Source organism: Emys orbicularis, chromosome 3 (assembly GCF_028017835.1).
Source record: "Emys orbicularis isolate rEmyOrb1 chromosome 3, rEmyOrb1.hap1, whole genome shotgun sequence".
In the NCBI taxonomy this organism is placed as follows: domain Eukaryota; kingdom Metazoa; phylum Chordata; order Testudines; family Emydidae; genus Emys; species Emys orbicularis.
In genome coordinates this window covers 32592307-32664395 of record NC_088685.1, presented here as the reverse complement: position 1 = coordinate 32664395, position 72089 = coordinate 32592307, and the positions used below count along the sequence as shown (strand labels likewise).

Below are 72089 nucleotides of genomic sequence, written 5' to 3'. Positions count from 1 at the left end.
GAATATATTGTATGTGTTTGTGTTATTTCTTGGAAGTCTCCAACTATCTGGCAAGTAAGTGGGGATTACCCTGTGGTTAGAGTTTTCCTCCCAAGCTGCCCTGGTAACCCTGCCAGGAAGGAGCAAGCGGGGTGGAGGCACCGCGAAATAAATTCATAGGAAAAAATAAAGAAGATACTCCCTGCTAAGTGGGTGGCGGGATCCAGAAGAACCCAGACCTGTCCATCAAAACCTGTAAGCAGATTGGCATTAAAGAAGGTAACCGGGTGGAGAGGGGGCGCTACACTTGTAACCAGGTATAATCACTCTGCTGGGGGATTAGAAGCATGAGGTACAACCAGATGACTCTCAAACCTGGGCACTATAGAAACTGGTAAGGAATTTTGGCAAATAGCGGAATTTCCCCTTTTCCCCAATATGGGGAAATCTGCAGAGATTTTTGTCGTTCCCCCCACCCCCCTGCCCTCCACACACACTTTGCTCCAACTTTTATAGTTTAAAATGAAAGTTCTTTCCTTCTAGCTATGGGGGAGGGATAGCTCAGTGGTTTGAGCATTGGCCTGCATAAACCACTGGGTTGTGAGTTCAATCCTTGAGGGGGCCACTTAGGGATCTGGGGCAAAATCAGTAGTTGGTCCTGCTAGTGATGGCAGCGGGCTGGACTCAATGGCCTTTCGGGGTCCCTTCCAGTTCTATGAGATAGGTATATCTCTTCCATTTGGCCAGGTAGGTAGCCCTGGTGGCGGTTTCCTACTGCCAAGGAGGACTTGTCTAATCGGGTCCGAACAAGCGAGCTCCATCGGGTTCAGCCATGGAGCTTCCACACCGTGAGGTGCAGCAATTCAAGGTTCGGGTGCTGGAGAAGCCGTGATCCTGAATTAACAAGTCCGGGAAGAGCGGTACGGTGTCTGGGGCGTCCACAGACATTTCCAGGAGAGATGTGTACCACTGCTGGCGTGGCCAGGCTGGGGCTATTATCACTGAAGCTTCTTCCCTCCATACTTTGAGAAGCACCGTGTGAACAAGAGGTATTGGAGGGAACGCATATAGGAGGTGGTCCCCCCACGGGAGGAGGAACGCATCCGAGATGGAGCTGTGATAAAGGAAGGAGCAAAACTGCTGACACTTGCTGTTGTGTCGCGTGGTGAACAGGTCTATCCAGGGAAAACCCCACCGTTGGAAGATGGAGTTTGCGAAGTCTGGGTGAAGGGACCACTCATGGCCGTGAAACGACCTGCTGAGATGGTCCTCCAGCTCATTCTGTATTCCAGAGAGGTACAGTGCTTGCAGGTGTATCGAGTGCTCTACACAGAAGTCCCACAGCATGAGGGCTTCCTGGCACAGGGGAGAGGAGCGTGGACCCCCTGTTTGTTGATATAAAACATTGCCGTGGTGTTGTCTGCCAGGACTGATACACATCTCCCTGCTAGGTGGGCTCTGAAAGTCTGGCATGCCAGGCACACCACTCTCAGCTCTCTGACATTGATGTGTAGAGTGAGATCCGCCTGAGATGAGAGGCCTTGTGTTCTGAGATCTCCCAAACAGCCAAGTCTGACGCATCTGTCACTAACGAGAGGGATGGCTGAGGGCTGGTGAAGAGGACCCCTGCACCTACTACCTGTGGGTCGAGCCACCGCAGGAGGGAGTTGAGTACCGGGCGAGGCAGGGTTATAATCCTGTCCAAACTGTCCCGGACTGGCCGATACACTGACATTAACCACGACTGAAGTGGTCGAAGCCTGAGTCTGGCATGCTGTACTATGTAGGTAGGAGCTGCCATGTGTCCCAAGATCTTCAGGCAATTCCTTGCTGTAGTGGTGGAGAACTGCCTGAGACCTTGTATGATGTCGCCCAGGGACCGAAATCTGGTTTCTGGGAGGTATGTCCTGGCTTATGTCGAGTCCAGCTCTGCCCCTATAAACTCTATCCTCTGGACAGGGGACAGTGTTGATTTCCCTTCATTTAGAAGGAGACCCAGTTTGTCAATCATCATTCTTATGAAGCCAACCTGTGCCTCCACTTGAGACCTGGAGCGGCCCTTGATCTGCCAGTCGTCGAAGTACAGGAACACCTGTACCTGCCGCTTGCGCAGGAACACCGCCACGACTGCCATGCACTTGGTGAACACCCAAGGTGCCACCGACAGGCCGAATGGGAGGACAGTGAACTGATAGTGGTTGTTGTTCACCACAAACCTGAGGTATTTTCTGTGGGGCAGAATTATTGCTATGTGAAAGTACGTGTCCTTCAAGTTGAGAGCGGTATACCAGTCCCCTGGATCCAAGGAAGGGATAATGAAGGCCAAAGAGACCATGTGGAACTTTAGTTTCTTCATGAACTTGTTGAGATCCCGCGGGTTCAGGATGGGCCTGAGGCTGCGTCTGCCCCATCCAACACCACCTGTAGGAAGGCCTGTGCAATCAGTTTCGCTTCCTCCACCAGCACAGAGAATTCTAGGCGGGAGTCCTTCAGGAGCAACTCTGCAAACTTGGCCATTGTGCCACAGGTGGTGGTGTACGACTATCTGCACACAACGGCCTGTTGGTTTGATATGCAGAGTTGCAACTCCCCAGTCAAATAGACCTTCCTCATGAAAAGGTCTAGTTTTTTAGCCTCCCAATTTTTAGGGGAAGGTCCTTGGTAGCCCTGACACTTGTGCTGATTGGCTGCGTTCACAACCAGGGAATCGGGAGGGTGGGTGGGTATATAGGTGTTCATATCCCTTAGGGAACAAAGTACCGCCTCTCATGTCCCTTGGCTGTAGGGGGAAAAGAGGCCAGGGTCTGCCACAAGGTCTTTGTGGTCTCACTGATGGTCTTAATCAGTGGCAGGGCAATGCGGGCGAGCCCGGAGGGGTAGAGGATGTCCACCATGGGGTCGGTGTCCTCCACCACCTCCTCTGCTTGGATCTCCAGGTTCTGGGCCACCCGCCGCAGTAACCTCTGCAAGACCCTGCTGTCCTCCAAGGCTCGGGCAATTGATGTACCCGCAACAGCCTCATCTGGGGAGGACGAGGATGAAAGCCCTGGCAGTGGGCCTTGCTCACTTCCCTCAGTGCCGAGAGTTGCCATGCCGCTGCCTCCACAGTCTGCGGTGCTGAGGTCACTGGTGCTGAGGTCGCCAGTGCCAAAGCTATCACCGCCGCTGCTGTCAATGGTGCCTGTGCTGATGCCACAAGTGAAGGCAGGGGCTTCGTTGCCGCTGATGGTATTGATGCCGACAGTGCCTGCGGAGCGACAAAGTATGCCAATGCCACCGACACCAATCTGGATCTCGGTCCCTGGCTAGGTCCCCGGCTCTGATGATAAGCCCAGGGCATCCAGAAGGGCCTCTGCATTGGGGGTTGCCACTGGACCAGCCACGGCACCGGATAGGGCTGGCGGTCACGCCGGGACCTGGATCTACTGCTCCTGGTCCTATCGGAGTGGTAGGATTCCACCTCCAACTCCGAGGTCTCTGAGAAGGAAGACCACAGAGGAGCGGTGCTCCGCGGTGCCAGCAAGCGGTGCCAGGGATTGGGAGACCAGTGCAGCTTCCCCACATGGGTGGACCATGCTGGGGAGAGGCGTGTCAGAGACAGGGATTGGCGCGCCATCATTGCCGGCTTGCCCCTTGATGGGATGGGGGGTCATGCAGTCACTGGTGACTTGTCTCTCCTCTGTGGGAAGTGTAGTAAGATGAGGCCCTGAAAACCCTTATCAGAGGCCCAGTATGAGGCCTGAGGTCTGAACTAAAGTAATGGTCAAGACTTTGCTAACATAAAGCAAAGTTAATCCGTGAGCCAGAGGCAGGCCCTGCTCACAGAAGCTGGCAAGGAAAGGGCTGATGCTGCAAGAAGATACATACCTAAAAGGTACTGAACACTAGATATCAGAACACTCCAATACTTGCACATTCCACACAGATAACGAGAACAAGCTGACCCATCCCAATGACAGGGCCAAAAAGAATATGATGAATAGAGTTGTTTTGTTTAAACCAACATGTACAAGGTGAGAGGCGGCACCTTATTACGTAGAGGGTATCATGCTCGAAGTATCATTGCTGTTGATGGTGAAAAGAGGTATCTCATGATCTCTGGTATGGTGTATAACCTCAAAGCTTATTAGGCGGGGTGTACATGCCTAGTGTGCACAACATCGCCTGAGAGTCTTTCATGGTATGGAGTATGTCATCTGTTTTGGACGAGAAGAGCTTTTCCCTATCAAAGGGAAGGTCCTCCACTTTTAGCTGCCGTTCTTTTGGGATCCCTGATGCTTGCAGCCGGGACGCCCTTCTCATGACCACTGCTGTGGCCGTTGTTCGAGCAGCTGTGTCTGCCATGTCCATTCAGGCATGTAGCGCCGTGCGAGCTATTATCTGACCCTCATTGATTATGGCCTTAAGTTGAGGACGCTTCTGCTCAGGGAGATCTTCTATGAGATCCTGTAATTTGGTATAGTTAGAGTAGTCATAATTAGCCAAGAGAGCAGAGTAATTGGCGATTCTAAATTGAAGAGTGGCTGAGGAATATATTTTGCGCCAAAACAGGTCTAGTCTTTTGTGTTCCTTATCCTGTGGTGTGGAATGGAACTGGGGTTGCTTGCTGTGATGATTGGAAGCTGTCAAGGCTGTATCCCCACTTTGAACTTTAGGGTACAAGAGTGGGGGCCTGCATGAGGACTTCTAAGCTTAACTACCAGCTTAGTTCTGGTCCGCTGCCACCATTCCCTACTCTGGGAAGCTTTTAGAAACCTCTCACCAATTCCCTGGTGAATACAGATCCAAACTCCTTGGATCTTAAAACAAGGAGAAATTGACCCTTCCCCCCTCCTTCCTTTCACCAATTCCCTGGTGAATACAGATCCAAACCCCCTTGGATCTTAAAACAAGGAGAAATCAATCAGGTTCTTAAAAAGAAGGCTTTTAATTAAAGAAAAAGGTAAAAATCATCTCTGTAAAATCAGTATGGAAAATAACTTTACAGGGTAATCAAACTTAAAGAGTTCAGAGGACCCCCCTCTGTCTTAGGTTCAAAGTACAGCAAACAAAGATAAACACTCTAGTAAAAGGTACATTTACAAGTTGAGAAAACAAAGTAAAACTAAGACGCCTTGCCTGGCTTTTTTACTTACAAGTTTGAAATATGAGAGACTTGTTTAGAAAGATGGGGAGAACCTGGATTGATGTCTGGTCCCTCTCAGTCCCAAGAGCGAACAACCCCTTAAAACAAAGAGCACACACAAAAGCCTTTCCTCCCCCAAGATTTGAAAGTATCTTGTCCCCTTATTGGTCCTTTTGGTCAGGTGTCAGCCAGGTTACCCGAGCTTCTTAACCCTTTACAGGTAAAAGGATTTTGGAGTCTCTGGCCAGGAGGGATTTTAGTACTGTACACAGGAGAGCTGTTACCCTTCCCTTTATAGTTATGACAGAAGCCTTGACCAACAATTGGGTTGATGGTGCGAAAACAGAAAGTCCATCGCTTTGGCTGGGAGAAAATCTCCTTCCTCGTTACTATGCATGGACTGAGGAGTGGGAGACGAAGGAGGCTGCTCAGACCAGCGGCTCGGGGAATGTTCAGTGCCAAGCAGTGGCAATTGCGGTACCGAGGAGACCGCTATATCTCGCTGGTGTAGGAATTGTACCGATGCCACTGTGTTTGGTGCCATGTTAGAATTGCGGTCAGTATTTGTGGTGGCAGTTGGTGCCGTTTTCGGTCTGTCTGCCGGAGCCAATGAGTGAGTCGGTGCTGGTGGCAGTGGCATTGGTGGCCGTGCCATTTTCTGCGCTGAGATCCGCACTGGAGTTGTCGGTGCTGTGGGGGAGATGTGACATCTTGACTCCAATTCAGCGCGTTGGGGCTCAGCAGAGGTCCACAGGGGATGGTGCTGGAGGTGCCCGGTGCCTCAGAGGTGCTCTGTCTGGACAAGCTCGGCACCGAGGGTAGAGACCTCGCTGGAGAAGCTTTCTTTTTGTGAGAGTTTCGCTTTGGGGAGGTCGTGGCTTGCCTTCTAGAAGTTTTGGAAGTTGGAGCCTTGTCACTGCTGAGGGATTTGTTGCTGTGTGACTCCGTAGATGATGTTTCCTGACGAGGTTAAAGGGACTTTTCCATCAGTACCATTTTCAAATGGAGGTCCCTGTCTCATCTTTCCCTTGCTTTTAAGTTGTTACAATAGCCACATTTCTGGGGGATATGAGTTTCCCCCAGGCAACAGACACAGGATGAGTGGCCGTCAGAGACTGGCATAGGCTTATGGCACGTGTTGCACTTTTAAAAACTGGGACATATCGTCCATTAGGTCTCCCGACCTGCTGGGGAGATGAGGACAGGAATAACCTAAAGATGTTAGAAGCAGAAACTTATTTCTAACTCTAGACTAGGGAATGGGTTAGGAAGAAAGAAAAAAGATTTTTTTTTTAACTACGAAAAGTCTCTAAGAAGAACTATTTATACTCTGAAAAACTATCTAAATTTGTTTTCTTTCAGAAATGATCAAAGAGGCAGCACTGCCACTGAGCTCCGTCTGCAGCCGAGGACGGTTGAGAACAAACTGAGGGGGTCAGGTTGTGCGCGCGCTACATGAGGCGCCAACAGCACCACAAGACAACTACTGTGCACGCACGACCCGACCTAGCACTGCTACAAAAAATCTCCGATCTCCGGTGCACTCCGGACACCTAGAGTGGAGCACCCACAGGGACACCACTCGAAGAAGAAAAAATGGTTACTCACCTTCTCGTAACTGTAGTTCTTCAAGATTTGTTGTTCATGTCCATTCCAATCAGGTGTGTGTGCGCGCGCACATGTAGGTAGCCGGAATATTTCCCCCCTAGCCGCATCCGTCGGGCGCCCCCTGCAGTCACGCCTTCATAGTGCTCAATATAGAGCCCTGCTGCCCCGCTGCCCCCTCAGTTCCTTCTTGCTGGCTACTCCGACAGAGGGGTAGGAGGATGGGTATTGGAATGGACGTGAACAACACATCTCGAAGAATAATAGTTACAAGAAGGTGAGTAACCGTTTCTTCTTCTTCGAATGCTTGTTCATGTCAATTCCAATCAGGTGACTCACAAGCCCAAGTTTAGGTGCTGGGGTCGAAGTCTTCCACTGGGGCAGTAGTCGGCGTGACCATCACTGGTGGAGCAGAACTAGTGTGACCCGACTCAGGTCTCACAGCGGCAGGCTCCTTCAACCTAGTAGGGGGAGAGCGACCTCTTTCCGGCCTCTTCTTCTTTTGTAGCATCAGCTATTGCGAATGGTGCCTGTGTGTGGCATGTGAGCTGCGAGTGGAGTCAGGACGGTGCTGTGAGTCCTTATCCTTACCCGGCACCGGTGCTCGTGCTGATGGTGCCAGAGCACTCTGCACTGAGGAGGAGGTACTCAGCGCAGGGTCCATCGACCCAGAGTGCTGCCTCCATTAACAGGACCTTCAGGTGTTGCTCTCTATCTTTTAAAGTCCTGGGCTGAAAGGTCTTACAAATGGCACAACGATCCTTCTGATGGCCTTCTCCTAAACACTTTAGACATGAGGTGTGAGGATCGCTTCTGGGCATACACTTGCCACAGGCTTCGAAGCCCAGAGACCCCGGCATGCCCCGGCATCGGGAGAGCGTAGGAGAGGTTCCCCCCCCCCCCTCAAGGAAACGTATCTAACACTAATGAACTACTAACTATTAATGAACAATGGAAAACTAATGGAGAACAATGTAAGAAACTGCTAAATGCGCTTGTCAAGACAAGAGCATGGTGAAGTTCCAGTTAACCGTCACTGGCGGTGAGAAGGAACTGAGGGCGTGGCGGGTCGACAGGGCTCTATATTGAGCACCATGAAGGTACGACTCCAGGGGGCGCCCAGGTCGATCTGACGGATACTGCTAGGGGAAAAATCTTCCGGCAGCCATGCACGCGGCGTGCGTACACGTAATTGGAATTGACATGAGCAATCACTCAAAGAACTACTAATATTCTGCAACAAAGTATGTGAGAAGTCCTCAGAATCTGCAGTATTTCCACAGTCATGAATTTCTGTCTTTCCTAATACAATCATAGAAACATAAGTCTGGAAGGGACCTTGAGAAGTCATCAAGTCCAGCCCCCCTGCACTGAGGCAGGGCCAAGTAAACCTTGACCATCCCTGACAGATGTTGGTCCAACTTGTTCTTAACAACCTCCAAGGATGGTGATTCCACAACCTCCCTTGGAAGCTTATTCCAGAGCTTGACTACACTTGTAGTTAAAAGGTTTTTCCTAATATCTAACCTAAATCATCCTTGCTGAAGATTAAGCCAAGCACTTCTTGTCCTACCTTCAGTGGATGTGGAGATCAATCGATCGCTGGCCTCTTTACTAACAGCCCTTAACTGCTGAAGACAGTTACTAAGGCCTGGTCTACACTAGGCGTTTATGTCGAATTTAGCGCCGTTACATTGAATTAACCCTGCACCCGTCCACACCACGAAGCTATTTAGTTCGACATAGAGGTCTCTTAAATTCGACTTCTGTACTCCTCCCCAACGAGGGGAGTAGCGCTAAATTCGACATGGCCATGTCGAATTAGGCTAGGTGTGGATGGAAATCGACGCTAATAGCTCCGGGAGCTATCCCACAGTGCACCACTCTGTTGACGCTCTGGACAGCAGTCCGAGCTCGGATGCTCTGACCAGCCACACAGGAAAAGCCCCGGGAAAATTTGAATTCCTTTTCCTGTCTGGGCAGTTTGAATCTCATTTCCTGTTTGGACATCGTGGCGAGCTCAGCAGCACTGGCAACGATGCAGAGCTCTCCAGCAGAGATGGCCGTGCAATCTCAGAATAGAAAGAGGGCCCCAGCATGGACTGATCGGGAAGTCTTGGATCTGATTGCTGTGTGGGGCGATGAGTCCGTGCTTTCCGAGCTGCGATCGAAAAGATGGAATGCGAAGATCTCTAAAGCCATGGCAGAGAGAGGATACAGCCGGGATGCAACGCAGTGCCGCGTGAAAATCAAGGAGCTGAGACAAGGCTACCAGAAGACCAAAGAGGCAAACGGACGCTCCGGATCCCAGCCCCAGACATCCCGTTTCTACGAGGCACTGCATTCCCTCCTAGGTGCGGCCGCCACCACTACCCCACCACTGACCGTGGACTCTGAGGATGGGATATTGTCAACGGCCGGTTCCTCGGACATGTTAGCGGACAGGGAAGATGAGGAAGGAGATGAGGATGAGGCAGTCGACAGCGCTTACAACGCTTATTTCCCCGACAGCCAGGATCTCTTCATCACCCTTACAGAGATCCCCTACCAACCGTCCCCAGCCGTTAACCCGGACACAGAATCAGGGGAAGGATCAGCCAGTAAGTGTTTTAAACATCTAAACATTTATTTTTAACAGAACAGGAATATTAACAATAACAACAATGGGTTTCTCATGATTAGTTTGCCCTAGGCGCTTAACGTTTCAGTCCTGGGCAGTGCAACTATTGAAAAAAAATCTAACAATGTCTGGTGTAGCATGATTGTTCTGCCCAAGCCGCTCTACTGTTTAGTCCCTGCCAGTGCAGCTACAGTAAAATGCGGTCTATATGTCCGGGGATAGAGCTGAAATCCTCAATGGACATCTCCACGAAGCTCTCCTGGAGGTAATTGGAAAGCCTTTGCATCAGGTTCCTGGGGAGAGCGGCCTTATTGGGTCCTCCGTAGTAGCAGACATTTCCGCGCCAGGAGACAAGCAAGTACTCCGGGATCATTGCCCTGCAGAGCATGGCGGCATACGGCCCTGGTCTTTGCAGGCTTTCCCGCAGCATTCTTTCTTTTTCCGAGTCTGAGATCCTCATCAGGGTTATGTCGCTCATGGTCACCTGCTTTGAATTAGGTAGGGGAATGTTAGTATTGGGACTGCTTGCCCGTTCCTTTACAGAACTGTAACCGGCGGTTTACAGCCACGCGGTGGAGGCGGGAGAGGGGCAGCATACAGGGATCTTTCCCTGGGACAGCCGCGAGGGGATGGGACGGGGCAGAGTTCATGCTTGCTGGATTGCTGGCAGCAGGGACTGGCATTGCTTTGAACGTGAAAGGAGGCCAGTGCTACTATTAAAGTTTTAAGCAGCCACAAGTCTACGGCTTACCATGTCGGCCTGCTACACAAATTCCGGTGTCCTGCCCCGCTTCTCTGATCTGCACTGCAAGACCCCAGGCACTGAATGCGAAGGCCGAAAATTCGACCTTGTCCTGAGTGCGCATGTGATAGGTGCTGTGCATGGTCTTGTTCACAGAGAAAGACTATGTTCTTTGTTCACAACTAAATTTATCTTTCTGAGGAATTCACTCCCTTTTTCCCATTCCCACAGCTGCAACTGTCTCCCAACGTAGCCTGGCATCACACTCCCAGAGGCTAGCGCAGATTAGGCATAGGAAGAAGAGGACACGGGAGGACATGTTCTCGGAACTTATGGGCTGCTCCCGAGCCCAGGCAGCCCAGCAGACCCAGTGGAGGGAGAACTTGTCCCAAATGCACTGATCACACATGGAACGGGAGGAGAGGTGGCGGCAGGAAGACCAGCAGGCGACTCAAACGCTGCTTGGACTAATGAGGGAGCAAACGGACACACTCCGGCGCCTTGTGGATGTTCTGCAGGAACGGAGGCAGGAGGACAGAGCCCCGCTGCAGTCTATCTGTAACCGCCCTCCCCCGCCACCAAGTCCCATACCCCCCTCACCCAAAGTCCAAAGAAGGAGGGGCGGCAGAGTCCGTGAAAACTCTCAGTCCACCCCTGCAGACTGCTCTAGTACTAGAAGGCTCTCATTCCCCAAAATTTGACAAGTCCTTTCCTTCCCGCCTCACCCAAGCCCCCGTCCAAGTTTCACCCCCCAGTTTCATGTGTAGTTGCTAATAAAAAATACGTTTCTGTTAATTACTGTTTCCATCATGTTCTTTTAGAGGAGAGTCTGTCTGAAGGGGGGGAAGGGGGTTGGTAATTGGACAGGACAGTCACCTTTACCAGGGTACAGAGGCGGGGGCAGGTTCAGCAGCAGGGCACACACACATTGCAGTCACTAGTTACCCTGGTCAGTCGGGGAGGTGGTTTTCATGTTCTGTGGGGGGGTGGGGGGTGCTCTGTGACTTTGTGGCGGGGGAGGGCAGTTACAGATCTTATGCAGCGGTCCTTATCCTGGATCACAGAGCCACGCAGCAGGGGATCTGTAACCGTCCTCCCCCGCCACAAAGTCACATAGCCCCCCCACACACAGAGTCCCGAACAGGAGGGGTGGCAGGCTCCGTTGAAACCACCAGTCCACCACTGCGGAGCCTGTCATTCCTGGAGTTTGGAAGCGTCATTTGCATCACTACACTACACCCGCTCCCCACCACAGTCTGCGTCCCAGGTTCAACACTTTCCCACGAAAACAGTAATAAAGAAAACGGTGTTTATTAACAAAATTCAAGTGATTTTATTTTTAAACGTGTGTTGGAAGGGGGTGAACGGGGTGAACGGGGTATGTAACTGGAGAGGATACTGAACATTTAGTGGGTAAAGAAACGGGGGCAGGTTCAGCTTCTCTGTACACAAACTGAAAAGTCACTGGTTACCCTGCTCACTGTGGAACCTAGCTTTCAAAGCCTCCCGGATGCACAGCGCGTCCCGCTGGGCTCTTCTAATCGCCCGGCTGTCTGGCTGGGCGTAATCAGAAGCCAGGCTATTTGCCTCAACCTCCCACCCCGCCATAAAGGTCTCCCCCTTGCTCTCACAGAGATTGTGGAGCACACAGCAAGCTGCAATAACAGTGGGGATATTGGTTTCGCTGAGATCACAGCGAGTCAGTAAGCTTCTCCATCTCCCCTTTAGACGGCCAAAAGCACACTCCACCACCATTCTGCACTTGCTCAGCCGGTAGTTGAAGAGTTCTTTTTCAGTGTCCAGGGCGCCAGTATAGGGCTTCATGAGCCAGGGCATTAGCGGGTAGGCTGGGTCCCTGAGGATCACTATAGGCATCTCCACATCCCCAAGAGTTATTTTGTGGTCCGGGAAGTAAATATCTTCCTGCAGCCGTCTAAACAGACCAGAGTTCCTGAAAACGCGAGCGTCATGAACCTTGCCCGGCCATCCGACGTTGATGTTTGTAAAATGTCCCCTATGGTCCACCAGTGCTTGCAGCACCATTGAAAAGTAGCCCTTTCGGTTGATGTACTGGCTGGCCTGGTGGTCCGGTCCCAGGATAGGGATGTGAGTTCCATCTATAGCCCCACCGCAGTTTGGGAATCCCATCACGGCGCAGCCATCTATGATGGCCTGCGCGTTTCCCAGGGTCACTACCTTTGAGAGCAGTACCTCAACAATTGCGTTGGCTACTTGCATCACAACAACCCCCACGATAGATTTGCCCACGCCAAAGTGGTTCGCGACTGACCGGTAGCTGTCTGGCGTTGCAAGCTTCCAGAGGGCTATGGCCACTCGCTTCTGGACAGTCAGGGCTGCTCGCATCCGGGTGTCATTGCGCTTCAGGGCAGGGGACAGCAACTCACAAAGTTCAAGGAAAGTCCCCTTCCGCATGCGAAAGTTTCGCAGCCACTGGGATTCATCCCAGACCTGCAGCACTATGCGGTCCCACCAGTCCGTGCTTGTTTCCCGGGCCCAGAATCGCCGTTCTACAACATCTACATGACCCATTGCCTCCGTGATGTCCTCGGCGCTGGGTCCCGTGCTTTCTGACAGGTCTGTGCTACTCTCAGACTTCAGGTCCTCACCGCGGTGCCGTAGCCTCCTCGCCTGATTTATCTGCATCTGCCTCTGGGAAAGGTGGATGATAAGCTGCGAGGCGTTGACAATGGCCACAACTGCAGCGATGGTCGCAGCGGGCTCCATGCTCGCAGTGCTGTGGCGTCCGCACTGTCACTGACCAGAAAAGTGCGCAAACTGATTTCCCGCCGGCGCTTTCAGGGAGGGAGGGCGGTAGTGACGGACAGATGACGACAGTTACCCAAAAGCACCCTCGACACATTTTTTTACCCAGAAGACATTGGCGGCTCGACCCAGAATTCCAATGGGCAGCGGGGACTGCGGGAACTGTGGGATAGCTGCCCACAGTGCACCGCTTCCAATGTCGACGCTTTCCCCGTTAGTGTGGACTCACAAAGTCGAATTACTGTCCTTAGTGTGGACACACACGTTCGACTTTGCAATATCGATTCCACATATTCGATTTAAGTAAAATCGAACTATTCTCGTAGTGTAGACATACCCTAAGGTTCCCCACCTCCATCCCACGCCTTCTTTTCTCAAGAGAAAAACTTGTCCAGTTTTTTTTAACCTTTCCTCACAGGTCAGGTTTGCTAAATCTGTTACCATTTTTGTTGCTTACTTCTGGATTTGTTCCAATTTGTCCACATCTTTCCTGAAGTGTGGCGCCCAGAGCTGGGCACAGTACTGCAGCTGAGGCCTCCCCAATTGCCAAGTAGAGCAGTACAGTTACCGCCCATAGCTTACACACTACGCCCCAGAATATTAGCCTTTTTCACAGCTGCAGCACATTGGTAACTCATGATCCACTGCAACCCTCAGAGCCTTTTCAGCAGTACTACCACCTAGACACTTATTCCACCCCCCCCCACCCCCCCATTTTTGCTGCAGCCATGTCCTAGTATTTTATGAACCTTTCAGGATGGAGATGTTTGCGCCCTTAACTGTGATCGTTAGTCTTTAATGTTAGCAAAGGGATTGGAGCACCCAAAGGTGTGATTATAATATGGTTATAGCATCATGTTTCTAGTTGCTAGAGCACTACATTCAGGGGAGCAGCTTCTGGCAGCTTAGTGCCTTACCTTATGAGTAGTTCAGTTTATTTGAGTGGAGTACACGACAAAAGGTGCTACTCTCTATAAGTAGGCTTGGAAAGATAAGTTAATTTATTGGTAAGTGTCAATGAGCGTTGCTTTCAACATGCACCCCCCCACACTTACCTCCCGCCCCCACCCCAATGAAAAAAATATTGCCATTGATGATACAGCCCAGCATTGTAAGTAAAATATGGCTAGAGACTTTCTTAACATGCAATTTAAGGATATTTAGTTTGCAATGTTTATGGTTATAAACCTTTAACTTTTTGAGTCACATCTACTGTCATTTGATAATTATTTTGTGCCTGCAGCAGTTATCTGACCAAACCCCCCTTCCCTCCCAATTTCCTGCCATTGTGAAAATTTAAATTGGAAAAAAAATGCTTAAAACACCCATCTACTGAGCACAACTGTGAAGATTTAAATTGCTTTACAAAATAAACTGAGGATACGTGTTGAAATGATTAAATAAAATAAACATTTAATTCTGCCATGTCTCATGTTAAGACTGGCACTAGCTGGGCTGGAATGCTGAGACTGTTTTCCTAACACGGTGCCGTTATGATTTACAGCATATTTTGACCATATTTGATAATTGTTTAACTACAACTGAAGAATAGCAAGGCTTGTCAGAAGACAGTCTATGCACATGAAAAGCTACCTCCCTAGTGCAAATTCCTTTCTATTTTAGGACACTCAGCTAGATTGTTTTACTTTAGACAAGCATGAATTAGAATTAAAAACATTTGTGGCATGTTTATTCAAAGCAGCCTGGGACACAGAGATACTGGAAGCTTTGGTGTTATTTCCCCGCCCCCCCCCCCCCACTGCTGTGTGATGTACTTAGGTTAAACATATGAACTCTTTCTTTAAAGCATATTTATGTTTTTCATCTGATGTGATAGTCTCCAAATGCTTGTCATCTGTTGTTAAAATTCTTTAGTGCAGAGCTGTTAAAAGGAACTCTCATTTTTCTGGCCTCCTTATTAAGCTGTATAGGAAGATTAAAATCTTTCCCTTCTCAGTGCTCGTCTGTTCCTCACATCGATCAGATTCTGCAGGCCGAGGCGCATGCAGTACCTTGTCAAGTATCAGAGGGGTAGGCGTGTGGTGCCACACGTCAACTTCAACTGGATTTCACATGGGTGTAAGGGTCTATTTGTACAGATGAGATTGCAGGATTGGGTCCTAAGTCTGCAAAGGTCTTCACACACTTACTGACCCCTATGCCTGCACAGCATCCCATGGGATTACACCCCTTTGCAAGAGGTGCCCAACCACAGATTAAAATGAAGATTTAACTTCAGCTGGGAGATCATCAAACCACCTGGCCCCAGAGCCCAAGTAAGACTTAGTGAGAGGTGACCGGCCAAAAGGAGGAGAATTCTTGGCAGGCTTCTGAGCTATGCCTTTGATTTAACAGGTTTCAGAGTAGCAGCTGTGTTAGTCTGTATCCGCAAAAATAACAGGAGTACTTGTGGCACCTTAGAGACTAACAAATTTATTAGAGCATAAGCTTTCGTGGGCTACAACCCACTTCTTCGGATGCATATAGAGTGAAACAATAATATTGTTTCACTCTATATGCATCCGAAGAAGTGGGTTGTAGCCCACGAAAGCTTATGCTCTAATAAATTTGTTAGTCTCTAAGGTGCCACAAGTACTCCTGTTATTTTTTTGATTTAACATGGCTCAGCTTTCAAGCAGGAACCCAGCAAGGAAAGAAACAAATTGCTGGTGGCAGAAGAGTAGAGTCCTTGGGTGCCTCTACCAGAAGGGACTGCTTTTGCTGGTGCACAGCCCATACAGTGGAGCTGGCTTAGGCTCTGTTTCCACCAAGCAGTGGCCTCTCACAGAAGATGCTGATCTAACAAGGCAGTCTCTGGCATGCACTGATGCTGCAGCAGAGTCTGGTCCAAACATCAGCTTTGCACGAAACTAGCACATGCCAGGGGAGGAGAGACCTGAGACACAGGAGGACCTCAAACTAGATGTGCATCCAGAGGTGGAATTCCTGCAAAAAGTCACTGTTGGGGAGCAAGAAACAATATAGCTGGGTTTGGACTGACAAGTGTGGTGACCAAGAATGGAGGATTTGATGGCCCAGCAGGTTCATAGGTGAAGGTAAATTACCTTTAGCCAGCAGCCCACAGCATACCCTACAGTCCCTACCTGTATCCAGAACTCTGCTATGCTAAATGGTGGCTCAACCCCTTTGGAGGCTGGTTACACACCTCAAGTGAAGAGCTGGCTTCAGCCAGTCTACTCAGCTTGTGAGGGACCTTCCACAGCTAGAATGTATGGCTGGAGTCAGGTCCCTGCCATTCAGAGTATGGCACTGGATGTAGCAAAACTTGGTTAATACTTCACTATCCTTATGCTGAGGACAGGTGAGGAGCTGCCGTGGCCAAGATGAAAATTGCTACCATAACCCAAGGCTCTGCAGCCTTTTCCCAGAACTGTTCAGAAAACGTCTCACGGTAGCCATCTCTAAAGTATGAAAATAGGTTGGGCTGTATTTAGGAACATGTTGGCTAATAGTAGTAGATAGGTTTAACACTTCTAAAAACCATCTGTTCATGATTGACCCTAGACTCCTTGTTGGGTTGATAATAACCAGCTAAGAAGTTTTTAAAAAGGTGCAGAACCCATAAATGCTACTGTTTTAAAAAGATAGCCAACAGATTTTTAGACATTTATTTCCTTGGCTAGACAAGGCCTGCGTAGCAAAAGCAGTAAGACTTGGGTTGTGGAGTACCTGCTATAGTTACATAGGGGAGCAGTTTGAGGGAAGGCTTTACTCATCCATCATGAATGCTGTAGTACAGAATTCGGTGTATGAAAATGATGCATTTTAGCACTCTAGGCTGCATTTTTTAATTTTTTTTTCCTGGTTTTGACATTTATATAGAACTACAGAAGACAAACAGATCTCTGAGCAGTTGGCTGGTCCCATTGTGCTAGCCCTAGCTTCTGAGAGAAACAGAACATATGACAAATGAACAGCAAAAATACTTCCCACAGAAGACAGGACAACACAATGTACTAACATAGCTTTAAAATAAATTAAAAGCCTCACTATATAACTTTCCTGTAACAGTGTTATCCATTAGTGAGTGGGAGGTGGTGAACCTATGAAACAAACAGATGTTTGTGGAAGTGTGTCAATTTACTACTGCACCATGTCTGATGCAGCATAGTCCCGTAATTCCATTTTACATGTCATTAGAGCTGGACTTGCATTGTCATGAACCTCACTGGCAGATGCCAAACTTCAGGGTATGTCTACATGAGAAAGTTACAGCAGTTTAAGATTTTAAAACAGTTAGTTAAACAGGTGCAAAAATTTGTGAAGTCCACTTCTCTAATGGATTAAGTTGACTAGCCACCTGTGCTGACTGTTGCATAAGTATTTCAGCTCTCATTTGTATTACCATAAAACCTAGAAGAGCAGGTTTACTGTACACTATGCAATGCTAAATTTAGCCTTGCAAAACTGTCTTGAAAGCATGCCAGCTAAATTCACTGCACATCCTTTACTAGGTCTATTTGGCATAGAGCAACCATCAATACTTTAACATCCATTCATGACAGTTTTAAATTCATGTACACCAGAGAATAGCCAGTTATTTCAATACTTTATTTTAAAACAGTTAGGTCACAACACTAAGCTCAGCCCATTCTGCCAATATACAAGCTACAAATGCTTGTCTGACAGTCAAGGGTTAATCTTTAGTAGCATACTTGAAAGTGAGTAAAAATCCATATAAAATATTCAAATAGTTTCCATAGGAACACAGATAATGTGACCCCCATCTCCTAGTCATCCATTTTGTTGCATTTATGCTGACCCTAGACTTAAAAAACAAAAACATTTAAAAATTCTAGCAAGAATTAAGTTAATGGTCCCCAAAATGCCCTAGAGATTCAATTAATAAACTTGCAATTAAACAATATCTATACATTAATACTAGTTGAAGCACAAGTTGCTGGATGATGTTCAATTCCACTTTCCCAGGCACAAGACAGTGGCAAAGTACTGACATCCTGCTCCTCTTCTTCAGCTAGGAAACCTTGCTCCTTAATCTGTTGCATTAGTTGCCTAAATAAGAGGAAAAAAATAAGTCAGAAAACAGTCTATATATTTTACCCTGTTTTAATGGATTCCAGTATCAAAAAGGATCTTGTTGGGCAGGTCAAATTAGGATCTAACTTCATCCCCAGATCTACTGATAACAGGTTTGCTCAGAAGTAGAATGTGAATCATGAAGTAACAGCTTTAAATTAGAATTGCATTCAGCATCACTGAATAATTAGAATGACTTGTTTGGGCACATTCAATTACTCAATCGCCCCTCCACACACCCCATCCACCCAATTTTGCTGGCAGCAAAAGCCCTAATGTAGATGCAGTTATGTTGGGTGGCATGTGATTTTTCCACTCCTACTTGACACCAGCAGAATTTAAGTGCAGACCAGGCCAGAGGAATGTTAAGCTTCGTTACAACAAACTGAGCATTTCACTCAGGTGTTCCCCTCACTACCCACGGTTCTTGAAGATGTCAGAGTCTACATTAGTTCACACTTCTTTCAAAATACAAAGTTTCCAAATATGAATGCAGAAAGCTAGACACTTAAATGAAATCTTGCAATTTAAATGTGTGTTAAAGGGGCTAATGCATACCAGCAGGCTACATGTTGGGACACCACTAATTTAAGTTAGACCAGGTCTACACAGACTTCTGGCAGCATAGCTGTGTAACATGAGGGGTGTGAAGAGGTACAATCCCTGACTGACCCAGCTATGCTGGCAGAATTGTGCTTTTTCTGTGTAGCTAGTTTCACTCATGAGGTGGTTTTACAGTACTGGTTTAAAAAAATAAAATAAAAATAAATAAGGGGGGGGTGTAACTGCCAGTATAGCTACATCCACACTAGAGAGCTTAAGCACCCCAGCGTAGAAATAGTCACTCTGGCAAATGGAAAATTCTCTTCCTGTCAGATGACCACAATAGTAATTCAATATATTATCTGTAAAGCAACCCAAGTGACTGACACGTTTTCAAGTCTACTGTTCACCTGATAAGTTTTTCAGCCAAATTTGTGGTTTTACAAAAAGACCTCCCCCACCCCCATTTTAAAATTAACACCTTAGCGGCTATGTGAAAGACCCATGCAAAGGGATGACCTACTACACAGGGGAAACTATATTCTCTCTAGATACAGTGCTAACAAATGCAGTGAGTTTCACTAAGTAATCTGTTATGTTAAGGTGGAATTTTCAGAAGCATTTAACAAGGCAGTGTGTCCAAATCCCATTGAAAACAAAATGGGAGCTGATTTTTTTTTTTTTTTTTTTTTTTTTAAATAAAAGGGGGCCCAAGGAAATAAGTAAGTCTCAGCAATGTAGTTTTAGGCTACTATAAATTAGAGAGCATCCCTTTAAATCCAGCTAGCTATAGAAGACAATTCTACGTGAAGTAACACTTGTCAATTCATAATAAATGGACCTTTGGATAAGTAGTCAACAAGGAGTTTTGTTTCAAGTGAATAAACATCAAGAGCTCTTGGCAGACCTAGTAAAGGTCTCCCATCTAAAGCAGAAGTGCGACAAGTTACTAACCATGCTGGCCTTGACATCACATAATTTATTGCTGGCCGCTGGAATCCATTGAAAGTGGAAGCCGCTGCAACTGTGTAGGCACCCATATTTTCAAATAGCATCCAATCACCAACTTGCAACTCTGGCATATCAAAGCGCTCAACAATACGATCCAGGCCATCACATGTTGGTCCCCAAATGCTACAGGAATAACAGCCCTCATCTGGTTTAGGTCTCTGAAGAGAGAAGTAAGTTACAAATTACTTTTGACTACTACTTTTCTTACACAGGACTAAAGCAGGAGTTTTCCCAAACAAATAGCTGCCATGATTGAGGTGATTAAAAGCATAGAACTCCAGCTCTAAAGTGTGGAAGAAAAACAGTGGCTGGCAGGGCCTCCTACATAAGTGATCTTCAACTTTGGAATCTGCTCCACTGAATGGCCCGCCCAGAGCTCACATTTGCCAACCCAGGCATTTGTCAGGAGTGGTGGCAGGATGGTAAAGATGGTGGTGGGTGGAATATGAAGGCATTATGCTTGAATTTATTTGCACAGTGGAATGAGCAGTCTATGTTGATTTAGCATCTGGAGCAGAGGTGAGCAAACTACGGCCTGCAGGCCACATCTGGCCTGCGGGACCATCCTGCCTGGCCCTTGAGCTCCCTGGAGGGGAGGCTAGCTCCTGGCCCCTCCCCTGCTGTCCCCCATCCCCCACAGCCTCAGCTCGCCATGCAGTCAGCGCTCTGGGCAGCAGAACTGTGAGCTCCTGCCAGGCAGCGCAGCTGCAAGAGCTGCCGGCCTGCCCTGGTGCTCTAGACTGCACAGTGGCATGGCTGGCTCTGGCCAGGCAGTGCAGAGCACTGAGACTGGCAGCTGAGCTCCATGGTAAAGGGGCAGGGAGGTTGGATAAGGGGCAGAGGTCCTGGGGGGCAAGCAGGGGACAGGGAGCAGTTGGATAGGTGTGGGAGTTCCAGGGGGCCTGTCAGGGGCCAGGTGGTTAGATAGAGGGTGGTGGATAGGGGGCAGGGGCCAGGTTGTTTGGGGAGGCACAGCCTTCCTTATCCAGCCCTCCATAAGGTTTTGGAACCCTGATGTGGCCCTCGGGGGGGGGGGGGGGGAAGAGTTTGCCCACCCCTGATCTGGAGGTATACTGTACCTTTTGCAAGACTGGCTTAACATGTGCATGATCATATAGGATGCAATTGAATGATCCATACACTCCATCATTCACATAGTACATAAGAGTTTTGCCATTAATATCATCCTCATCTAAAAGGAGATGAAAATATGAAAATAAGAACCTTTGGAAAGTGAGTTTTCTATCTGGTTGCAAATGAGATTAGGAGATCTAGTTTTACATACCATCAGAACCTGACTGCTCCTTTAATACAACTTTTTTTGCAATTATGTTAACGGCCAGTGTGAAAGCTGATGCAACATAGTATCTGCCAGGCTCTGCAATAATTCTTATTCCAGAATCACAAGGAAAGTATTTGTCCAATGCCGGATTGATTACATTTGTGATCTAATCAAGAGACACGTAAGGTTGTTAGTGACTGTACAAAGCACCAAACTAAAAAGTTATTAAACTGGCTATTGCAAGAGCCAAAAGGATAAGGATCTAAAAACAGCCCAGTCATAAAGCACTAAAAATCAGTACACGGCATTAGCTATTTGCATGGTCTAAAAGCGTTATGGAATAAAACAACATGGGGAGACACTGTTTAAGCTTTTACTGGTATGAAATTAGTACCTTGCTGTCTGCAAAAACTAAGAGTCATTTCAACATGTAGTTAATAAAAGGCATAAAATAAAAAAAAACTTATAAAAATGTCTCAGAAATTAAGAGATTTAAACTAAAGGAGAATCACACTCTGGATGGCTTCCCACAAGTCAGTTTGAGCAATTGACCTTTCTGGAAGTTGAATTTTCACAGAATCAGAGTTGTTTTGTTTCTAGATCAGATGTACACTTTCCTAGTCTCAAATTCCTCCTATTTTTAGTAGGCTAAACAAATTAAAAGAATCAAAAAAGATATGATGTAAAGGGTCTAGAAAATTATTCCTTTATCTCTTTAATTATTTCTGGAAGCTTCACAGATTAGACTATTTGTGTACGTATTAACAGACGTAGAAATATGAGAACTCATTTCTAAATCAGGATTTAGACTTGTGTACTGCATCTGATTTTACTGAACAGCACCCTTCCTGTATTGTTTAGCTGGTTCTACACTAGGGCCAGCATTAAGAATCATACAGGGTAAGGCAGCAATTTCTTCATATTAGAAATTGAAAACAAGACTCATGTTTTCTTGAAGAGTCAATGTTAGATTTCCCACAGCAACTGTTTCCTTAGTCACAACAGCATCTCAATTGATAAAATAAGGCTATGTCACTAAAATAGAGGCCCCAATTTTTACTCCAGAACAGCCTTAAGACATCAACTTTGGGTCTAGCACCTGTGTAATTGTTACCATGATACTGTGGGAAAGGAATGCAACTAAGGTGATCTCCATGAGCCCTATGGGAATAATGAGAAAGGGAGGAGCTCTCTGAACCACTGGGGGATAGATGGGGAGGATGAAATGGTGTAAAACAGACAATTCAGTTAAATAATTGTTTGTCCTGAGAAAATATTTGAATGTGTCCCTCCTCAATGGCCATGGAGGGGCAGAATTAATGGCCTGTTGCAAATGGGCGCCATTGGGGGGGGGGGGGGGGGAGATATATATATATATATATATATATATATGGTGTTTGCTAGGAATGTACACAACACTTGGGGACACAATTCCACCAGCATCTGGCACAGTTACACACATCTACACGCTGCCATCAGGACTATGGTGCACATATGGATCTGTGGAACGCATTGCTGTGCACAAGCGAACTAGTGCATACTACCCAATTCCATACAAAATGGTTGAGCTTGTTTGGACAATACCCCATTTTTCTGTAAATATCCAGTGGACTCATGATATGGACAAAAGCATGTGAAGACTGCAGGAGCAGCTCACTGCAACTGGACACCACTTAAAATATATTCTCCAAAATGGTGTTAAAATTTTGACCCTTGTCAAAGGAGGAGAAGCAGTTTTTTGGGTGGTGACCAGGATGTTGGACTATACTACAGTGGCCAGGACTCTCAGTGTTGCTGTGGGTTATCACAGTGGCTGGTGTATTGTTAAGTATACTTGTGTTACCGTTGTATATGGAAACAGTCAAGAGGGGCACAACCCTCTAAAGAACAGCCACTAATTAGAACCTATAAGTAATGTAGTAAGCCCCCCCAAGTGTACTAGACAACCTGGACCCAACCTTCTCAGGCCCACTATAATGGGAAATCTGGAACACTAATTGGAATAGACGTAGTATGCCTGTACGAGAGAAGGTGCAGGGCATTGTACTACACAAGGGGCAGTGGGACAGATGGAGCATTCACACATTCCACCTTGATGCCTGGCCCTATCAGGAAATGTGTCGCCATATGTCTTATGCTTTTCTAGGGATACCTGGGCAGGAGGATTCCAAAAGAAAAAGAAAGGGGTGGAGTGTTAGAATATAGATATTCAGGCCTGCTTGTAAGGGCCTATACTTTAAGAACTTAGATGTATTTTTAGTCACTTAGCTGGTTAGAGGTATAAAAACAAAGAATCAAAATCACTGTCCGCCTGTGTATGGGCCTTCTCTCACTAGGCTAGCCTAAGAGCAAGGCCTCCAACTAAGGCCTTTGGCTAAACAGCAGGAGCAGCCATAAGCTAGGAAGCTTATGGTCACATCCTCACATTCCAAACCAGTCACATTGAAATAAGGTGGTATTGGGCTGTTATGAAGACAATCCTGTCCTGATCGTTCCCACCACCACCAGATAAAGAAACAGATCTTAAGATGGTTAAAGAACACTTCGTTTGATTTCTTGCCAGATAGGCTGTTATCAAGGGTTGTGGAACCCCCATTTCTGTATTGTTTTATCTTTATGGCCCCCACTTTTCTATTGTTAATTTATCTGGTTCTCTAATTGTTTTGTCTGCTGTATAATTAATTTTGCTAGGTGTAAGTTAATTAGGGTAGTGGGATATAATTGGTTAGAAAATTATGTTACAATGTGTTAGGATTGGTTAGTTAAATTTCAGTAAAACCACTGGTTAAGGTATAGCTGAGACTATTGCTATATAAACTGGGATCAAACAGGAAGTGGAAGGGAAATTGGAATCATGTTTGCTAAGGAGGGAGAACAGGAACAGGGAATAACAGGGTAAACGCTCTGCGGCATCAGAGCTGGGAAGAGAACACTGGGGAAGAGACTATCGGCATATCTCTATATAAGCTCAACTGGTGTGAAGGGCTTTGGAATATGCTTGCTTGGAAACTAATCCCAAACAAACATTGCATTGTGTGCACTTTGGACTTCTGGTCTTTTGCTGCTTGCTGTCTTTGTGTCAAGAACCAGGGAAGTGGGAGGGGGAAGGGAAAGCCCTCTAACACAAGCCTTTGCCATGTTAGCATTTACTAGGTCTGTTAACTAACGTCATATGTATTTAAAGGGCTAAGGCCATCATCTACTTGATTCTGCAATTAACAGAAGAAATTATGACTTCAGTTCAGAATCAAAAACAGATTCCACTAGTCTTAATACAAATCAAAGGGAACCAAGATACCAGGTAAATAAATGTCTGTCCAAGTTTACTCTATCAAAATATCTTCACAACCTGATAAACCAAGTATTAATTAGAAATCATCATACCTCTTCAAATTTAAGCTTGACATCTTCAGAACCAGGGAAGCCACCACCAATATCAAGCAGATGCATACTGAAACCAAGCTCTGTCTGCAATGTTAAAATGGGACAGTCAAGCAAAGAAGTGATTCTTGAATAGTCTAACATAGGTCAAAACCAACTCAGTTTGAAGATTAAACTCTTCAAAATAAAAAAATAAAAATCCATTTTATTGATACTTCTGACAAAGAAAACAGACTAGTAAATTTTTAACTTGCTGGTTCTCCTGCACTAGTGCTTTGTGAGAACAACAGGGAATGTTTAAGATTCTATATTGTTTTTGGTAAAGTTTTTTTTTTTTAAATTGGTTGTAAGATTTAGTAAGTCTTTTTTCCTCACAAAACTTAAATATTGGGTCAACTATCAAAGGATTACCAAGATTCAAAAAAGTAACTGACCATATGACACTGAATACTAACTGTACAGGAAAGGTTATAAAGCTTCTTATTTTAAGTTTTTGGTTCCAAAGTTGTACATTACTTTGTTCAAGTGGCATTTCATTCTGACAAGTCAGCTGTATGGTCAGTACCATAAAATAGTGGTCCAGAAGCAATGCTCTTAGGCAAGTAAATTCATACTTACTCCCATATCAAAGACACAACGGGCATCAGAAATAGCTTGAACAAATGTCTCTGGGTCAGTACAGCCACTTCCAACATGGAAACTGGAAGACAGATGCAAATCTCAGTTGCCTTTTGGAAGATTTAAGTAACTATTTAGACAAAAGTAATATGTAGTAGCAGATTAAGGTGTCAGTTCTTGTGAGTGGGCAAGTCATTTACATATTTATGTAGACCTTGATTACAATGCATATTTCTAGATGGATGTTTTGACAGTTTGTATATACAGATCCAAGTTATTACTAACCTGACTCCAATAATGTCAAGGTCAAGTTCTTTTGCCCGCTCCAGAAGAAGTCTGCTAGTTTTGAGGGTAGCTCCAAATTTAACACTCAGGCGACAAACTGCTTTGGAGTCATCAGTTGCGATGCGTAAGACTAGCCTAGAAACAGTGTCCAATTTAGTGTCAACCCTCTAGATTTTCTAGAGCAGCAGACAATCTGGTTGAAATAGGTTTCAGGTCAGGAGAATGGGGTCTAACTTATAGAAGGGGTTCTCAAACTTCATTGCACCATAACCCCCCTCTAACAACAAAACTGTAGTCATGAGGGGGGCTGAAGCCTGAGCCTGCCCAAGTCCCTCTGCCCCAGGTGGGGGAACAAAGCCAAAGCCTCATACCTCAGGCTGGGAAGGAGGGGTAGGAAGGGTGGCAAAGCCAAAGCCCAAGGGCTTCCGCTCCAAGCAGGGGGCCTGTAACCTGCACCCCACCACCCAGGGCTAGAACTCTAAAGGCTTTGACCCCAAGCAGAGGGGCTCGGGCTTTGGCTCCAGGCCCAGCAAGTCTAACGCCAGCCCTGGCAACCCCATTAAAAACAGGGTTGCGACCCATTTTGGGGTAACAACCCACAGAACTGCTGAGAGAGACTTATAGCAAGTCAAATTTAAAATAACATTTTACAGCAAAGTTGGCTTAACGAAGGTGGACCTAATTTAACATGCAAGCAAGTTTGTATTGTCCTTGGTTCCTTATAAGCCAGTATGATACAAAACTGTACTTGACAGACGTGTATCTGGACAGAAAAATTTCTGCGTTCTCTTCCAATTTTGTGTTAGTGTTAAAAGTTGCGTACCTTAGTTCAAATTGGGGGGTTAGTGTAGACCTGCCCTTAGAAATAAAGCTGAATGTGTGTGTTACCTAGGCACACAGCTAATACAGGATAGGTGAATTTAAACATGTTAAGCCCATTAAGATGCACAAAACCAAAAACCCCTTACTTTGCCTTTGGATGAGCTCTTGCAACTTTCATTAGCTCTACTTCACTATCAAAAGTCATCATCTGCACACCATTGTTGGCAGCATGTTTAATTTGAGAGATTTGTTTGCAAGGATTTGCATATATTATTCGCTCTGGAGGTACACCAATGTTCTGTACCAACTGGATTTCAGTCTGGAAAAAGAAGAAACAGATTACACACTACTAGCTAGAAAACAAACAAATGGATGATCTCATCCAGAAAGTGTGTGAAGATGCAGCATTGACAATCAAACACTCCTAGTTTCAGCTTTGTTTGATCGTATGTAACATCCATATATGAAGTTACCATCAAAAACTGAAGATCTTACCTTACTAGCACAATCAAACCCTGCACCAAGGGCAGCAAGTGTCTTCACTATAGCTTTACTGTCATTACATTTGACGGCATAAAAGGGTGTTACTCGAGGGAGTGCTTTGTACCATCGGAAATGCTTCTTTAGGACATCCCCAAGGTCAGCAACATAGAAAGCATCTTTATCATCCTAAAAGAAAAATCAGGTCATCTTCAGTTATGCCCCCTCGCTCAGTGTTCTGCAAAGTTACAGTATAGGATTTTTTGAGCAGAAAGTAAAACTTAGAAATATGGTACAGAGTACAGTTAATATATAAAATTGTATTTTAAGAAAATGCACTCATGTTTTGCTAGCATACTTACAGAGGAAGAAACTTCATTTATTTTTTGGTCTAGAATATCCTTGGCAGTAAAGCCTTCATCAAGGAAGGTGAAGTCAAACTCCTCATTGCTGAAGCTGTTCATTGTTTCTAAGAGTGTAAGTGCAACAAACTGGATATCGAAAGAGGTATTTGTTAGTTCATTCAAATTAGCAACGACCCCCCCCCACAAATGATAGTCAAGATCCACAAACTTACATGGACAACTAAGAAATATCAGCTTTGTTCAAATTCTTTCAACTGTGCACCCAAAGATGTGCTTCAGAAAAGCAAAGTCTTGATAGATCAAGGCAAGTTTTCTGTCCTCTGTGCAGCAGTTGTATGATGTTGCATTGAAACTGTTCAAAGAAAAGAGAATGATTTAAAAAATCCTAACTTCCATATCAAATTTATTTAAATGGTCATTTTTCTACTTTAGAAACAGGAATACATTGAAGAGTACACACTAAGTAGAGCAAGTTATATAAAAAACATCACAAGTATTTTTAAACATGCCTGTTTACTACCATTCGTCATTTCATCTCTCAAGTCACTCTACAGGTAGTTACATATGCAACAAATATTTGGCCAAGTTATGACTCTGAAAATTGCTATCTGTACATACTCTGAGGTTGGCAGCTAAATTATCTAAAAATTGTTTGTACAGAACATGTTCCAGACCAGGGATTGAATAGGCCTTTCCCTGCAATTGCTCCACATGGCTGCCAAGTTGGTGTGACAATAAAGGAGGACAGGAGATGGTTTCTCCTGTTCTGCCAATGCTTCCCCCACAGGCACACAGGCAACTGAAGACAAAGTAGCCTCACTCAAATGCCAGGGGACAAGGGCTGAAACTACTAGAGAACACTCCCTTCCAGAATCTGGAACTGAACTTAGAAGTCCCAAGTCTCCGTTTTCCTCAGCTGTCTAACAAATAGCTGTGAAACCCACTAGTCAAGTATATGTATTTCATGCATCTCTACAGGCTGGTCCAAATGGAGGATGGCAACCAATTATTTTATTAACTCAAGTGGTAGACATCTGTGCTGTGAATCTAAAGACCCCCAACCTTGTTAATGATTTTGGCAGAGCTTGATATGGTTCCACATGACAGTTTTTTTTTTTTTTTTTTTAAAAGCTTAGGAAAATACATAAAACACTGCAAGTTAAAAGAGTTATGGCTGCAAAATTTAGTACTCAGGAAATGCCCTAGTGTTGTATGCATTGGGGGTCTTTAATTACCATTAGCCTCACACCTCTCCCAGAACCTTCCTTCATTCAATGGACAGGAAATAAATCGGGGTTGGATAGTCAACAAAGCTATTGTCTGTAAGACTGCTGCCTCATCTGAGGAGGAGTTTGGAAGGTGTTTAACAAATGAGGCAGGGGACTTTTTGAAGAATAAGGCAGCTGAATGCAACCCTGGAGAATTGGCAGATTCTCTCCCTGTCTCTGCCACAGAGTTCCTATGCAAGTCACTTAAACTAAACTTTTTACAGGTGGTCAATTATGTACTCATTTTCTGGGTGCCCAGTTTGAGACAAATGGAAACCTGATTTTGAATCATGTGCAACTGACATCTATGTTCAAATCACAGCTCCCTTTAATTGCTATAAAATGCTAAATAGTCACATTTAGTGAGTCCTGTTTGCCATATGCACTGAAAGAAGCAAGGAAGCTCTGGAAAAAAATTGTGCATCATGTAATTAAAACTGTATCCTAATACACAAGGGGGCTGAATTTAGATTGCACGGGCAACCTTAACTCTGGTATTTCCTAACTTTCGCATCTTGACTTTGCAACCTTAATGTTCTTTCAACAATTACTGTGACGAAATGAGAGCTATAATTTCAGGTTATCACTGAACTGTTCTACGGGCAGTTTTAGCGCATGCTTGAGTTAACACACAGGAAGTCTGCAGCATCACTTTAGCTTCTCACAGATTAAGTCTTCTAAATGAACACACGGCCTGCATCCCCCAAGGAGTACTGACATAGTTGTCTAGTTCACAAAGAGAAAGTTCACATCCAGCACTATAAACCTAGAAGTTCAAGTTAATGTTTAATTCCTTCGCTCCAAAGTACACAAGCTTCAGTACTACGAACAACAGCTAAACGGAGATCCCCCGGCCCAAGGAAAGCACCCCTCACTAACAGCTTCGCATGTTTTTCAAAATGCAGATGATTTCAGGCATTCACTTGTGGGCCAATTTAAAGGAGCCAAAATAAACTTAAAGGAAAACTTTAAAGTCCCCTTCCACGTAAGCGATTCAGGGCAGTCTACGTGCCCGCTGGTTTGGAGGGATCGCTACTGCAATCACCGGGGCGATTTTGTACCATTTCAACCGCGCGATCCCGTTGCGGTGGCCGGGCCGGGCCCGCCGCAGCCGAGTTCCGGGGCCAAGCCCGCGGCGCAGGAGGCCGCGTCCGCATGGCCATTGCGGACCAAACCGGCTCTCACAAGGGAGCGCGCAGCCCCTTCTCCCGGCACGGCTGGCGGCTCCGCGGCCCCTCACCGCCCTGCGCGGGACGCCCCCTTTCTGCGCCTCCGGATGGGTCATCGACGCTGCGCAGCGCGGCCCCCAGCCCGTCCCTCCGCCGGGGCTGGAGAGAGACACGTGGCCCCAGCGGCCGGCCGGCTTCCTACCCACCTCCCCCGGCAGAGCGCTCGCCCGGCCCCCTCACCTTAATCAGCGCCCGTCATGGTTCAGCGCCTCGCCCGGCAGCCGGTCGGCCCCCTAGTCCCGTGCCTCCTCCTCAGAGACGGGCCCCGCTGAGCTCGGTGGCTGCTGGAGCCGGAGTGGACGCGCCGCCCGAGGAGGAGCCGGGCTGGAGGAGCCGCCACAGGCGCTGCCGGCCGGCTTCAGAGCACTGACTGACAAAAGCCGTAGCGCCAGCAGAGCTCGTATTTATAGGCCAGACTGCGTCGCTATGACAACGCACCAGCTCAAACCAGCCCCGATCGGCTGGGACCGGGCAGGAGCCGCCGCCGCCGGCGGCCGCTATTGTGACGTTAGAGTTTTCGAACACGCGCACGGGGTGCGCCACGCCTTCTCCTCCCTCCCCTCAGGGGCCGCGTTCTAAGGCCTTGGGTCCAGACCAGTCAGGCAACCTTTCGCTGGCTCCTCCTCCCCCTCTGCTCTTCCCTGCTGGTGCTTCCATCCTCCCCGTTCTTCTCTGCTGCTTCTTCTTCGCTGCTGTTCCCCTTCCTGTGCACCCACTCCTGCTACCCCTGCCTTTGCTATTGCCCTCTCTGCTGCAACCCCTCCACCTGCTCCCTCTTTCCGTCCTGCTGCTTTTCCGGGAAGGGTTTCATAACACAGCTGGCGTGTTGAGACAGCTCCCAATCCCCCCTTCCTGGCACTGGGATTTCCATTGAAGTTCACATCGGTTTGCAGTGGTCATTGACTGGGAACCCTTAAACATCAACTTAGATTCAAATCTCAGCTGGGCAGTTTAGATTCGAATGCAGTAAGGGTCAGCTCACCTTTTTACCTTTCTAGAGTAGATAAATCGAGGACCATGTGTTGTCTTTCACTTGAGACCTTAAAGACAGGTTCTGGTTAAAACTTTCAAAAGCATCTGTGTGATCTATGCCCAGATCCTCATTGTATTTAGGTTTCTAGCTCCCATTGATTTCAGTGGGAGTTAAGCATCTTTGAGGATCTGGGCTTAGGAGCCTAAGTCCCATTTCAAAGGGGATTTAGGCACTTCACAGACTTAGGCTCCTGAGTGAAAATTTTACTTCCTGTCTCTGAGTAATCATCAAAGAGACTTATACAGGGGAAGGGGTGTGTCCTGGTTTCCTGTGCCAAAATGTCCCTTCCTCTATTGTTAGTGTGTTGTACACTCATTCGTTGCTACTTTTCACCCCAGTAGCAGTTGTAGTTTCACAATACTATATGCAATCCTTTAGGCTGAAAAATGCAGTAGACGTGTGATGCAATTATTATTGTCAATAAGCTGCTGTATTGCAAGTTAACAATGTTATTGAACCAACAATTTTAGGTTTATTGAAAATAAATATTTTGCTGCTACTTAGTTTTCCCTCTAAAGTGTATGATTTGAACCTTGTAATTTGGTTATTTAATCTTATGACGCTTAGACCCGCTTGTGATACATTTCACACGTAAGACATTGCACAACATTGTTTCTTTGTGTGGGTGTGTTTTTTTGAAATCAAATCATATTTTATGCCAGGAGTCTGCATAGTGGGACTGTGCATATGTTAAGCACATGTGTCTTTGCAGAATCAGGGCCTAAATCTTTAACTGAAGTGTGCAGTACATGGAAGGAAATGTCTTCCTGCACTCCAGCCAAATTCAGTTCTGGTGTAAGCAGACCCTTCACCAACCCAGTTAACACTATATCTGAACTTGACCCAATATTAATTTAAAAAGTAGGGGAGTAAGGTAGATGTTGCTTAAAAATGTATATAGTACTAAAAATGTAGTTTGGGGGAGGTTTAAGGCTAAGCCAAATATTGTCTTGACTTCGTTGAGAGTTGCTCATCCTATCTCAGGATTTAGCTCACCTGTTGTGAAACTAAATTTAACAGAGATAGTTTTCCCCCACTGATAGTTGCAAAACAAAAGAAAATTTAAACTATCTAACTGATCTGTTTCACAGTTTTCTGTTTTATTACATAAGGGGATTGTAATGATAAAGTCAGCATGATCTAACATAGGATGAAATCAGTGGCAAAGTTCCATTGACTTTAATAGGAGCAGAGTCACTCACACACACAAACCGAAAATGAAGTGACACATCACATTTTTGGCACAAACTGAAGAAAGGAAATTCAGAGTCAAAGCTGACACTCTGGGCCAAATTAATCTTTAGTGTAATTCCACTGAAGTTGATGGAGTTACACTTGGGATGAACATCTCTTAAAGCTATCCTGTATATGCCTATATTTCAATACATGCTATGTATGTCAAAACTGTCATCTGTACACAGAGATGCCTGCCATAGCCATAACAAGGCAGAGGAAGGGAAATGTCTAGCAGCATCTAGAGGATGTTATGCAAGACACTTCGTAGAACGTTGACAATTTTTTCCCCTTGTTGTCTTGACAGTGAAATCTGTTTCCTTAGTGGAGTTATTTTGTCTCCTGGTACACTGGCTGGTTATTGTAGGGCTGCTTGCATGGGATTGGATTACTGGCATTGATTTTTTGTGTGTGTTGGTGGTGAGCTTTTTGTTACTAGAAAAAAAAAAGAACAATTAAGGGGGGGAAAGTCACATATACATATATTGACATGAATAATGCTCCTTTTAAAAGTAACAATTTTTTTCCTCCTGGAGTGACTGCCCTTGCTACCATTCAGAGCGGCACTATATTTACACTGGGACTTCTTTTCCCTCTGCTCCTATTTTCAAAGAGTCCTAGATTAAACATTTTTTTCAGATGAAATTAAAGGATCCAATCCTGCTCCCATAGTCTCAGTGGGAGTGTTGCCATTTTCTTTAGTGGATACAAGACTGATTCCAAAGTTAGTAACCACAGGGCAGATTTTTTTTTAAAAAGTCTCTGATTATTTCTAAGAAAAGCATGAAACCTACAAGTAATTGCTATCACAAAAAGACAAATCAGGGTGACCTGTGCTCAGGTGTTGAGCATTTTCCTAATTCCCAAAGGGTCTGCTCCTGTTTTCATTAAAGTCAGAGTTTTGCCACTGTCTTCAGGAGTAAAATGTAGAAATGACAAGTAATGAGAACAAAGGAGAAGATACACTTGGCCCAGATTCACTCCTCCCTCTTAAATAGGTTAGGATTCTTGCATGGGGTGCCACAAATTGTAAGGACACCCCAGTACTGTTGAAGCAGTGGGCCTGATTCTCTGCTGCATTGTGCCTTGTAGGAGTGGTTATACCTGTGAAAAGTTGATGTAAAATGCTGCTCATTGGTGCAAGTGAGTGGGAAATGCTAACCAGGTAGCATTTTGCATCCAGTTTGCACAGGTGGAACTGACTTACACAAGATGCAAGGCAAGAGATACTCAGGCACAGTCAGGAAGGATAGTCTCTCATTGCTTGAGTGAGCCTCTTTGGAAGGCGGAAGGAGCTGCACCCAGCTCTCCTAAGGTCTTTTGAGAGTGATGCTGAAGAATAGGATCCCAGAGGATTCCCATTTACGGATTGTGTTATAGTGTGCACTCACCACCAGAGCGCCCAGTTGTGTCAGGGCACAGCATCGCAGGGACTCTTCCTCTCTAGCGCCCCCATGTCCTGGTTCCACAATGGTCTGCCGCCTCCCAGGGAGGGCGTCTGTGCATCCCCTTGATGTCTGAACTTGCTGCTTTTCTCTTCCAGCAGAACACTTGCTTAGGGCAGGGTGTGAAAAGAGAGTGGGGCCTCCAGCAGGGGTCAGTGAATGCCTGGTACACCCTGTCACAGACTAAAATAAAGAAAAATAATTAGAAGAGCAGGTAGATAAGAAACAGAAGAGAAGTTTGAGCAGCAGCCAATGAAAGGTCTGGGAATGCTACTGAGGTTGGTTAAAAAATAAACCAACTAAAGAAAAAAAAAAATCTCCAAAAATGAATTTTTTGAAATTGTGCGTGCGTGCACACGCATGCTTAATTTTAGGAAGGTTTCATAAATGATTAAATCCAGGAAGTAGGGGGGGGGGGAATCAAGCCTGCATGAAACATCAAAATTAATTTATTTTTGAAGTGCTCCTTTCCATATAGACATTCGTGGTACTGCACAAAAATTATATATATCAAAACATCATCAATCAGGGGATGTCTAACAGAACCTCCCGCTCCCTCCCCCCGAAAACGTGGGGCGAATAGTTGTAATGCTGAAAACATCTCTGGGAATTTTGTTTAATGTGTTAGAAGTCAGGAAGGATGGACTGAGATGGACGCCATGGGGGTATCACTTTAGGGCTCACTACAGCAAAAGTACAATTGCTTGCTGACCTAATATGGCCCCTAAATGACAGGTGATGTCAGAAAACAAATACTCATCAGGCTGAGGCCAAAAGAGACGATCATGGATATAACTTGGGCCTACTCCTTTGAGCTTTAGAAGGCAGCAGGACCCACCTCAAGTAATTTTTGATAAGCATCCAAACTTTTGAGGTCACTTCTATTTATTGTTGGCCTGTTGCATAACTGATGCCTCACTGGGCCCCTCAATCTGTTATTTTTCCAGCCGTTGTCTGCTGACCAGCAGCTGTGCTAATGTGTCTCAGAAGGTTCTGCTATATTGCCTATAATGGGTGTGCCATTCAGAGCCTCTTGGGGCATATCAATGCTATGACAGATGAATAGGCCACATTTTAATAGGTTCATTAGATGATCTGAATGCAGAGAGAAACTGGGGATGACAAGCAATTGTAATTAGATGGAGGGAGACCTGATCTCTGGATGAGAGAGCAAAGGCAATGAATATTAAGTAGCAATTATACTGGATAGGAAGGCAGGAATATGTGAAGGGGCATGGGAATGCAATCATATTTGGCGAGGGAACTCAAGGGATACAAGGGAAAGAGGTCCAGATAATAGCAGTGGATTGTAGTTACCTGAGGTGCTGGTTCACTCCTAAGCTCTCCTGATGCTGTATTGGCTGCTTTAGAATTGCATTCCAATATTTGACGTATTGCATTATTTCCTTCCAAAAAAACTTTTTTGCTGGGTGATTATCTCTTGACCCCCTTGAAAGTGTTTGGTTTTAAGGGAGAGTTGGGGGGAAGGTTAGGTTTTGCTGGGGAAGTATTCAAGTATATAAATGAGAAGAGGGCCTAAACTAGTAAAATGGAAGTATTCAAATATATAAATGAGAAGAGGGCCTAAACTGGTAAAATGTAGAAACACAAACTGTCATAAAATGCAATCTTTGCTTCTTACTTTGTCCTCCCCCAGAAAAATGCCCTGGGTCTCAGTGCTGGCTGCCAACCTGAGATTACCAGTCATGCTCAATAGTCAACAACAAAGGAAGCTTGCCAATTATTCTTTTTTTCCTCCAGTGGACAAGCTGTCAAAAGACTTAGAAAAGTGTTCTGAAGATAACAAGAACTTGTAATATGCTGCTTATGATAGAAAGAGAAGCATTGGCAAACTTGGTGACAGTCCAAAACCTGAGTCTGAAGAGCAGACCCAACGTCATATGGGATCCCATGGGGATATTGAGATGGAGCCTTCCCAACTTCCATAAGGCCTTAGAGACTACATTAGATTTAATAGTTACATGGTCCACTGTTGTCTGGCAGAAGAGGAAGTTTATGCTGTTGTGGCAGAAGAATGTATTTCATACGCTACCATACATTCTTATTGTGTTCCCCTTCCTCTACCCCGTCTCTTCCTTTTGCTATCTTCTGGTTGTGTTTTGACTAATCTTAGAGTGTAAGATCTTTGGGGCAAGGATCATGCCTTGTTTTGTAAGGCACCAAGCATACTTTTAGGCTTTGTATAGATCAGTGGTTCCCAAAGTTGTTCCGCCCCTTGTGCAGGGAAAGCCCCTGGCGGGCCGGGCCGGTTTGGTTACCTGCCACGTCCGCAGGTTTGGCCGATCGCGGTTCCCAGTGGCTGCGGTTCGCTGCTCCAGGCCAATAGGGGCTGCGGGAAGCAGCGCGGGCCGAGGAATGTACTGGCCGCCGCTTCCAGTGGCTCCCATTGGCCTGGAGCAGCAAACCGTGGCCACTGGGAGCCGTGATCGGCCAAACCTGCGGACGCGGCAGGTAAACAAACCGGCCCAGCCCGCCAGGGGCTTTCCCTGCACAAGCAGCGGAACAAGTTTGGGAACCACTGGTATAGATAATAATAACAATAATAATAATCTAATATAATGTATGGGCTAGCAGAAGAGTAAGTGTATGTAGCTGAAACTAGGGTAGCTTGCAGAGGAAGTGTTCTACTGGGAAATACTCAATTTTGTTTCTGGTGAAGGATGTTAGACTTTGGTGTGAGTAGCAATACTTCTGTAATGCTTTCCATCTGAGGCTCTCATGGTGCTTTTACATTAAGAAATTAAATTGTCCAAGACCCCATGAGATAAGGTAAATATTAGGGCTGTCGATTAATCTCAGTTAACTCACGTGATTAACTAAAAAAATATTAATCGCAATTTAAAAAATTAATTGCGATTAATCGCACTTTTTTTCTCACTGTTAAACAACAGAATACCAATTGAAATTTATTAAATATTTTGGATGCTTTTCTACATTTTCAAATATATTGATTTCAACTACAACACAGAATACAAAGTGTACAGTGCTCACTTTATATTATTATTTTTATTACAAATGTTTGCACTGTAAAAATGATAGTGTTTTTCAATTCACAAAGCGTTTTTCAATTCACACGTACCATAATGCAATATCTTTATCATGAAAGTGCAACTTACAAATGTAGATTTCTTTTTGTTACATAACTGCACTCAAAAAACCAGAACAATGTAAAACTTTAGAACCTACAATTCCACTCAGTCCTATTTCTGTTCAGCGAATCGCTAAGACAGAGAAGTTTGTTTACATTTACAGGACATAATGCTGACATACAATGTCACCTGAAAGTGAGAACAGGCATTTCAAATACATGGCACTTTTGTAGCCAGCCTTGCAAGGAATTTATGTGCCAGATAAGCTAAACATTTGTATGCCCTTTCATGCTTCGGCCACCATTCCAGAGGACATGCTTCCATGCTGATGATGCTTGTTTAAAAAAATGAGTTAATTAAATTTGTGACTGCATTCCTTGGGGGAGAATTGTATGTCTCCTGCTCTGTTTTACCCGCATTCTGCCATATATTTCATATTATAGCCGTCTCAGATGTTGACCCAGCACATGTTTGTTTTAAGAACACTTTCACTTCAGATTTGACAAAACGCAAAGAAGGTACCAATGTGAGATTTCTAAAGATAGCTACAGCACTCGACCCAAGGTTTAAGAATCTGAAGTGTCTTCCAAAATCTGAGAGGGACGAGGTGTGGAGCATGCTTTCAGGTCTTAAAAGAGCAACACTCCGATGCAGAAACTACAGAACCCGAACAACCAAAAAAGAAAATCAACCTTCTGCTGGTGGCATCTGACTCAGATGATGAAAATGAATATGCATTGCTCCGCACTCCTTTGGATCGTTATCAAATAGAACCCATTATCAGCATGAACGCATGTCCTCTGGAAGGGTGGTTGAAGCATAAAGGGACATATGAATCTTTAAAGCATCTGGCATGTAAATATCTTGCGATGCCAGCTACAAGTGTGCCATGCACACACCTGTTGTCGCTTTCAGGTAACATTGTAAACAAGAAGGGGGCAGTATTATCTCCTGCAAATATAAACAAACTTGTTTGTCTGAGCGATTGGCTGAACAAGAAGTAGGACGGAGTGGACATGCAGGCTTTAATATTTTACATTGTTTTATTTTTGAGTGCAGTTATGTTTTTGTACATAATTCTACATTTGTAAGTTCAACTTTCATGATAAAGAGATTGCACTACAGTACTTGTATTAGGTGAATTGAAAAAACTATTTCTTTTGTTTTTTACTGTGCAAATATTTGTACTCAAAAATAATATAAAGTGAGCACTGTACACTTTGTATTCTGTGTGGTAATTGAAATGAATATATTTGAAAATGTAGAAAACATCAAAAATATTTAAATAAATGGTATTCTATTATTCTTTAACAGTGCAATTAATCACAATTAATTTTTTTAATCGCTTGATACCCTAGTAAATAGCTCAATTTAAACAGAGAAATTGAGTCATAGAGAGATTAAGTGACCTACTCGAGGTCACACACAAAGTCTGTGGCAAATGTGGGAATAGAAATCGGATTTCCTGGGTCCCAGACCTTTGTGTAAAATGCAGAAGAGAATCCTTCCCCTCTGGGCTACATTGTGTGAGGATTTAAACACAGCCCTGCTTTGGCGGGTGGGGATGGAGCCATCTTATCACAAGCTTCATAGGGGGCAGTGGGGCAGTACAAGGCTGCAATCACCGAGCTGACTTAGAAAGGGGTACAGGACCATGGTTTTGCCTCCTCTTGCTTTTCCCTGCCTCCTTTGAACTAATGTGTACCCCAGAGGTACACCGAGGATCCAGTTCTTGCAGGCGCTGAGTTCCCTACACTGCCATTGTGCCTGGCTATTGCATAAGGCAAATCTTCAGGAGGAGGGGCAGCAGCCATGTCTGTCCCTAAGCAAATAGAAATACTAACGTGGCTCAATGAAATTCAAGTCCAACATGCCTAACAATTCAATGTATTTTCTCCCTCTTTTTTTAGCATATTTTCATATGGTTTGAATTCTATTTCTTTCCTCTACTTGCTACAAATGTGACGTAGATCTGAGAGTCAGAGACAAACTGACATAGCTGCTGGCAATGGCAGGAAGTCTGAGGGAGATCAAGTATCAGAGAGACTTCTGATGTAACTGGAAACTTTTGCTTAAAGTTCAATAGCAGCAGTGCAGTTTTATTTTTTTAACTCGTCTTTGTTAGCAGGTTGCTGTTCTAAAACATTCAAATTGCATCATTCACTGATGAGTGTCAGGGGTCAGCAAAAAGGCTTTGTCTTGATACAGCAACAATTTCATGCCACTGAAGAAAGATTCGTTTTTCACTCACTCATGCTCATAGATAAAATATCCCTATTAAACAAAATTGACACCATCATATCTGTGTAACTATAATGGACCTCATTCTGTCAGGTGTGGAGTATTGAACTCAGTAGACTCATAGATTTAAGGTGAGAAGGGACCATTGTGGTCATCTAGTCCGACCTCCTGCACGTTGCAGGCCACAGAACTTCACCCACCCATTCCTGTAATAGACCCCTAACCTCTGGCTGAGTTACTGAAGTCCTCAAATCATGGTTGAAAGACTTCAAGTTACAGAGAATTCACTATTTACACTACAATAGAACCTCAGAGTTACGAACACCTCAGGAATGGAGGTTGTTCGTAACTCTGAAATGTTCGTAACTCTGAACAAAACACTGTGGTTGTTCTTTCAAAAGTTTACAATGGATCATTAACTTAATACAACTTTGAAACTTTACTAAGCAGAAGAAAAATACTTCTTTTAACCATCTTAATTTAAATGAAACAAGCACAAAAACTGTTTCCTTACCTTGTCAATTTTTTTTCAAATGTTCCTTTTTTTTAGTAGTTTACATTTAACACAGTACTGTACACCGGAGCCAAATTTCCTAGTTGCTTGACCCCCAGCTCTGTCCCAGGCCCCGCCCCCACTCCACCTCTTCCCCCAAGGCCCCATCCCTGCACTACCTCTTCCTGCCCCTGCCCTGTCCCGCCCACCTCTTCCCGCCCAGTTCTGCCCCCTCCCACAAGTACACCACATCCCCGCTCCTCCCTCCTCTCTCCCAGCCTCCTGCATGCTGCAAAACAGCTCTTGGTGGCAGGCAGGAGGCAAGGGCAGGGAGAGGGAGGTGCTGATCCACAGGGCCCACCGGCGGGCGGGAGGTGCTGGGGGGGGGCAACTGATAGGGTGGCAGTGGGTGCTCAGCACCCACCATTTTTTCCCCCAGGGGTGCTCCAGGGTTGGAACACCCACGAAGTCGGCGCCTATAGTACTGTATTTGCTCTTTTTTTTTTTTGTCTCTGTTACTGCCTGATTGTGGTGTGTGGTTGATTGGTTGTGACAGTCCCCTGGTGTTATCTGGACCAGTGATCTGCTAGGTCACTCCAATCCTCGACTCTGGGAGCCAGCCTTACCCTGCTCTGCTGTGAGAACCCCCACTCCCGGGTTGTTCCCCACACAGCCTCTAGCATGTAAGCTGCTCCCAGCTATGTGAGTGAGCACTTTTGGCCAGATGCTGCTTGGATTGTGCAACCGAATGACACTAGCCAATATCTCCGGTCCCAGACACAACCCTAGGAACCTCCGTCTTGCAGTGTCCAGTTATGCTTGCTGGACACTGCAAGCTTATATGAGTTCATCAATTTAACAAAGAAATTGATATGTAACAGGCTTGTTATCCCAAGGGGAGTCTCTAATATGCTTCAAACCAAACACACTGCTTCAGGTAGAACAAACAAACAAATTTATAAACTACAAAAGATAGATTTTAAGTGATTATAAGTCAAATCACAACAAGTCAGATTTGGTCAAATGAAATAAAAGCAAAACGCATTCTAAGCTGATCTTAACACTTTCAGTGCCCTTACAAACTTCGATGCTTCTCACCACAGGCTGGCTGGTTGCCCTTCAGCCAGACTCGCCCCTTTGTTCAGCGCTTCAGTTGCTTGGTGGTGGTGTCTGTAGACGTAGGTGGAAGGGAGAGAGCACAGCAAACGTCTCTCCCTTTTATCAAGTTCTTTCTTCCCCCTTGGTTTTGCCCATCCCTTCAGAGTCAGGTGAGCATTACCTCATCGTAGTCCCAAACTGACCAAGGGAAGGGGGGTGACTCACTTGAGAGTCCAACAGATCCTTTGTCGCTGCCTAGGCCAGTGTCCTTTGTTCCTGTGAGGCTGGGCTGGGTTTGTCTCATACATGCTCTGATGAGGTGTGAACTGCCCCTCCGCTCCTGGAGAGTTTTAAGCCCAGAAGACACATTTTTAGCCTCATAACTATATACATGAAATTACAACCTATAACATTACATTACTATAACAACAATGCTCAGTGCATCATGAGCCTTCCGAAGCAAGGCCGGCTCCAGGGTTTTGGCCGCCCCAAGCAGCCAAAAAAAAAAAAAGCCGCGATCACGATCTGCGGCTGCAATTCGGCGGGAGGTCCTTCGCTCCGAGGCGGAGTGAGGGACCGTCCTCCGAATTGCCGCCGAATACCTGGACGTGCCGCCCCTCTCCGGAGTGGCCGCCCCAAGCACCTGCTTGACAAGCTGGTGCCTGGAGCCGGCCCTGTTCCCAAGACACCCGACATGACAAACTTTGCATTGGATACCACACAATCATATTATAAGGATGAACATGGGGGTGCAGGGTGTTCCCCCCGAGGTACAGAGTGTCACACTGGTCAGTTTGTAACTCTGGTGTTCGTAACGCTGAAGTTCTACTGTAATTTAAACCTGCAAGTTACTCATGCCCCATGCTTCAGAGGAGCACGAAAATCCCCCAGGGTCTCTGCCAATCTGACCTGGGGGAAAAATTCCTTCTTGACCCCAAAAATGGCTATTAGTGAGACCCTGAGCATGTGGGCAACTCATCAGGCAGATACCTGGGAAAGAATTCTCTGTAGTAACTCAGAGCCCTTTCCATCTAGTGTCCCATCTCCAGCTGTTGGGAGGTTTTGCTATCAGCAGTCGCTGATGGACCGCCCCGCATTCCATCATATCATCCCCTCCATAAGCTTACCAAGCTCAGTCTTGAAGCCAGTTAGGTTTCACTGTTCCCCTTGGAAAACTGTTCCAGAACTTCGCTCCTCTGATGGTTAGAAACCATCATCTAATTTCAAACCTAAACTCACACTTACCAGGAAGGGAGAGGAGTTATTTAAGTTATTTATCCCTCTGATGTATTTATAGAGAGCAATCATATCTCCCCTCAGCCTTCGTTTGGTTAGGTGTTAAAGGAGCTCAGAACCTCACAGGGGGCACTCTGAACCTCAAGATTTGGCTTCAGTACTATTATAATAATAATGCTGAGGCTTTTTATAGTGCTTCAAATCCTGACAAACAATGGACCTCATCTTACTCCCATTGAAATCAATGACAAAATTCCCACTGATGTCAAAGACAGGAAGGCCCGGTTAATTCAAGTGATACCATCAGTTTGAAATCTGAGGCTCAGAATATAGTATGGTACTAATGCATTTGACTAAGGGGAAAGAGTATGGAATTGATGGATTGTTTTATATACATGAACAGAGGAATGATACCTATATCAGGAACAGAGATAAAAAAAGGTCTGAATGAAAATTCTGCCAGCACATCACTGCTATGCTCAGACCGACAGATCATACTTCTTCTGATAGACAGTAACTGAAGTCAGTTGGGGTGAGTGGCATCTGATGTGGAATGCTTTTATCACACAGTACTGATGGTCAGAGTCTGAGTATGCCTTTATGCTGAGTAGCACCTTACTCCAAAGGCAACTGCAATGATTCAATACTGGTTCACGCAGAGTGAGGAATTACTCAGCATGGGTAAAGCTCTCAGAACCTGACCCTAAATAACTATTATGATGCCTTGGGACCCAAAGGTAGAGATGGGTGTTATTAAGCTGGAGTAACTTCTGTGGAGCAGCTCTCTTCCCTCTCCACAAACAGCCCCCCACTTAACTGCATGGAGTTCACCAGCCCCAGCAGAGTTATTGGGCAGAACGTAAGGGCAGAATTAGCCCCTTAAAAAGCATGAAAATGAGTCTAAAGGAGAATAACTAACTGAAATCACCAAATGACACTCACTCATAAAACATGTAAAGCATTTTCAAACAATGAGGCATGTAAATTACAATTTTCTATAAGTAGCTTTAACTATACAATATCCATAGGCCCAATTCATTCCCTGTTTTATATTCATTCAATATTATTAGCTGGAGATGGGCCTGAAGCAAAATCCCAGAGCTGAATGCCCCACACTTGGGGAGTTGTTCACATTTTAAACCAGGATATGGATTCAATTTTTGCAAATAGCTTATGGGTGAAATTTTAGCTCAATTTAAGTCAGTTATAAAACTCCCTTTGACTTAAATGGAGTTAGGACGTCTTTATATTGCCAATCGAACCAAAACCCTGGATACCATGAGCTTAGGGGTGGTCAAAATCCAGATCTGAATTTTGTGGCCTGATCTCATCTCCTCTATTAGTAAGACAGACTAAAATAGGAGCAACGGGAAAATTTGTATTAAATGAAAATAAAAGCTTGCCTCATTGTAATGCCAGTAGGCATACAAGGGTCTTTTCATTTCACGAACGCAGTGCCCAGTCCTACAGCTGTTCCATGTGCAGAACTGACTGCAGTCAAAGGGAGTTTGGTGGGCGGAATGACAGCTCACAAGGAAGGGTCAGGCCCTTTGAGGTATATTTTCATCATAATGTTCAGAGATTTACGTATATAACTACACACCTCAGGATGAGACTGTGCCTCTAAGGCAAAACATATGACCTCATAAAGAATTTATAATATTTGCATTTCTAGAGAATCTTTCATCATAGGTTCTCAAGTACTTAACAAACATGAATTAATTAATACTCTTGTACCACCTATATTGGAGAGACAGTTAGCAGCTAGCTTTCCATTATAAGTCTCATTTTAACTGCCCACTAACTTTGCCAACACTAAACCAATACACACAAAAATTTCACATGCAAGATCTTGTCCTCAATTAGGATCTTTTTGAAATGTTGAGGCAAATTGAATAAAACATTTTAAGATAAGGAGGTCTCTTCAGCTTCTACATAATTTTGTCAGCACCATGATGACAAATAAAGATAGAGGAGACCCAGGGTAAATCTACACTTGTGGTGGCCTATAGAGTTTGACACAGCTAGCATGGGTATAAATAGCAGTGTAAATGGTGAGGCACTTCTTAGGTGAGTAGAGCAGAGTAGAGTGCCCTACATGCCTGAACCCTATGGTATGTACTTTACACACTCAAGGCTGCTGGAGTCGTTCCCCACTGCAGTGAAAGAATCCAGCAGTGGGGAAAGGCTCTGGCAGGAGGGAGACAGTGGGGAAAGGGACTGGCAGACTCCCCTTCCCCTCACTGCTGGAGCCTTTCACTGTGGTGGGGAAAGGCGCCAGCATTGTATTCATAGACTAAGGTCAGAAGGGACCATTGTGATCATCTGGTCTGGCCTCCTGCACATCACAGGCCACAGAACCTCACCCATCCCCTCCTGTAATAGACCCATAACCTTCCTGGGCCATTAAGGCTTGGAGCAGACCAACCAGTGCTAACAGTGACAATAAATTTCAGAAACAGGAAAAGACTGTCCAGTGCAATATACTTGCCTATTTGTAGTTTACCTTAATCCCAACATTGTGCTCTTCCATCATGCTCCTTAATTCCCTCATTCTCTAGAAACAAATGCAAATCTCTTGAATTCATTTGTACCTTCAGGTTACCTTTTCCAGCAGCCTGTTCCATATGCTTATCTTTGGTGTGAATGAATTCTGTCTGATTTTCTTATTTATTCCAGAGTTTCCTAATTTTTATCTTACATCCTCTAGCTTTTTAACCTCCTACCAGTATGAGTCTCTACTGAGTGAGCTGTGTCCTGCAGTCCTTACTCAAGCAAAGCTCCCATGCAGGCCCAATATCATTTCCTTAATCATGAAAACTTCGATTAGGTCACTTCCATTAACCCTCCTCTTTTCCAGTGAGAATAAGCCCAGTATTTCCAATGTTTCCTAATATTTTAGAACCCTGAGGAGTGGCAACATTGTCAGTTATTCTATTTAATGCCCTAGGCCTATGCAGTACAGTTAGCCTAACTTGGAGATTTTTAATGTGGTTTTCTCTCCATTACTTCTTTTTTTCCCAAAGAAATAATTGTCACAGATATATTTTTGAATACTGTCACTCACATGCACAAAACTTTTAAAAGGATCATATGAGGTTTCTAAGCAGAAAAGTAACTCCATCACAATGCAGTTTAATTCAAGAGACAATAATGCATTCATGTTAATATATACTAATTAAAGAAAAATCGTGATGGGCTAGACTGTGACTCACACTAGACAAACACACAAGGCAGTAAGAATCTCCTTTACACTTCTATGTGACTAGATAGACTTTGGATCTGGATACATAGCAGTAATCAAGGGTACTTGTCCAGAGCAGGTGGCTAGGAAATGGCCTAGGAATGGGTAGAGCCTTGACTGCAGCTCCCTACATGTGGCCAGCACAGCTGAGTTGGTGCAGAGGTTGTAATAAATTAGGATACATCCCAAAAGCAAGAACAAAGCAGGAGAGGAATAGCAACTTAGAAGCTTGTCTCTGAATTCCAGTGCCTCCCACAGCTACTCCTGGGGTGAAGCAGTTTACACATCATCCTTTGCACAGAGCTATATCTATAGTATTGCTCTCTCCCTATAATTCTAGCCCGTTCTGAAAAATTGTAGGAGAGAGAGCACCAAAACAGAATGTTCTATAGGTAAAGGAGTCATTAAAGATAAACTGAAGGCTTCATCGTATCACATTAAGAAATCAAATATCATACTTGGAATCAAGTTGAGGGATTTCACCCTCACACATGTAAGGAGTCTAGGAAATAATAGCAACTAGATTATTTTGCTGATATGGTTTAACAATACAAATGAAGCTGCTTATACAGAATAATCCTTTCCCACTGCTTGCTTCAATAGATTAGTTTGCATAGATCAAAACTCAAAGCCTTTCTCCTGCAGTGTCAGCCTAAGTTTGGGACTGTATTCAAAGCACTGTTAACAGAATACTTTACAACAAAGACTGCTGCCTAGGGGTTCTTTTCATATGTATTTGGGTCTGTAGAACACCATAATGATGAACTGATGGATTAGTATCGAATATCTTTTGTGTTTCAGTTTATTCCATTGTATACCTTTTTTATACCATTGTTGTACTCTTTCATATAAAAGAGCATCTGAGTGTGAAAAGTTAAATGGCTTTTGAAAGGCATGCTAGAACCATTTAGGGCCCAATTCTAACACCCTAAATCAATCTGAATAATAATTTACTAGCCCTGTTCAAATCAATAGGACTGTTTGTGGAGTAATGAACTATTCCATGTGAGTAAAGATAGCAGAATCAGGTTCTGAATTCTATAGTAGCCTGAAAAATACTGTAAAAAGACTTTCAGCGTGTTTCTCATCTACCCTCATAATAATGGGTCAAATTACATTTTGTGACAAAGGTATGATCCCTTGAAAGCAAGAGATTTACACATATGTACAAGAGTTGCCATTAAAACTTTACCAATTGTCTTTGATAATTACACTGAATAACTTTACTTCAGCATCTGTAATATTCAAAGTATTCAGGTTGTAGGAATGGGGAAATACAAGGGAAAGCTGCAAATACTAAGGTAACTATCTCATTAGCAAAGGAAAACTTGGCAAGTTTTCAAGGGTGTGATCGTAATCAATCCCTGTAAGCCAATGTACCTTATTTATATACAGTACTCTACTACTTATCCTTGGATAATTTCATCACTGCAAAACATGAAACAACCATTAACTAATTGATCCCTACAGCCCTGTTACTATAATAGAGTGTTCTTAACTGGGATACCTTGTTGGCTAGCCTGTTGTCTGGGTCCTGATTAAGAGGAGACTGAGTTTTTTATAATCATGGAAGAGCCCATGAAGTCAGCTCTTATTGCTAGTTTCAGAAGGATGGTTTTCGGATTAAGGCACTAGACTGGGATTCAGGAGATCTGATACAATTCCTGACTCTGCCACAGATTTCCTGGGTGGCCCTGGGCGAGTCACTCAATCGGTCTGTGCCTCAGTTCCCCACATGTAAAAAAGGAGATAATGCTTTTTTCACCCTGTGGCTGTCACATGTATTTAGACTGTAAGTCTTTGGGCAGGGCCTTCTTTTACTATGTGTAGGTACAGTGCCTAGCACAATGAGGCCCTGATCTCACTTGGGACCTCTAGGTGCTACTACAATACCCATTTTATTAATAATAATAAATTAGTCATTTCTTACCCTGCATTGCCAGCAATGTCTCTGCCCCTCTATACTGACTACATTGGACGAGAGTCTGAATGGTACTGATAGCAGACAATCCTCTCCCTGGCTCCTTTTATCTCTCCCAAATGATTCTGCACCTGGAGTGGACAATCCCCTTAAAGCAGTAGGCTCTACCCTTAAACTAACCTCTGCAACTCCCTCCTTGACGGATTCACTAACAGAGAGAGTCAATGTAACCACAGTTTTTACTACAGTTTTAAAAGCATCCCCTAAACATAACATCCTTAAGCCTTGGTCCCAGAGAGGATCTTGCAGGGAGTAGACATCTTGACATTAGCATGCAGAGCTGTCTTCATAGTTCCTAGCCACCGGGCTTTAGTTACTTTCTTAAGGGAGGAGGCCATTTAGAAGACTTAGAATGCCACAGATTACAGCTCTGAATCAAAATACCAGACAAGAAATGGCTTTTATTGCAATTCATCTTAATTTGATTGCTATTTCATCTCCTGTTCAGGCTAGATCCTGATTTTAGGCTTCGCTCTGAGCAAAGGGTGATGCGTAAGCGGCATCAACCCAGGAGTAGTCAGTCCCTGGAGGCATTGTGCCTCAGAGACACCTGTCTGAGTCACAGTTTCCATCCCCTGCTTCCTTCTTGTTCCTGAGGGGAGTGCCAGGGGGTAGTAATTTCCTGCTGGTATAGACCTGTACTAATAAACTACTCTCCCTGCTGCACTGGCCAATGGGCAAGGCTTCACCTATTTCCCCACCCACTCTCTGCCCACCTGCTCCAACAGGAAAACAGGAAAGCAGTCTTGCTTTCTCCTTCATACCTAGACCCAAGCTCTGGGTAGCCCACCGAGGGCTTTAAGGATGAGTAATTACCTTCTGCAGGCATATAGTCAGAATCTAGCCCTTCATCTTTGGCAGCCTATGCATTGAAGGTGACATTCCCCTCAGTACATGGGACCAGTGCTAGGCCCCTCTGTACCATTCCAAGTGTAGCCCTATGGTTTGAAGCTCATAGGGGAAGGAGCTAAGATTTCAGGGGCAGGCAGCTCACCAACAGATTTTCCACCATAGTTACTCAGACCTCTATCATTCTCTTCAGTCACAGAGGTGGAAGGAAAGAGAAATGGTGTATCTGGTGGAGGGAGCATAGAAGTGTGAGTGCTGCCTCATTTTTCCTTCTACCAACCCTTTGGAAGTATCTCTGTAGTTCCTCCATAAGGCCTGAATTGAATAGCATGGGTGAGGTGGGACAGAGGCAGCAACTGTGTGCGTGTGCGGGGGCAGGAAGAGGGGGAGGACATCGTGAAACAACAGGCTGGCCCACATATATGTATATATGTGTAAAAACAAAGTCAACAAAGATGCTAAAACCCTAGTCCTCTGCTAGAGAGAGGATCAGGTTACACCTTTGATCTGTCCCTCAAGCTGATGGCAGCACTAACAAGGACACGGGCTGTAGTGTAGGCATGATCTCATGTGCTGTGACTCAGAATCCCCACTTCAAGTTCTGTAGGAGGATAAGAATGCAGGGAAGTTGTGTTCTCGCTAGCTGTCTGCATCAAAATAAGATTTAGGATTTGCGTCATTTCAGCAGAGAGACCTCAGCTTGTGTGTGGCACTCTCTGATTTTGACACAAAACACACTTCAGCATCAGATTTATGAGACACATGAACTTACATAGCCATCAGCAATATAAGCACTTCTTCCTTCCAAGACCTTTAAACATGACATCACTTTTCCATAAGTTTTCAGGAATCTCCAGGATGGATGTAAATCATATGCTGCGGCAATTGCTATGGTAAAGGTATTGTGGCTAAGGGGTTGTAGAGACATTAGTCACATCAGACACTCAGGGCTTTTTGGCACTTTTGCTGGGATGTTTGCCAGTTTAGTCAGATTGAGGACAAGATTATTTTTTTGCAGTAAATCTGTTGGGGAGACAGGATGGTTCAGGAGATTAGTAATGAGATATAGAGCCTCTTACCCCTAGGTACCTGGACTGGATCATGTTCAAGTTAGGGCCTGATCCAAAGCCCACAGAAGTCAGTGGAAAGACTATCATTGACTTCAGTGGGCTGTAGATCAGGCCACTAACATCTGATGGCTAGTGGCCTTTGTCAAATGAGCTGGTGCACAGACACACATTCATGTAATATTTTGTATTTATACAGCACCTCTGATCCCAAAAACCTTTGCTAACTGAAACAGAGATTACATGTCACCTAGCCTACCCCTAGGATGGATATCAGCCACATTTGTAGAGAAAGTGCAAAATTTAGTAGCCACCAGTTACTTCAACCTACCTCCTACTCTTGCCTCAACCAGGAGGCTCTGGCTGGTGTAACGGCATATTGGGGAAATCAATATGCTAATGTCAGGTGGTATATTTCCCCCCCCAGCCTGTACCTCAGCTCACCTCTCTGCTGTAGTACAGACCAAAGTTTAGTCTTTTCAGGACTTTATATGGGAGTTAAGTCTCTGATAGAATGAGAGCCACACCAAATCTCTAAAGGAAAACATTTACATATATGTGAACACATAACAGTTTCCTCAGTAGTTCATTTAGGAAGGGAAAAATCAAATGCACAACTACAAACTGGGGAATAACTGGCTAGGTGGTAGGACTGCTGAGAAGGATCTGGGGGTTATAGTGGATCACAAATTGAATATGAGTCAATAATGTGATGCAGTTGCAAAAACATTTAATATCATTCTGGGGTGTATTAACTCAAAGTGACATATGTAAGACACGGGAATTAATTGTCCTGCTCTACTTGGCACTGGTGAGGCCTCAGCTGAAGTAGCATGTCCTGTTCTGGGTGCCGCCTTTTGGGAAAGATGTGGATAAATTGGAGAGAGTCCAGAGTAGAGTAACAAATGATAAAAGGGTTTAGAAAACCTGACCTCTGAGGAAAGCTTAAAAGAACTAGGCATGTTTAGTCTTGAGAAAAGAAGACAGTGATAACAGGCTTCAAGTATGTGAAGGGCTGTTATAAAGAGGACTGTGATCAATTGTTCTCCATGTCCACTGAAGGCAGGACAAGAAGTAATGGGCTTAATTTGCAGCAAGCGAGATTTAGGAAAAAAACTTTCTAACTATAAGGGTAGCAAGCTCTGGAACAGGCTTCCAAGGATTGTTGTAGAATCCCCATCATTGGAGGTTTTTAAGAACAGGTTGGACAAACACCTGTCAAGGATGGTCTACATTTACTTGGTCCTGCCTCAGAGCATGGAGCTGGACTTGATGACTTTGAGGTCGCTTCCAGGCCTACATATCTACGATTCTACTATAACCCTTGAAACAATTGTGGATATTGTATTTGAAAGAGTTGTTACTGACAAAATTTTAAGGGCGCTCGCTCCCCAAGTATTAATACTTGTTACTATCACAAGTTCAATCACACGCATACATTCCCCTAGGGCTTTTCTCTTAGTTTTTCTGGAGTGGTATCCAAACTCTCTGTAGGACATGCAAGATCCTTAAAGTCTCAGAAACAAATGATAGTGCCACAGTCTCCTTGATACTCCTTTTGAGTCTCTGCAACAAGAGTCTGTGGTTTGCACAGCCTGAACCAATTTTAGACCTCCTCTTCTCCAGTGGGATGAGGAAGTCTAAATCTGACAGGCTGGGAAAGTTCTTGGAGCACAAGCCTTACAGCAGACTATAGCTGGCTGAAACTTGTGGGTTTTGGATTGTCAGAATTTTTGAATTTGCTTTCATTCTGATTTCAGTGGAAACCTGCTTGTGTTTCAGTGAAAGTTTAGCTGAATCTATAATAGATTCGACATAACATTTCAGTCCAGCGAATTGGCATTTTCTGACAAAACAAAGTCCTACCCCTTCCACTCTCAGAAAGTGACTCTAGTTATATCCTGCCAGGCTTCTTGCCCACAATGGAAATCACCCAAGCAGCTTCAAACAGCTAAGGAATATGTCTAATTCCCACCTCACCCAATTTCTGGATGTTTGTGGCCTGTCCAGCAGAGCCCAGTTCTGGCAAGTCTGTAGGCACACAGAGTCCCCCAAAACAAAAATAAGACCTATGCAACCTCCCAACTGTTTCTTCCCTTAATTACATGACTAAGTGCTGCAATGCAAGCATGTGGGTTACACTGGTGCATACCCTTCTCCATGAAGCTCCTAGCATTCTCCCTTCTTATCCCTTCCACCTTATTCTATTTAAAAAAGAAATAGGTACATTATTGACATTGCTCCCAATCCTAGTGATTGTCAGAGGAAAGAGCAGTTAAAGGGATTAAACATTTCTCTCCTGGGAGAACAGCTAAATAGGAAGGATGACATTATCATCCTGTTCTCTCCCACACAGTGGCAACTCCAGAGTTAAATAATTCATTTGGGTGGCAATTTCCTAAACTCTGTGGATTTAAATGACCCCGCCCCCCACCCATTTAAAGTATCAGAATCATGAATAATTCAGCTCTTTAGGGCTCCTTTTGTTCTGTGTTAGTACAACACCTAGTACAATGGAGTGCTGATACATGATGGGGGCTCCTAGGCACTGCTTCGGTAATACAAATAGTGAATAATAAGCTTGTAACTAAACCAAAATACTGTATTAATGTTTCATCAAAAGTAACAGAAAGGTACCTCTAGATGCCTTTGACAAAGGTTACAGACAAATAAGAAAAGGAGCAGCTAAGCCTCCCTCCCCTCACAAAAGACTCAGGCACCCCTCACACCAGCCTCCAACACCCATTAAGCCCTCCTTCGCCAAAAACCTGAGGAAATGGATGATTCTTCAGGGCATGCTGCATAATGTAGCAGACCCAGGCTCATTTGGACCAAGGCAGAGGGGGGCTAGGGAGGCAGTTGGTTATAAATCTCAGAGCCCCTCACAGTAGGGTGACCAGATAGAAAGTGTGAAAAATCGGAACAGGAGATGGGGGGTAATAGGTACCTACATAAGAAAAAGCCCCAAATATCAGGACTGTCCCTATAAAATCGGGACATCTGGTCACCCTACCTCACAGAGAACCCTCTATCACCAGTCTCCTTTCTTTTAAACCAAGGACTATTCAGCTCCAGCACCTCAGCCTTTCCCAGCTGCAGCAGTATGGTACAGAGAAACAGGCAGGACCTCAAGTCGGGGGAACCTTGTAATGTGCCCTCAAATGATGTGATATCTGAGACAGTGTTATGTCTGTACTTACAGTAACTGGCTTAATTTATAAGAGCTCAGATCTGTTCATGATATAATTAGAAGCTTCCGCCGTGAAGTTGATTATATTACCTGCCTCATCCTCATGTATCAAAATTAACTGATAAGCATCTGTACAAAAGAATTTCCACTTCTGTTACTGTTGTCCAGACTAACTAGAGATGCGGCTGCTCTTAAAAAAGGATAGAATGTCCCTGACTTATGTGGACAATAAATATTGTTTCAAACACACCAGTGTCCATAACCCAGCACGTGCAGAGATGGCTTGGAGTGGGTTTGTGACAGAATCACATTCCCTACTGCTAGTGTATTTCCTTGTTGGAGCATTTATCATTCCTTACCTAGTCGCACTGATCATCTAGACGCAATCCTAAAAATCTTTACTGATAAATTTCCAAATGGGGAATTCATTTAAGCATGAGATTTTATCAGGCTCTCCATTACCCTGCATGTCAATTCACACTTGATGTTATTGCTTCAAGGCTCTGCCCTGGCCTGTATCTCTAACCTTGCCTCCTATCATGCTGTGCACCTTCCCCCACTTCTTCCATGCTGCCAAGGATACCAGCCTTGACAACCTCATCCAGGCCACTCCTATACATGGATTCCTCCCCCCACCTCCAATCACCAATCCCCACTTGCCAAACACCATCCTCTCCTCATTGTAGCCCCAGTGTAGGAAAGCACTAAAGCACATAGTTAACTTTAAGCTTGTGTTTGAGTCCGATTGACTTCAAGGGTCCTAAGCATATGCTTAAGTTCTTTCCTGAATTGGGCCTTAGGGTCTGATCCAAGACCCACTGAAGTCAATGGGAGTCTTTCCATTGATTTCCATAGGCTTTGGATCAGGCCCTTAAGCCTTCCTTAAAACTTACTGCCATTCCAACAGCAAAACGTGAGTTAATTTAAAAAAAATGTGGTGGAGTCTTACTATGTGCTTATTTCAAAGTGGAGTCACCATATGATAGTAATATTAAACTTGCCCTTCTTTAGCTCTTCTTCCCTACACACCCTATTTGTCCCCCTGTCATTGCACCAAATTTAAAATTGTGCAGCTGATTGTGCATGGGCACATCCTTGCCTCTATGCAAATACCCACTGAGTTCAGTGAACCATCTGAGACCAGTGCCTAGGCATAGTCAATTACAGAATCAGGACTTTAGGGCATGTCTATACAGTGGGGTAACGTGCTCTACTGGGGTGTGATTTCTAAAGCACACTAACATGTTGCATGTTAATTGGTCGGCGTAGACCCTGATGGTGTGCACTAAAAGTTCCCTAGTGGGCTTTAATGTTAAAGCACACTAGAGACTTTTTAGTGCGCACCAACAATCCTTAAAGGTATTTTACCACCTACTGCCCACTGAAGTCTATGGGAGTTAATCACCTACATATCTTTGAGAATCTGGGTCCAGGCCTTTTTATATGCTTTGGTAGAGCCTGTACCACACTTCTGGGCACTGTAAAAATAATGAATAATCATTTGACCTACACTGGAAAGCAAGAAAAAGTTCAGCATTGCAACCCAAAATGGAAGTGCTACAATTAAGGCACAAAATAGATGGTCCCACCTGTTTGATTGTGAAATCAAGATATTGCTCAATATTAGTTTCCATTTTGTCCTGAGGAAAAGTGTAATTGTATATGGATAACTTCCTGGTTACATCAGTGATTGTGGGAGGAAAATCTGAAAATTGGAAAGCCCCTAAACAATGTTTGGTAATCTAGAGCATTTGAATGGACGCCATTGTAACAGGATGGTGCCTATCAAGACTTAGGATAAAAATGTAGAACTCTTCTGTGGAGTCACCCTAAAAGTAAGTGCTGGAACCCTGTATCCATGGTAATTTCTTCTGATTTATGCTGACAAGCGGATTTTGTTAGTTCCAGCCTATCACTCAGAGAGGGGAGAGATCTAACATAAAGGACATCCTGCAGGTAAGACCTTGGGAAAAGCCAAGCTTGAGGAAAAAGATTAAGCTGATGTGTTATTGCTGGTTGTTACACACTGTTACCCCTTTTGACCCAAGCAGTTAGCCAATATTTAGGGTTTAGAGGGTTGTTTCTGTCAGGAGGAAAAATGGACTATGGAGTCAAGTATTTCTTTGATGCAATCTTGTTTATTTACAAAAAATGTACACAAAATCCCATTTCTCTGAACACAGTAGGAATCAAACAACTGGGGACAGTTTCTTTGCTCACAGTTCCAAGCTTCTTTCTAGCCAGAACTGTGTCCAAAAAGCGCTCTCAGTTTTCTGTCCGTGCCATACTTCTAGTACTTTTCTTGTTGTCTGCTTGGCTTTTTGCTTTTCTCTGGCTGCTTCTGAGCTCTTTTGCTCACATATTCAGACACCTCCATCAAATACCAGCAAAACCCCTCTGCCCATGTAGCTCTGCTTCTGACCAGCCTTGCATGTGGCCCATGTTTTGGGTGGTGGTGCCTATTATTTCAGCTAATTTACTCCAGGAAGGAGCTGAATTGCTTCTTACATTTATCCTGAATAAAAGACAGCTATCACACCCACCAACTTCAATGAGGGTTCACCCAACCTCCACCATAACATTGCCTATAAAGCTAGACTCAATTTCAAAACTTATACAGGAAATACTTTTACAAACAAGGTGTAATAAAACTGTAGAACTCATTGAGGCCAAGAATTTAACAAGATTAAAAAAGGGATTAGATATTTATACGGATATCAAGAATATTCAGAATTATGATTAATGACAACAAAAATTTTGGAAACGATGTTAAACCTCATGCTTCAGGACTTGAACCAACCTCTAAGTACTAGACACCAGGAAGTGAAATGTGTGTGAGGCAGGTTACACCACAACTGCAGAGTGCTTACACCTTCCTCTGAAGCATCTTGGACTGGCCTGTGAACAGGGCCGGCTCCAGGCACCAGCGCAGGAAGCAGGTGCTTGGGGCAGCCAATGGAAAGGGTCGGCACATAGTCCCAGCTTCTGGCAAAGAGGGTCTGTGGCTGCAATTCGGCGGCGGGTCCCTCAGTTCCTCTCAGAGCGAAGGAATTGCCGCCGAAGGATTAAGCGGCGCGGCTGAGCTGCCGCCGAAGTGCTGCCGATCGCGGCTTTATCTTTTTTTTTTTTTTTCCCGCCGCTTGGGGCGGCAAAAAAGCTGGAGCCGGCCCTGCCTGTGAAGGGGTTGACTCACCACTACTGCCTCCTTGGGGCCAGGCATAGCATCTTGCTCCCTGTCAGGTATCTCCTGCAAATGGTCACTCCAGACCTGCGGTGGTTTGCCTCTTCCTGTGAATTGACCCTCTGGCCAGGTCACTTTAATGTCTCTCTTCCAGGGTGGTCAAGGAATAAAAACTCAAATAAATTGTATTCACAGGTAATAGAGGTTCCCATTCAAGTTGCATCAATATCTGTCCCTCCCTTTCCTCAGTGAGAGACTGTTGTACAACAGTTTGCTAGGAGACTCCTGCCTGCAGTCAGACCTCTCTTCAGGAGCTGAGCTCTGAAGGTCTGCCCTCCTCCCTGGTCTGCCATCAATTCTTTCTTTCTTTAATGGCAAAGCAGACTTGACTGAATAATCTATAGCTGCCACCAACTATCATTCCTAATTACTTTACAGTTTATATTCTCTTGCTCTGCCCTGTGTCTTTCAGGTAATATAACAATGCCTTTCTAATAATGCCTCATTTCCCTGATACTTTAACTAAATATCACAATGGAACTTTTGTTAAATTTATGGAGACATCCTATCTCCTAGAAGTGGAAGGGACCTTGAAAGGTCATTGAATCTAGCCCCCTGCCTTCACTAGCAGGACCAAGTACTGATTTTGCCCCAGATCCTTAAGTGGCCCCCTCAAGGATTGAGCTCACAAACCCTGGATCGAGGAGGCCAATGCTCAAACCACTGAGCTATCCCTCCCCCCAGATATTTGAATGCCTCAGAAACCTTTTCTCTTTATCAAAACCATTACATACCCATAAAAGGTGATCAATTGTTTTTTCCACCTTACAGAGCACACATAGTCCATCTTTGTGTCTATTTATTCAAAAAATATTTTTGTTTAAGCCACAATGGCCAGTTAATACTCTAAACAAAATCACTTCATTTTTCCAATCCAGGCCCTGAAGTATGTTGTTATCCTACACTTTGGGGAACAATTCAAAATAGTCCTCATTTTCGTTCCTTGTCCGAGTATGCCCTGGGATCCAAACTAATGCTCCATATATCCCCATCTGTACTAACTCTATTAGAGTAATTCCATTGATTAAATCACTTTTACTTACTGAGATGCCCTTTTTTATCAATATAAGGGTTGAGTTTGGTTCTGAAGAAATGACCGCTGCTCCTGGTCATACATCCTAGATCCAATTTAATGCTACTAGTTCAGTTGTCATGACAGCTACAAAATTGGATAGTCTTTTAGATGTATTAATTCCAAATTTTGGAATAAAATATGCCTTCTCTACTCTTCCAGTCTTTTCTTATTTGGACCCATCTGTATATATTTAACAAAATTGACTCCACTTAGAGATGTGTCCCTAGCCTCTCTTTGCCAGAAGCTGGGACTATGCGACAGGGGATAGATCACTTGATGATTACCTGTCCTGTTCATTCCCTCTGGGGCACCTGGCATTGGCTACTGTCAGAAGACAGAATACTGGACTAGATGGACCTTTGGTCTGACCCAGTATGGCCATTCTTATAACCTTTCTGCCAGTCAGAGTTGACAGCAACAAGGTCTGGGTTCAGTACCTAGGGGTTTCTTTTCAACAATACAACACAAAACCATCTGGAGCCCCTACCCAGTGACCTGGGACAATTACGCACCATCCCCTGGGTGCCTCTAAGAGGCAATACTTCCCCTCTTGCAAGCAGAGAGTCTGAGTGTAGCAAAGAAACTTTTAATAAAAGGAGGGAAGTAACCCAGCAACAAACTGGCAAAACACCACAAACAGGGTTCATAAACATAAATCATGAGCAAAAGACCCACCCCCAAGTAAGTTGGGCAGTGTCCTTTTCTCTCAGGTTCTTAAGTCCAGCAACCAAAAGTCCCTTTAACATGCCCATCCCTTTTCTTCACCCCACTCACAGTTGTTGTCCTGGATCAGTGCAGGCTCAGAGTTCAGAGGTACATCTGCAGAGGTCACCTCCCTCCCTGGGGGATGGGGGTGGTAAGAAGGCACCTTACTCGCTCTACTGCCCAGGCATTCACTCACCACTCCTCTTCACCAGCCACCCTGCTGGCTGATTGGTGCTCTGCTCTTCTCCACCAGCCACCCTGCTGGCCAATCATCACACCTCTCCACTAGCCACTTTGCTGGCTGCCCTGCCAGCTGATCACCAACCTGCCAAGCAGGGCCGGTGCAAGGAAGTTTCGCGCCCTAGGCGAAAATTCCACCTTGCGCCCCCCCCGCCATGCAGCAGCTCCCCGCCCCCCCCCTCCGCCCTGAGGCGCCCCCCCCCCATGGCTGCTCCCCCCACCCGGGGAGCAGTGCGGCAGCTCCCCACCCCAGCTCACCTTTGCTCCGCCTCCTCCCCGAGCACGCCGCCCCCCGCTCTAATTCTTCTCCCCCCCAGGCTTGCGGCACCAATCAGCTGTTTGGCGCCGCAAGCCTGGGAGGGGAGAAGAATTAGAGCAGGGGTGGCGTGCTCGGGGAGGGGGCGTAGCAGAGGCGAGCTGGGGTGGGGAGCCCTGCGGCAGCTCCCCCCCTCCGCCCTGAGGCACCCCCCCGCGGCAGCTCCCCACCCCCCCCGCCCAGGGAGCCGTGCGGCAGCTCCCCACCCCAGCTCACCTCTGCTCTGCCTCCTCCCCGAGCACGCTGCCCCCGCCGCCCCCACTCTAATTCTCCTCCCCTCCCAGGCTTGCGGCGCCAAACAGCTGATTGGCGCCGCAAGCCTGGGAGGTGGGAGAAGTGGAGCGGCCGCTGCGCTGGGAGAGGGAGTCTGAGCTGCACGTGTCAGCGTGCCGCCGGCAGCCCAGCCCAGGAATGCTGTAAAAAAAATTGGGGGCACCGCTTTTTGGCGCCCCCAAATCTTGGCACCCTAGGCAACCGCCTAGTTTGCCTTAATGGTAGCACCAGCCCTGCTGCCAAGACGTTTTCAGGTCCCACCACTTAACACAGCTCTCAATAATTTCAGCTATTTGGATGATCCTCAATGATTTCAGCTCTGCAGTGTGTAACGTGACTCTCAATTGAATCTTAATCAGCTCCATTATTACACAGTGGAGAGACAAAGGCATCTGGGTCCCTTGGGCATGCCCCACACCACACGGACAAACATCTGTCCCCACCTTCTCTCCACTCACTGGGCTTTCAAACTCATGTCCCCTGCCTAGTGAGTGTCGTTTACTTGACGGTGAGTCCCTCAATCAGGGCATGCCAAGTACAGTTCTGCTGGCCTTGATTTCCACAACAAGGATAACAACCCTTTATTACTCCTGCCCCAATAACAAGGAGACTGGGGATCCAACACCAGCCAAAAGTGATCGTTTGGGCAAGCAGTCCCATCATGCTGAGCACCTATGTTGTGTGGGTGTGCCCATGTAAACAAGATCAGCTCCTGAAGTCCTCTTCCACAGCTAATCACTAGATGTCAGAAGAGAGCTCATTCAGACTCTGCTTACATCCTTATCATTTACATACTAGTATACTTCATTTTTAATACCTACTGTCTCTTTTTTATCTTAAAGTTTATAAAATAAATGTAAATCCATGTTTGGACACACAACTTTCCTTTCATAACTAATTTTTGCATGAGTAAAATTTTTGACTTTATTTAGCTTTTCCATGTCTTTCAACTTCTGCACACTTCTCCATACGTTAACTTAAACGGCCTGTGGAGTTCTAACATCATGTGCTATAGTTTACATTCTTAGTTCCCAACTATCCTTATATATTTGTTTGGTACTTTGGCCCAGAAAGTTAGGCTCAGTAGTTTCATGTGTAGTGTAACTAGAAGCTATCTATTGCATGCATATAGGTTGTGTAATAAATGCATTACACTCAATTTGCAGTGCCTGGGCTTATATTAAATCTATTTTTTTAAGTTCCAATTTCGATGCTGACCCAAAAGCTTGGCAGCTGTGGTCAATAACTGGTCTGATTAAGGCTCTTTATACTATCAGCAGTGTTTTCTTATCTGCCCCCCAATTAGTCCCAGCAAGACTTTTAAGCAGGTTAATCCTCCCTGTACATTTATCTTTAACATAGTCTATATGATCTTTCCAAAGTAATTTAGTATCAAGTATTACTCCTAGGAATTTAAACCTTTTAACAATATCTATTTGCTCTCCATACAGATACAGTTTATATTCCTTTGTACCTTCCCTTTTTGTAAAGATCACTTCTTTGGTTTTAGCAATGGAAATTTTGAAACCCCTTGCATTTTGCGAGTCAGAGATCTCTTGGAACGCATTGTTGATTCTCTTATTTGCCACCTCAATATTCCTGTTCCCAACCCATAGAACACAATAATCTGCAAATAGAATGACACCTACCACAGCACTTATTCATTTTAGCAGATCATTTATCATAATATTAAATAAGATTGGGCTGATAACACTTCCCTGTGGTGAACCATTTTTTAAATTATATATATTCGACATAACTTTCCCAGTTCTGACCTGCATGGTCCTTTTACTCAAAAATTCTCTAATCCACCCATACATTCTTCCTCCTATCCCTAGAGCACCTACTTCCTACAACAAGCCTTCCCTCCATCTCATGTCGTATGCCTTTCAAAATAGTTATATCTAATTTTTTAAAATTTCAGTTTCTAATTTAACAGTGTGATCAGTGGTGCATCTTCATCTCCTAAAACAACTCCACACCTTATCTATCATGCCATACTTTTCTAAATACAAAACCAATCTTTCATTCACCATTCTCTCCATAATTTTACCCAGGCAGGCTGTAAGGGCAATTGGTCTATAAGCATCAACTTTTGTGGATAATTTGTCAGGTTTTCATATTGGAATTACTACTGCATGTTTCCACCCTATTATATGTTTTTTCCCATATAGTGTTATATAATTCCAAGAGAAACCTCAAACTGCTTTCAGAGAGCTATTGAAACATTCTGTTGCATATATTATCTTTACCTGGAGACGTATTCTTGCTGATACCAATAGATTTCTCAAGTTCCCACATACAAAACCATTCATTCAGTATAGTATCTTCATGTTTACTTCAACTGCATAATAGATCAAGACTCTCTTCAATGAATTGTCTTTTAATATGATTGAAAACTACACATTGATTTTCACCATTACTCATCCCCTCAGAAAGTTGCTGCCAAAACTTCTGTTCTCTTGTTATCAGAACTTCGAATTATTTTGTCAGTCGCAATAAGAGCTGGGATGTGACTACTCTTGTCTGAATTCCATTCACTCTTCTAATTTGCTTGTATATTTCTGATTTCTTGGTATCTTTATTTATTCACCTGCAGTACTTCCTCTAACCAGTGGCGTAGCCAGGTTCTAACATCAGGGGGAGTGAACACATAAAAAAAGGCGCCACCCGACATATCAAATTACTAATTACATACTTTTAAATTCGTTATACATATTTATTTGTACTTAAAATAAAAACACAAGAAAGATCCAGCCACAGAAGGGTTGCACAGCCGTCATTTCACAGGAGAACTTTAGATTTTACTTAGATATACTTTAGATTCTAGAAAGTAAATCACAGAATACAGTAGTGTAATTGTCACCCCTTGCCCCCGGAGCAGAGTGGCGGCTCGGCTGTGGCAGAGTCATTCCCCGGGCTGCTGCTGCTCGCGGAGAAAAGATGCCGCTGAAGAGAGACCATGAGAAAAAAACATCCCCCCCACCCCCCTTTTCCTTCCTTCTCCACCTCCTCCGCCGGCACCAGCTGGGCTTCAGAGCCACCAGGAGCTCTGCCCACCAGATTGTGGCTTTTGTGCTGTTCTGTCGAGGTCTCCTTGGATGTCCTGATGTGAGAAAACTGAAAGCTTGGAAGCCATGTTAACTTCCAAGTGACAGGTGCCTATTGTAGTGCTGCATGCTTGGTTTCCAGCCAATGGTTCCCTTATTTCTTGGTGGCATATTAATTATTATTAATAACAAGTCCAGTAGGGTCTAGAAGCCTCACGTGAAGTCAGGGCCCTGCTGTGCTAGAAGCTGTACATATAGAGTACAAAGAGTTTACAGAGGGTGGACGAAAGGAAGTATTCCCATGATTTGGGGTATGTTTACACTGGAAAAGGGAGGTGTAATTTCTGGCTTGTGTAGACATACCCGTGCTAGCGCTGATCAAGGAGCTAGCCATCCTGAGTGTGATCCCACCTGAGACCCTTGATAAGCACTCAGGTGACTAGCCCCTCCTGGTGCTCATGCCGTTACACTTCTATTTTTAGCACTCTACTTTGATCCGAGCTAGCACCAGTATGTCTCCTCCAGCTGGGCATGATGCCTCCAGCTCCAATGTAGACGTACCTAGACAGATGGAGAACAGAGGCACAGTCAGACTAAGTGACTTGTTCAAAGTCAACCAGGGAGTCACTGGCAGAACTGGGAATTGAATGCATGTCTCCTGCTTCCATACAGTTGGATTGCCGCTTCACCTGGAGGTCTCAGGACAGTAATAGGCTGATTAGGCCTCAGCTGGAGTATTGTGTCCAGTTCTGGGCACCACATGTCAGGAAGGATGTGGACAAATTGGAGAAAGTCCAGAGAAGAGCAACAAAAATGATTCAAGATCTAGAAAACATGAGCTATGAGGGAAGATTGAAAACATTGGATTTGTTTAGTCTGGAAAAGAGAAGACTGAGAGGAGACATGAGAACAATTTTCAAGTACATAAAAGATTGTTACAAGGAGGAGAGAGAAAAATTGTTCTTCTTCACCTCTGAGAATAGGACAAGAAGCAATGGGCTTACATTGCAGCAAGTGAGGTTTAGGTTGGATATTAGGAAAAAGTTCCTGTCAGGGTGGGTAAGCACTGGAATAAATTGCCCAGGGAGGTTGTGGAATCATCCTCACTGGAGATTTTTAATAAAGGTTAGACAAACACCTGTCAGGGATGGTCTAGATAATACTTAGTCCTGCCACGAGTGCAGGGGACTGGACTAGAAGACCTCCTCAGGTCCCTTCCAATCCTATGATTCCACTGTTGTAAATGTCCTGTGTCCCATGAGCATGAGCCATTAAAGAGCTGCATGTTAATGTAGTGCATTGTGATGGTGTCACATAATGACTGTGCCCCAGGACACACAATAGTGTCCTGCAGTGAGGCATCATCACAACTAAAGATGCAAACAATGCAACACAGTATCATGGTGCCCTGGCTATCATGCCAGCAGGATACCAGTACTTGCCATTGATGCACTTCATGCGTAGTGCTTTATAGAATACATCCGTACAGACAGAGAGACCATTCATCCCAGCTTGAAATGCAGCTGCTTCTGGGGAGGAACTTGACAGCCAATTTGCACCACAACGGTGTGACAGAGGCAACAAAGTGAAAAAATGTCTCCTCCTGTCACAACTGCAGGGGCAAGATGGGTCAGCAGGATGCAATCGCCCACACTGGCCAGGACAGGAGGGTTAAGCAGTGAGGAAGTGGACTCTTTAGTGATCACACATGGTCAGGATGTTGGTTTTAAGCTTCCTCTGAGGCTAGGTCTACACTACGGGGGGGGGAGGGGTGTCGACCTAAGATACGCAACTTCAGCTACGTGAATAGCGTAGCTGAAGTTGCGTATTTTAGGTCGACTTACCTGGCTGTGAGGACGGCGGCGAGTCAACCGCTGCCACGCCGCCGTCGACTCCGCCTCTTGCCGCGGTGGATTTCCGGAGTCGACGGCAGAGCCATCGGGGATTGATTTTATCGCATCTACACTAGACGCGATAAGTCGATCCCCAATAGATTGATTGCTACCTGCCGATCCGGCGGGTAGTGAAGACGTGCCCTGAGAGATGGCGGCACAGTGTCCCCTGAGCATCATTCTTCAGGGCTGATTCAATACTGACTCTGAGGCCTGGTCCACACTAACCCCCCCACTTCGGACTAAGGTACGCAAATTCAGCTACGTTAATAACGTAGCTGAATTCGAAGTACCTTAGTCCGAACTTACCGCGGGTCCAGACGCTGCAGGCAGGCTCCCCCGTCGATGCCGCGTACTCCTCTCGCTGAGCTGGAGTACCGGCGTCGACGGCGAGCACTTCCGGGATCGATCCCAGAACATCGATTGCCTGCCGTCGGACCCGGAGGGAAGTGTAGACGTACCCTGAGAGAAGGTCTCGGCTTCCTGCATCACCAGCCCAGGAGCAAGAGCTCACCCGGGACGGTTCAGGAGGTGTTTGCCTTCCCCGCCGCGCGGCCGCCTCACTCTGCATGGAGCTGCTAGGGCTGGGGTCCAACGGGGCTACTGCTCCTCAGCCCCCCCCCCCGCTGCCCCTTCCCCTCCCGGCAGAGCCCACCCCTGCCTGGGCAGCATGCACCAAGAGAGGCTTGGCTTAGCGAGCCGGGCAGCTGCGGGCGGGGGGGAGCCTCCCCCTCCTCCCCGGGGGAGCCAGGCAAACCTCGCTCTGCATGGGGCTGCTGGGGCCGGGGGCCAACGGGGCTGCTGCTCCTCAGGCCCCCCCCACTGCGCTGCTATTAATCCCTTTAGCACATTATCATTGAAATTCTCTATGTCATCACTCACACAGTGATCATTCACAAATTCAGTACATTTACTGTTAGCTTTCTTAAAATTCCAGGTGAGTACTTTTTCATTACATGCAATCTTACCTTGCCTGTGAATAGTAATAAGTGTAGGGAAATGATCACTCCCCATTTCTTCTTCCTTATTTATTTCCCAATTGCATCTACTTGCAGTACCTCCTGTTATAATTCCCAGGTCTAAGCAAGAAAAACTAACATCGGCTGCATTAAATCTAGTTGGGGTACCATCGTTTCAGACCGCTAGATTGTTTTCATCAATTAACTTTTCAAAGCATGCACCATTGTTATCCATTGTTGTACTGCTCCACAATTTATTATGACTGTTTAGGTCACCACATATAATATATGGCATTCTTCACTATTTCTTGTAACTCAGAGCATTCTAATTTCCCACATTAGTTATAGATATTATATTTGAGATGTCTTCGTTCTCTACTTCCAAGTTGTTTGCCCTTTCCCTTATGAAAGTACAAACCTCTCCTCCTCTTCCTAGTTTTCAGTCTTGTCTAAAGGCAATATACCTGGGAATTTTAAGAGCAAGCTTTTTAACCAACCATGTTCCTGGCTACATATGAAATGTAGTTTAGCGTTCATTTCCAGGATATTTTCCTTTAGTTCTTGACCATATGCTATCAAACTCTGCATATTCCAACAAAAGTTTGTGATCCCCATATTAGTCATATGTCACCATTAACCTCATTCAAAATCACATGGATTCAATCCATTGACAGATTGCTAACATACAAGCATTTTTCCACTGCCCTTGGTATAATTTTCATTTTTTCTGATTTTTTACCCTGTTTGTGATGTGTGATGTATCACTTCTATCATAAATACTATAAACCTTTCTTTTTTCCACTACTAGCATATTATTGCCTATTCCTTCCATAATGTTTATCATATTCTTTATAGAGTGAGGTTGTGTCTGCAGTTCCTCTTTTCCTGTGTTGATTTTCATTTCCTTCTCCACCTGATGTTTTGAGAGTATCCATACAGCTTCCACATAAGTAGGGCCCTACCAAATTCACAGCCATGAAAAATGCTTCAAGGACCGTGAAATCTGGTCTCCCCTCATGAAATCTGATCTTTTGTGTGCTTTTACCCTATGCTATGCAGATTTCTCAAATTGGGGGTCCTGACCCAAAAGGGAATTGCAGGGGGGTCACAAGGTCATTTTAGGGGGGTCATGGTATTGCCATGCTTATGTCTTTGCTGCCTTCAGAGCTGGGTGGCTGGAGAGCAGTTGGAGAGCGACGGCTGCTGGCCAGGAGCCTAGCTCAGAAGACAGAGCTGCCAGCAGCAGCAGCAGCGCCATGGGCGATGCGTGAACTGCCAGCTGGGGGAGGCTAGCCCCAAACCCCACCCTTTACACCTGAAGTCCTGCCCCTTGCACCCCCTACCAGAGCCGAAGCTCCCCATGCGCCCCACCCACCGGAGCCCAGAACCGCCCTCCCTACTGCAGCCACCAGCCAAATCCTGCACCTAGCCCCCCCAGCCACAAAGGAGCACCAGGAGGGCGGGCGGCCACGGCCCTAGCCCCGGAGCATGGGAGGCACGCGGACCCAGCCTCCCCAGCCTGGGGTGGGGCAGGCGGCCACCAGCTGCAGCCTCCCCAGCTCCAGAGCACAGGAGGGTGGGCAGCGTGCAGCCCCAGCCATTCCAGCCCGGGGGGGCGGCCAGCCCCAGCCTCCCCAGCTCCAGGGCGTGGGAAGGTGGGCGGTGCAGGGCCCCAGCCTCAGCAGAGCACTGAGGGGCTGGACTGGAGCTGGAGGACTGGAGCCGCATGCAGGGAGTGGTCACAGCAGGGGGCGGCGTCACGCCTGGCTGTTTGGGAGGCAAAGCTTCCCCCAGCCTATGTGACCCACTGCCCATGAGCAGCACAGAAGTAAGGATGACATGGTATGGTATTGCCATCCTTACTTCTGCGCTGCTGCTGGCGGTGGCTCTGCCTTCAGAGCTGGGATCCCAGCTCCCAGCTGCTCTCCAGCTGCCCAGCTCTGAAGGCAGCGCTGCTGCCAGCAGAAGCACAGAAGTAAGGGTAGCAGTACTGCAACCCCCCTACAATAACCTTGCCACCCCCCAAAAACTCCTCTTTGGGTCAGGACCCCTACAATTACAACACCGTGAAATTTCAGATTTAAATAGCTGAAATCATGAAATTTACAATTTTTAAAATCCTATGACCATGAAATTGACCAAAATGGACCATGAATTTGGTAGGGCCCTACACATAAGATATGTTATTAACAATTTTTGTCTTTTGTATCTCTTTAGTTTGTCTTGCTGCAATACACCCTCTATATGCCAGACTGTGATTACTACCATAGTTACTACACTTGACCTCTGCCCATTCTATACAATTTTCATAGGAATGTTCCCCCCATCACATTTACCACATCTCGTTTTCCCTTTTGCGAATATTTGCTATATGCCCATACCATTGGCACTTACAACACCTTAGAAGAGTGGGGGGGTATATGTCTTGGTTCTGAATAGCTGAAATCCTAGTGTTACTTTTTCAGGTAGAGTCCTTCCCTTAAATATAATCGGTACTGCTGTTGATGGCCTGCTTTCTCCTCCTCGTTTACTAATTAGTCATTTACTTACTAACATTTTAGTTTCTATGCTTTCTATTATCTCATCATTGGTCAGTTCTAATGGCACTCATATATTACCTCCTTCATTTCAGTCCAATTCTTTGGTAGCTGGCAACTTATTTTAACTTTCCTTAGTGTTTTAGCTTTTAGCAGGTTATTAGTCTGCTCTTCGTTTTTACATTCAATTAAAAGATCCCCATCTCGCAACCTCCTGGCTCTTATTATATCCCCTGTGCCTTTTTTAATCCAGTCAGCTACTTTCACAGGGTTAACATCAACTAATCTTATTTCTTTGGCTAGTAATCTTACAGTTATGACATTTTGATTTATTTCCTTCCTCAGCTTTGCTTTTTTGCAAATGTCGTCGTCATCATCTGCTTCTGCTTCTACTCTTTTCTTTTCCCCCCTCCTGCTTTGTATCCATTCTCCCTTTCTAATAGGCTCTTCTTCAGCTTCCAGAGTGACTTCATTTGAGGTCAGAAAGTCTTCCATCTCAGCAGCCAGTCTGTCAGTCTGCCATCAACTGAGCTGGAGCTCTGCCTCTTAAGTTCTTCCCTCCAATCCTGACATTTCACACAGGTGTAACAGGGCAGAGCTACCTGAACCCACATTAGCTCATTAACCCCAGGTTGTTCAGTGTGGGTATCTCCTGGCTTCTATCAGAGACAGGGTACAAGACTAGATGTTAGTTGTGTCTGATCCAGTATGCCAATTTCTCTGTTCCTAACTCCAGGAAGTTTGGACGATATATGGTGTACATAGACTTTCTTCAGAGCAGAGCAATCCTGTCACCCATCCAAAATTACCTCAGGCATTCTACAGAGACCGGGACATCTTCACAAAGCCTTTGGGTTGCCTCACTGGCTCCTTACTGTTCTTGGACATCTACCACCTACCGTTCTTGGGATCTACAGAGTGGAGGAGGGAAAATGGATACATTGACTCCAAGATAGTCAGCATTTAATTTGTTTTAAAAGCTTTAATTAAAAAAAAAAAGTTTCTAGCCCTTGTGGTAGGGAAGATACCCTTCCAATTGCGAGCCCAAGGCAATGATGGTTGAGTCTGCAACATGCAGCCTGAAATATTACAGAGATTTCGTTTTACCCCTTGGCACTGTTATGGGTCTAACTTCTGTAGGGTTCCAATCATGTCACTATCACCAAATCCTGTACATGGTTGGGGTGAGAGTCACTCCCTTGCAGGGGGCCAGCTCAAGAACTAGGCGCTATTTAAGTCCTGTATCCTTAAAAAAACAGTAATGCTTTTGTAATGCTGCCCCATTTTCCCAGTACTCTCACCAATCCTTTCCTTGAGATGGTTTCAGTTCTTCATAAAGAATCTTTCTTTCCATATAAGTCTCCCTGCATCACCACAGCAGATGTTCAACGGTTTCTTTAACTTTGCATATTGCTCACAACTTGTCTGTGTGTATATTTAGTAGATATAAATTACCATTCCGGCCACAGTGACTTGTTAGCACTCTAAATATGGTTACTGAGTCTCTTCTGTCATAGCTGTGAAGCAGAATATTATCCTCAAGTTTAGGACATAGTTCATAGAACTTTTGTCCATTTTTCTCTTTGGTCCATGTTTCTTGCCATTCCTTCTTAGGTTCTCTCTTTATCAAATTTTTGAAGTCCTGTGTACTCAGAGGGATCTTTATATCAACCTCATTTTTTAAGGGATTTTTCACTGCTTTATCTGCCATTTCATTGCCAGGTATCCCGACATGCACCAAAATCCACGCTATTACTATAGGTATATCTAATTGTACTATCTCCATAGTTAAGAACAATATTTCATTGATTAAGTCATTTCTGCTTTCTGAGGTTCCCTTTCTGATCACCATTATACCCAATAAAAAATCAGATAGGATAGGAGCTGTAGCTCAGCTTATCCAGGCCAGTGCCAACAGCATGCCTGCCAATTCAGATGTCATAATGGCCACAAAATTGGATAGTCTCATAGAGCTTAATTTCCCCCTTTTGAGCTGTCTGGCTCTCTTTTAAGCTCCTCCTCCATCTGGAACAGGCTCTGCAGGTGCAGCAGAGTGGAACCACGTGGGCCCAGAACTGCTCCTTAACCCCTTCTGTCCCAGTGTGGGGTTTATACACCCCTTCACAAATCCACACTTAAGTCAGTGGAGTCACACAGGTATAAAACTGGGGTAAGCAAGATAAGAATCAGCCAAAACTCACACAACTGACACATTGATAGTAGTATATAGGTGGAGTCTGGTCACACTTACATCCTTCTCTTCCAATTTAACTCTATTGCCATCAGTACAGTTAGTCCCCCGATTTAGGCTGTGATCCTGCAAACACTTATGCTTGTACTTAACACACATGCCTGAAGTTCAGCATGTGCATAAGTGTTTGCAGGATCGGGGCCCTGCACATGTAAGGAAGATTAGCATCAGGCCTGTGTAGTTTCTTCTGGATGCCTGTGCAGAACTCCTGTTAGTACCACTAGGAGAGATGCCCTCTTAGGGAGGAAATATAGGTCTTAGTATGAGATCATGCTGCAGTGGTTATGTTCTGCATCTGTCAGCAGCTTTCTAGGCTCTTGTGTTTTCACATGTATGAATTACCCTTTGGCGGACAGTAGGATTTTTTTTTTCTTTATGCACATACATTTTTAAAGTGAATGCAAAATTTATTTAACCTTCTATGCTTTTTCCTTCATGTTCCCACATTCTCAAGAAAAGAGGTGGCTATTGAGTAAGCACTGCCAACCCCATAAAATAGTAATTTTATTTGTCACAGTCAATAGATGATCCAATGGTAAAGTTGATCTTGTATTTCAGTGGGTCCTTTCTGTGGTTTTATTGTCATTATTCATAGGTAATACATATGGTTGAGCAATATCTTATGCACATTTCTTATTATAATAGCATCACTATAATATACTGTATAATCTGTACGATGACAGCTACCTATAAAGGCAAATAACCAGTGAACTGAAATTCTGGAGTCTATTCCTAGCTCTGCTACTACTTGTTCTGTGACCTTGGACAAGTCACTTAACTTCTCTGTGCCGCAATGTCCCCATCTATAAAACAGGAATAATACCTCACTACCTTAGAGGGCTGTGCTAAAGCTTAATGCTTGCAAACTAATTTTTAAAAGATCCTTAGCTGAAAGCACTAGATATGGTAAGCAGACATCAGATTTGCTTTGTCTAAATCAGGCCTGCACAACTCGTAAAGCGGCGAGGGCCATATTACTCCAAAGAAAACAGCTGAGGGCCGAAACCCCCCGGCCCCGCCGAACCCCCCCCAACCCCCCTGAAACACAACACCCCCCCCAGCGCCGCCTGCCCCGCAGAAACAACCCCCCCAGCGCTGCCAAAACACCCCCCCAGCGCTGCCCAGCCCCCCCAAAACAACCCCCCCCAGCGCCGCCTGCCCCACGGAAACAAACCCTCCTTCCCTAGAGCCGCCCCACCGAAACAGCAGTATTGAACTTTGGTAATATGTTATAGCGGGCCCCTAAGGTAGTATAATTAAGCTAAAAGAAAACTGTCTTTTTGCTAGAATTAGAATAAGATCTTCCCCCCACTTTGTAATCAATTGCCCTGTTGAATGAATGAGGTGTGAATGAGGAAGGTGTGGAAGGCAGCACCTCCAGACAGCTACAACCCTTGGAGAGGGGATGGGAGCCAGACCAGATCAGTAGAACAGATCAGCCACCGACTCACCACTCGCCTCCTCAACTCCCCTCCCCCGCCGCTGGCTCACCTGCCCCCCCGCCACTGCCCGCCCACCTACTCACCCCCTGCCACTGCCCGCCCGCTCGCCTCCTCAGCCCCCCTCCCTCACCCGCTGCTTGCCTACTCACCCCCCGCGGGCCGCACAGTGAGCCCATGTGGGCTGCATGTTGTGCAGGCCTGGTCTAAATAAACATTTAAAAGCTTTTTTTATATATATATATATATATGGAGCTCTACCTATCACATAGAACTGGAAGGGACTTTGAAAGGTCATGACTCCAGTCCCCTGCCTTCACAGCAGGACCAACTACTGTCCCTAACAGATTTTTTTTGCCCCAGATCCCTAAATGGCCCCCTCAAGATTGAACTCACAACCCTCGGTTTAGCAGGCCAATGCTCAAACCCCACTGAGCTTAAACTTAAAACTTAACATTAATAGAAATGTTTTCAGAATTAGTCTGAAATAATTGTTCAATCAAAACATTTTTCTTAATTTAAATAGCTCCTAGCAGTGTTTGCAACTCAAACATTGCAACATGTGCTAGTGCAAGGCACACAAAACTGATCAGAAATACACCGGTATAATTTCACTGCCCCGTGAAGGGAAATGCAAGAACTAAGCATACATCAGATCTGGTGAAACATGAATTAGATTCTAAAAGTTATTTCTATTTTAATGCTCTAAGGCAGCAGTTCCCAAACCTGGGTCCTGCATTACAATGAACCACCTGGAGGAGGCTTGTAAAAGCAGTGGCAAACAAAAGGGGTGGAGCCAACATAGCTGCTTCTGCTACCAGGTACTGCTATCTGAGAGGAAACAGAAAGCCCCCTCAGGGATGAGAGTTGCCGGTGGGATAGGAATGTCCAAGGGCGAAGGTAACAATGAAGCTGGGCAGTATGTATGGGGGAGGGGAGGATGCCACAGAGCATGGCTGGAGAAGGGAAGGCAGAAAGCAGGAAGATATATGCAGAAAAAGAGGAGGACCAGACAACTGGGAAGTATAAAAGGGGCCAGGCAGTAGAAGAGCATGTTCAGCAGAGCAAGAGAGGATGAAATGAAGAGCAAAAGAAATCAGTAGTTCCAATCCTGATCTGCATCTAAACTGCTCATCACCCATAAGGAGAGGGACGAAGGTGGTTTTACAGTCCCCCAAATAAGCCAGGAACTGGGCCAGCCCCCAACATAGGTTAGAGCAGTCTCAGGGCTGTTTTAATTTACACCCAGGTATGGTCCCTGTGGTCCACTATGGCAGCTGGAAATTGCCACGGTGTAGGGATGTCCGGGGAATGCCCTGTACACCAGGGGGTGGTGGAATAAGAAACACTACAGGAGCCCTACATCACAGGGACTCCCCCACACTGCATAAGAGTTACCTTCCTCTGTATTGGGGGGTGGGGAGAACACAAATTGACAGAGCCCAATTAATATTAATCAACTTCAATGTCTCTCAGTGTGTTGTTATAGGGTCAATCTGCAACAATGGGTGAGTGGTAGTTGCTTTCTACTGTAGAAACCAATTACTTGGTTTAGCACAGGGCTCAAACACGGAAAAAACAAAGTGCACTAAAAACAGCAGCTGGATCCGGATATCTTACACCTCTTCAGTGCTTACAACAGCTCAAGATCCTAGGATTATAACTGACCACTGGAAACCGGCAAAGATCCAGTTCAACTGACCTAAGCTAGTTAGTTTCAGCTCTGCTCACAATAAACAGCTTTCTTTGAGATAAGTAGATTTCACCTCTTGCAAGGCATAATGACCTCAATCAGCCTGGGGAGGTGAAAGGATGTCGCAACAGGCCAGGCCATTATGTGTGCATGTATACAACTTGGGTGTGCACTTTGTACCTCAACACACCCAGGTTGTGAGTAGACACCCTGCGTTTCTTATTGAGCTTATTAAATCATTTAATAGGGTGTGTGTGTGTGGGGGGGGAAGCCTTTAAAATCTAATACATTAATGACAGATTAATCCACCCAGGAGAATAGTCATAAAGTAAAATGGCATATAAAATAAAACATAATTAAATACAAATGAATATTAAATAATAAATATCAAAATGCAGCGTAAAATTAATTCCTGTGCAGAGGGCCAGCACAAGCTTCAATTCTTCCTCCTGAGTCCAGTTCTGAGACCTGGAGTGGAACATAAGTGGTGCATCAGGCCCTCAACCACAGGGTGAATTTCAGCCATTTGACAATACTTTTTGAATGGTAACTGCACAGTCTAATCACAGCTGAACAATGAGACAGTACGAGACACATTGAAACGCTGCTTATGGCTAATAAAGACCAGCAGAAATTGTCGTAGTTCCCTTTTACATCATCTGAGGATCTACCCCCTAGTGTTTAAATCTCTGCTATTGAAAAGCCCTGTCCCTTGTTTTCTCTGCTATCCACCCTCGGCAGCTCTCACACACTCACGGCAGGTCTACACTTACAAAGCTGCAGCGGTGGCGCTGCGCCGCTGTAGCCATTTAGTGAGGATGCTCCTATGCCAACAGGAGAGCTTCTCCCTTCGGCGTTGTTAATCCACCTCTGTGAGAGGCGGTAGCTGGATGGGAGAAGCTCTCCCGTCAACATAGCACTATCTACACTAGGGGTTTAGGTCCGATTAACTGTGTCGCTCGGGGGGGGGGGGGATTTTTCACGCCCCTGAGCAACATAGT

At 45.2% G+C, this 72089-nt stretch overlaps 1 protein-coding gene across 1 annotated transcript; it reads right to left on the bottom strand.

The window, feature by feature from the left end:
* Positions 1-17416: 17416 nt before the first annotated feature.
* ODC1 (ornithine decarboxylase 1) lies at positions 17417-29458 on the bottom strand. The gene is made up of 12 exons (XM_065402205.1): positions 29378-29458; positions 26913-27052; positions 26698-26826; positions 26351-26524; positions 26002-26174; positions 25034-25168; positions 24749-24830; positions 24134-24217; positions 20753-20915; positions 20547-20659; positions 19411-19625; positions 17417-17889 (listed from the first exon to the last, which is right to left on the bottom strand). Exons 3-12 carry the CDS (start codon positions 26797-26799, stop codon positions 17745-17747), a joined length of 1386 nt encoding a protein of 461 aa, XP_065258277.1. The 5' UTR covers positions 26800-26826; positions 26913-27052; positions 29378-29458; the 3' UTR covers positions 17417-17744.
* Between the last annotated feature and the right edge of the window lie 42631 nt (positions 29459-72089).

Bases quoted from the DNA above. Each gene is read 5' to 3' on its own strand.
- ODC1 (XM_065402205.1), bottom strand. From the start codon at position 26,799: ATGAACAGCTTCAGCAATGAGGAGTTTGACTTCACCTTCCTTGATGAA. The intron at 26,525-26,697 runs GTAAGTATGCTA...TTTTTCTTTTAG, and splicing joins TAAATGAAGTTTCTTCCTCT to GATGATAAAGATGCTTTCTA. The intron at 17,890-19,410 runs GTTAGTAACTTG...CCTCTTATTTAG, and splicing joins GTGATGTCAAGGCCAGCATG to GCAACTAATGCAACAGATTA.